Genomic DNA, 72,089 nt, shown 5'->3' with positions numbered 1-72,089 from the left:
CTTCACCACCCCAATTTCTCAATCTCAGCCAGGGATAATGAGAACAACTGTGGGTCTGAGATAAATTTCGAGCCCTCAATCTCCTCGGAAAGCATTGCAGAAGGTCCACGAGCCGGAACTGAACTTGGCTCACCCGAGCTGCCCACAAGACTATTTATCAGCACAGATGATGGGACATTATTTTCAACTTGACTGCAATGTTTTATTCTACATCATTCAATGCATATTGCCTTTAACATAAATTAACCTTTATGCTATGCCCAATCATGCATTTTTCTAAGAGTTTCTCCTAAATCAGCAAGTTAGGGTTTTGTGAATACAGCCCCTGAAGTTCTTAAATCATCTTAAAAACTTAAAATCATGCAGTAACTTTAACATGGAGGGCATTGTGTGTGGAGTAGGTTGATTGGGGACAGTCCCGGTTTTGGGTGTTTGGTCCCCAACAGGAGCCGTTCTCAGAAATGAGAGGTCATTTTACAGCATATTCACAGCTATCAATACCACTGAGATTTTCAATTACCAATACCACAAAAGCTTTCTGGCTTATATCTAAATATAATTATACGAACTACTGAGCATTTGTGATATTCTGTATTAAATTTGCATTGGTTTTTTTTATTATTATATAAACTACAAAAGCTTTACCTTATCTCTGTGTGGTTCAAACTTCAGTGTTTCTGATATGAAGTCCTCAATTACTTTCTCCAGCACCTTAGTGTGTGTTTGACAACAGGCATCTTAAAATCCAGTTAAGAGACACAAAACCCAAACAAGTTACCATTATTTACAATAAATTATAATTTAATATTATTAAACTTTGAGAACCCCAGCATAATACACTATCAAAAGTCAAGACCTCTTGTGTTTTTTCCAGCCATATTAAAGGCACTGTTTCCACAGTGTTGTCTTGTTCAAATTTTGTAATAGAAAAGCAGTCCTCTGTGACCTAAAAGGCACACATATAAAAACTTTATAACTTTAAAATAAATAACATTTAAGTATTAAGGACGCAGACAAACTGGCTAAACCGACCGTCTGCTAGCCGCCTCACGTCACAGAACTCAGATAATTCACAGCACATAGAAACTCTTTCACCTAGATATTATCACATAGAGACTGTGTCTGTACCTCGAACTAGTAAATACAAAAAACTTCCGAAACCTTTTGAGGGTAAAAATTTAATTGATGTTCAAAAAATGAAAATCACAGATAAATCAGATAAACAAATGATAAAGCTTGGGTTACTGAATATTAGATCTATTTCTTCGAAAGCACTTATTGTAAATGAAATTATCACAGACAATAAACTAGACTTGCTGTGTTTGACAGAAACCTGGCTAAAACCAGACGATTACATTATTTTAAATGAGTCTAGTCCTCAAGGTTATGACTATCGACACAATCCTCGACAGAAAGGCAAAGGGGGAGGTGTTGCTGTAATTTATAGTAATATATTCAGAATCATTCAAAAGAATTTCAAATATAATTCCTTTGAAGTGATGGTGCTTTATGTAACATTATGTAAGTTGACATTTGTGCTGGCTACTGTATACAGGCCACCAGGGCACCATACTGACTTTATCAAAGAATTTGCTGATTTTCTATCAGAGTTAGTACTGGCTGCGGATAAAGTCCTTGTTGTTGGTGATTTTAATATCCATGTAGATAATAATAAAGACGCATTTGGATTGGCATTTGCAGACATTTTAAACTCTATTGGAGTTAGACAACACGTGTCAGGACCCACTCATTGTCGTAATCATACCTTAGATCTAATACTGTCGCATGGAATTGATATTGATGCTGTTGAAATTCTACAGCAGAGCGATGATATATCAGATCATTATTTAGTCTCGTGTATAATACAGTTAGCCAAGGCTACAAAACCACCACCCAGCCATAAATATGGTAGAACCATCACTTCTACCACAGATTGCTTTATAAATAATCTCCCCGAGCAGTTTCATCGCCTTAGTATACCTGACAACTTAGAAGAACTCGATGCTGCAACAGAAACTATTGGCTCTCTCTTTTCCAGCACATTAGATGCAGTCGCTCCTTTACGTCTAAAGAAGATTAAGGAAACTAATCCAACGCTGTGGTATGATGAGCACACTCAGGCTCTAAAACGAGCTGTGAGAAAAGCTGAACGTAGTTGGAAGAAAACAAAACTAGAAGTTTTTCGCCTTTCGTGGAAAGAAAAAATGATTGAGTACAGAACGGCTATAAGAAATGCTAGATCTACTTATTTTTCAAATCTCTTAATAGAAAACAAACATAATCCTAGGTATTTATTTGACACAGTGGCTAAATTAACTAGAAACAGAGATTCAACTGCTGACGTTTCCATAGAGCACAGCAGTAATGACTTTATGAACTTCTTTACTTGCAAGATTGACAATATTAGAGAGAAAATTATAAACATGCAACCGTCTACAGTTTCGCTTCAGACAGTGCACTGTAGTGTCCCTGAGGTAAAACTAGAATCATTCGCCGCTATAGGAGAGGAAGAATTATCTAAACTTATCAAATCATCAAAATCAACATGTATGTTAGACCCAATGCCGACTAAACTACTGAAAGAAATGCTTCCAGAGGTCATAGGTCCACTTCTTGATATAATTAATTCATCTTTAACACTAGGATACGTGCCAAAAACTTTTAAGCAGGCTATTATTAAACCTCTTATTAAAAAACCTCAACTAGATCCGAGAGATTTAGTAAATTACAGGCCAATCTCGAATCTACCTTTTCTGTCAAAGATACTAGAAAAGGCAGTTTCAACTCAACTGTGCTCCTTTTTAGAAAGAAATGGAATCTATGAGGATTTCCAGTCAGGATTTAGACCATACCATAGTACTGAGACTGCTCTCGTTAGAGTTACAAACGATCTACTCTTATCATCCGATCATGGCTGTATTTCTTTATTAGTGTTATTAGATCTCAGTGCTGCTTTTGACACTATCGATCACAACATTCTTTTAAAAAGACTTGAAAACTATATTGGCATTAGTGGAATTGCTTTGGTATGGTTCAAATCATACTTATCTGACCGTTATCAGTCTGTAGTAGTTAATGAAGAGATGTCGTATCGATCACAAGTTCAATATGGAGTACCACAAGGCTCAGTACTAGGACCGTTGCTTTTCACTCTGTACATGCTGCCCTTAGGAGAGATAATTAGGAAGCATGGTGTTAGTTTTCACTGCTACGCTGACGATACTCAGCTCTATATTTCCTCGCGCCCTGACGAAACCTACAAATTCACAAAACTAACAGAATGCATAGCTGACATTAAAAACTGGATGACAAGAAATTTCTTATTATTAAATTCAGAAAAAACTGATATCCTAATCTTTGGACCAAAAACTTCCTCACGAAAAAACCTTGAATACTCTCTAACACTTGACGGGTGCTCCATTAAATCTTCGTCCTCAGTTAGGAACCTGGGTGTGCTCTTTGATACCAATCTTTCATTTGAAAGTCATGTTTCTAGTATCTGTAAAACCGCCTTCTTCCATCTAAAAAATATATCTAAATTACGACATATGCTCTCAATGACAAATGCGGAACAGTTGGTTCATGCATTCATGACCTCAAGACTAGATTACTGTAACGCTCTACTGGGTGGTTGTTCTGCTCGGCTTTTAAACAGACTACAGTTGGTCCAAAATGCGGCAGCTAGAGTTCTTACTAGAACCAGAAAGTATGACCATATTAGCCCAGTTCTGTCAACATTACATTGGCTCCCTATTAAACATCGTATAGATTTTAAAATCTTGCTACTTACTTATAAAGCTCTAAATGGTTTAGCTCCCCAATATCTAAGCGAGCTCTTGGTACATTATAGTCCTTCACGTCTATTGCGATCTCAGAATTCAGGTCAGTTGATAATACCCAGAATATCAAAATCAACTGAAGGCGGCAGATCCTTTTCCTATTTAGCACCTAAACTCTGGAACAATCTTCCTAGCATTGTTCGGGAAGCAGACACACTCTGTCAGTTTAAATCTAGACTAAAAACACATCTCTTTGCTCTTGCATACACATAACACATTATCAATACATTAACATTTTTTCAAATCCGTTAAAGGATTGTTACGCTGCAATAATTAGGTCGGCCGGAACCGAGAACATTTCCTATAACACTAGATATACCTGTACATCAGAATAAGAATGGCATCTACGCTAATATCAGTCTCTCTGCTTATCCTGAGGTTTGCCGGGTGCTGGATCCAGGCCGTATCCAGATCAGATGGAGAACCTGTGTCTGGACCTGACTACAACGTAGCCCAGGAGACAATGGGCCTACAGATCCAGTTCTGGCTGCATCTATAATTCAGATTTTTAAATCTCCGTATCCGCTTACATATATTTATATATAATCTATTTTTAATCTCTATAATAAAAATGTATAATTCAGATTTTGATCTCCATATCCATTTACATATATTATATATATCTTCCAAGGGGTTTTTTCCCTCCTAGGACTTTTTTCCCAGTGTTAGCACGCTGGGTTTTTCTCCTAGGGGTTTTTTTCCACCCCTGGGAGTCAGCCGACATTGGCTTAATGTAGCACTATCTTGTATATGTTACATATTACCACGCTTGCTTGTACATCTTATTTTTAACCACTTCTCTTTTTTCTGTGCTTCTAATATGTAAAGCTGCTTTGAAACAATTACCAATTGTAAAAAGCGCTATATAAATAAATTTGACTTGACTTGACTTGACTTAAGTTGGCTGACATGCGAACACTTACCATTCTTTGGAAAGCTGACTTGAGTTCAGATTATAAAGAGGATTCAGACCAAAAATAATAATAAAATAAAATAACCGCTACAAGGCAACACAATGCTCTATAAACAGGTGCTCCAGGTGGTCATACACATGACAAAGCATGCTCTCATGCTCTCCCTCTACAACCTCACAGCATTCCACATCACTAAAAGCAAAAATAGTTCTGAGAGTGGTCCCTGTTGAAAAAAAACCTGCTGGTAAGGTAGGTTTTGAAGCTGGGATGCTGGTTTGAGCTGGTTTATGCTGGTCCTTAGTTGGTTTGGTTTATCTTGGTCAAGTGCTGGTCCTATGCTGGTCAAGTGCTGGTACACCAGCATTCCAGCTTCAAAACCTACCTTACCATCATATGCTGGTTATTCAACAGGGGTAGCCAGTTTTGGTGTTTCTTTTACCTGTCTGTCCATTTCACCAGGCTCTCTGACAATTTGTGAAACAGGACTTCTGCCAGAACGAACCAACCTTTTAAGCTGGTGCAAGTAGCACTCAAATCTGAACGCACTGCACTCATCAAGACTGCCAAAGTGGTTAGCATCAGATGCAAGGTGTACTAGTGTTATACACCAAAAAGTCACTGCCATTCAGTAGTTCTTCAGCATACAAGTTATCTTTCTTGGCAAGGGCAGGACTGACCAGAATAGCTAATGCCACACTGAGCAGCATAAACTGGTCATACAATCTGCCAGGTATGAGACCATTTAGCACAATTTTCCCAGTATAAAGAGCAAACCGGCGCAGTTCTGTGGTCTTCGACCTTTCAGTTTCCTCTAGACAACATGGCTTCCTGGCAAACACAGTAGGGATGGATGGTCAAAGTGCCACAAGTATGCTACTGACTTTCTTTATCTGGCCAGAAGACAATCTAATCCCCTTTGGACCACGCAACCACAAGATACCCAATTTATACATGACACCTAGGCAACATTGATGCATGTAATCAATAGGGATCTGCTTAATCATATCAATAGACAGTTGGCAAAATGGAAATATGTCTGAAAGGAGGTGGCATTCCTCCTGAATGAATGAATGAATCTCTTCTGAGATTTATGTTACTGACATCAGGATAGTCATCCCCCAAACCTTTTTGTGTACGCTTATCAAAGCCATAATACTCTGAATTAATAATTATCCATAACTCATTATGATTATTAATTATGGTCAATTATGAATATTTGAATCAGTTAATCTGATTAACTTGATGTAGCTACATTAAAATTACAATCAATAAATCAGTTCATCCTTTGAACTCTCAGTATTGATTATTAATTAATTCTAAGAGAATGGTATTTTTCATGGCTACAGAAAAAATAATTCTTTCTTAGCATTTACAGTGCTTTTTAATAAGCATTTACAGAGCAGGTAATAAGATCTGATCATTTAAGAGGCAATCTATTGCAGACAGAGAGTCAGAACCAAATATGTATTGTACACAAGTTTTATTAACTAAATCATGAACACATAACATACACTCAGGTCACACACACTTACATAGGTAAAAATGAGCAATGATGGAGTTGAACTGTAAGTGGGACAGGAAATAGAGCTATGGGAAAAAGTCAAAAACAATCTGGAAAAGATTAATCAGTTTTCTCAGTAATAAAGCACCTTTGCTAACAAAGGTGGTTCACAAATTAGTACTAAAAGTGTTCAAATATATGATACTTGCAAAATGCTTTTACTCTGTTGAAGAGCATCGGATCTGCAGGCTGAATAGAAATCCTTGATGGTTTGGTCCTAAGTCATAATCAACATCTTCTGCTTTGGGTGAAGAAATATGAAACAACTTAAGCTGTTAATTTGACTCTTGTAGTAGGAAAGAGGTCTTTTTCCCTTCTAGATGAGCACATGGCTGGGGTGCAGGTTTAGGACTACAGGCCTTGACCTGAAGAGGTCACCCTGCAGGGCGTCAGTCCGTCGAAGCAAGACCGAGATGGAGGAGCATTTTGTGCTGGCTTTTAACCTCAGGTCGAAGTCATACCTCTTAGGTACCCCCTTTCCACCAGCACGAACCAGGTGCTAGTTCAGAGCTAGTGCTAGTGCCAGTTCGGAGTTGGTTCAACTGACGAGCCTTCTAAGAACCGGTTTGCCTTTCCACAGGCTAGAGAGCCACCACAGAGCCAGGTCTTGCGTCACTGTATACGTCTCATATTTCACAGCAAAGCTAGCGCTGCAGCGCCAAACACAAATACACCAGGCTCGTTTGAGATGCATCGACTTCTCGCAAAGCGATCGGCGCATGACATCAAAGCTCTGCGAGAACGATCCAAAAGTACAAGGAGTCGTATGCTCTACAAACGCTCCCGCGGATCCACGGCACCCGCCGAATCGGTCCGCGCTGCTCCGATGCATCTCGAACAAGCCTTCTATCAACAATCGCGGATGTTTCACTACTGTTGATGCTCATGGCTTTGCGAACCTACATCGGCATCCAAACACGGCTCGCCGTAATTTGTATATAGACGGAGATTATGATCGAGCTGCTATTAGCTCGATTAGCTGCTATTTCAAAAATGGCAGTCACAAATTTCTTGTTGGTCATGGTAACCCCGCCCCCAGCCCCTGACGCAAGCGGTTCTTACTTCTAGCCCAGCAATGTTTTGGTGCTACTTACGAACCACTTTTTCTGGTTCGGAGCTGGTGCTTTGTGTGTCGAAAGACAAAGAACTGATTTCAAACTAGGCTCTGGCTCCGAACCAGCACTCAAACTGCCTTGGTGGAAAAGGGGTAAGGGTTGACCTGACCAATGAGAAGGTTGGGTTTCGGAGCGACAACATTCCTCCTGTGGGGGCTTTTTTCACAAGCCCTTGCGTTTGTGGCAGGGGATCTGCATGTGAAACTGGCTGAGTTGTTTTGAAGAAACTATTAAAGATTCTTGTAATACTGATATGTTGCATAGCTATCAATATATCATATACACAATCATTTAAATCTTCAAAATACAAACTTGTAGACACCAAATTTGGTATAGGTGAGTTTACGTTAACCATGGGTTCTTATCATAAAATATGCATACAGCACTGAATACAAAAACAAGAGATAATACACAAACGGTAATAATGGATGCCATGTCCTATGAATATGCATGTTCATTTACAAACAGCCTGTGAATATATATATATGCAGGGAAGTCTGCTTTCAGGGTTTTCAATGTGTCTCTGCTCTTCTGTGGAAACACACATACCCCAGGTGAAAAAAGGTACACTTCTATAATGTACTTAAATTGCTCTATTTTCACACACAAATTTTGTACTTAATATACTAAAAATTCTTCTTTAGTACTTCTTAAGATCATCTTAAGAACATGTAAGTGTACTCAACTGTGCTATTTTGAGACACCATGAAATATGAACTTAAATGTGCTTTTAATATACAATCTCTGTGTTTAGAAAATGTATTTAGATACTACTTATAGTACAATTGAACCCATAGTGTACTACAAGTGGTAACTAAATATATTTTTTAAATGCAGAGATAGTATATTAAAAGCACAATTAAAAGCAGTATATTAAGTACAAAAATAGTGTGTAAATATAGAGCACTTTAAGTACATTATTGAAATGTAGTTTCACCTGGGACTTCAGCACAATAAAACTTGACCTCAGAGTGAGTTTTAAACAATTATTTGTTAAATATAACAAATAATTGTCTGATTTGTCTCAGTCGTTACATGAGTTTGCAAATGCCGTTTCAGTTCTGTGTGATGTGTGAAACACTCTTCACACTCCAGACACTTGTAAGGCTTCTCTCCAGTGTGAACTCTCATATGCAGCTTAAGGTTTCCTTTAAGCGTGAAGCTCTTTCCACACTGAGGGCAGGTGAAAGGCTTCTCTCCAGTGTGAACTCTTATGTGTTCCTGAAGTTTTGTTTTGTTTGTGAAACTCTTTCCACACTGACAGCATTTGAAAGGCTTCACTACAGAGTGAATTTTTACATGATTCTGAAGGTGATTACTGTCAGTGAAACTCCTTTCACACTGATGACATTTAAAAAGGCTCTCCCCCGAGTGAATCCTCATGTGATTATTAAAACTTTCTTTATGTCTGAAACTCTTTCCACACTGAGAGCATATGAACGGCTTCTCTTCTGTGTGTACTTTCATGTGAGTCTTCAGATTTCCTTTCATTGTGTAACTCTTCCCACACAGATTGCAGGTGTGAGGCTTCTCTCCATTGTGAACTGTCAAGTGGCCATTAAGGTATTTCCTCTGTCTAAATCTCTTTCCACACTGAGTGCATATGAATGGCTTCTCTCCACTGTGGACTGTCATGTGGGCATTAAGGGTTTTTTTCTGTCTAAATCTCCTTCCACACTGAGTGCATATGAACGGCTTCTCTCCAGTGTGAACTCTCAAGTGGGCTTCAAGGCTTCCTTTTCGACTGAAACTCTTTCCACACTGTTTGCAGGTGTAAGGCTTCTCTCAATGTGAATTCTCGTTTTATGAGTCTGTGAGGAACTAGTAGATTTTTCCCCAGTCATGAAATCATGACATTTCTCATCCTGATTATTCTCTTCCATTTCGTTCATATCTTGACTCTCCTCTTTCAGCTTCATCAGGCCTAGGGTAAAAAGTAACAAAAACAAGTTAACATTATTTATACATGTAAAACATCAAATCCAACAACATGTATGCTAAATCCTATGCCAACTAAACAACTGAAAAAGGCAAAACCTGTATCCCAAATACTTTCAAGCTGGCAGTTATCAAAGCCCACAGTAGAGCACTGGATTGGGATCCCGCAGGTCCTAACACAAATCTTGAGGAAGCTGGTGGTTTTATCTTTGCAGCAGGTGGGAGTGAGAGGTCAAAAATATACTGCAGGTCCCAGGATTTAACAAGAATTGAGCCAACAAATGTTTAAAAAATATTAAAGTGGAGGTTTTCTGTACAAAACCAAAACAAGGAAAGTCTGATATTCTGACAAATTGTACAACGGACACACATCTGGCACCTCTGATCTGTTTCCTGCGTCAAAGTAAGCTTTCCTTCGAAGATAAATCTCTTCGTCCTGCACAAACTAAACAAGATACTACAGGGAATGTGTTATCACAGAGATTAACTACTGTTGTTTGTCAATGGCACATTAGTTTTAATATTATGTTTTGTAGGCTCTGCTGCAGCCAAACCATTGTAACCTATCAAAAGTTGAGAGAGTTTTATTAGGCTAACTACTGGGCCAAAGTTATTTGTCATTTGAGATGCTTGATTTGAACATTTACTTTATGGCTTGTTTAACTGAATGCAATGTTTTTTGTCTGTAATTCTGAGGTGCGTTTCCCTTACAACAGGAGTGTATAACTCAGTTGGAGGTCACAGACCTGCAGAGTTTAGTACAATTCTTGCTCCAACACACACCTGCAATTTTCAAATAAGCCTGAAGGACTTGATTAGCTGGATCAGGTGCATTAAATTTGAAGTTGAAGCTAAACTCAGCAGGGCTGTGGCCCTCCAGGAACTGAGCATTTCCCAAAAAACAACTACAGTTGAATGTTCAGTCATTACCAACAGAGTTCACCAGAGCTTGCAACTGTAGTGGGCTAATGATGATTTTTGGAAACAAAAGCATCATTGTAGAAATTAACTAGCTAGTCGTGACTGTTTCCCTAAACTGTAGTAAGTAGTTCCCTTTCAGCAAGTCACTCTCGACATCTCAATGGACCAAAGAATTGGGATCTCGCTAGAGAGACCAATCTACTTCGGATGCGATTCCTGCATTCAGCTGCTCTGCCTTGAAGCACGGGTATAAATGAGCAGCAGGTGCAGGCGCATATCATCTTAATCCATCAGCGGTACAGCAGCTGTGGCGACAGGATGAGATGTCTCCGTTCCCTCCTTCAGGGAACGAGGGTTACATGTGTAACAAAGACGTTCCCTTTTAGTCGGTCACTCTTGACGCCTCATCGGACCAAGACGAATTGGGATCCCTACCAAAGCGCCACAGATGCTGCCAACTTCCAGTACCTTGCGTAAGACAGCCGGGCCAACTCGTAGATGGGACAGAGCTTACGCAGAGAGATGAACACTGCCCACTCATTGAGCTTGGATAACACTGGGGAAACGTACACTTTTGCGTAGAATAGGAGGCTGCAACAGCCACATAATTGTGCAATAATTGCATGCCAACGTGCATTGGCTAATTTTAGTTACACTTGAAGCAGATTAGTCTCTCTAGCTAAATCCCAATTCGTCGGTCCGACAAGACATCTCCGTTCCCTCTTTCAGGGAATGAGGATTACATTCAACAGTACTGAAGACTGAAGTTTGGTTTCTGCAATGAACATTGCATCTGAGGAATACTTAATTTTGTTTTATTTGATCTGGGTCCATTTTACATCATACGCATTTATGCACTCTTCAAGAATGCCACTGGTTGTTGACATGCTAAAATTTGTGATTGAAATGTATATATAAATGGAATTCAAGATATATACAGTGGGTACGGAAAGTATTCAGACCCCCTTAAATTTTTCACTCTTTGTTAAATGATTTTAGCAAATGGCTGCAATATAAGTTCATTTTTTTTCCTCAATGTACACTCAGCACCCCATATTGACAAAAAACACAGAATTGTTGACATTTTTGCAGATTTATTAAAAAAGAAAAACTGAAATATCACATGGTCCTAAGTATTCAGACCCTTTGCTCAGTATTTAGTAGAAGCACCCTTTTGATCTAATAAGCCATGAGTCTTTTTGGGAAAGATGCAACAAGTTTTTCACACCTGGATTTGGGGATCCTCTGCCATTCCTCCTTGCAGATCCTCTCCAGTTCTGTCAGGTTGGATGGTAAACGTTGGTGGACAGCCATTTTTAGGTATCTCCAGAGATGGGTTTAATGGTGCGTTCAAGTCCTCCTGGGAAGTTCGTATTTACGAGGAGGGAAGTCGTGTGTACGACTGTAGGTGCGTTCAAGTCACTTTCGTCAGAGTATGATGGCGGTGTGCCTTCTCTAAATTAATTACACAAAATAACAACACTTCTGCTTTTAAAAAATGTAGAGCAAAGAATGTGCATTAGTTGTATGTTGCTTTTTTATGTTTTTTAATTAATTTATGAAGCCATTGTAAACTTTATTGTTACATATTACAGTTTTACATTGTAATGCTATCGTATTTTTGCTGGTAATCAGCTTACTTCGTTGTAAATAGAAAAGCCTTACAATGTCACTGCTAAACACCTGTAAGTATTGTGGTATTTCACTATGTTTCCCACTGCCACGCCCCCAACTCGTACAGATCGGATCTTAAAGAAAATTACGAGCTTCCCACTGGTATTTACGACATTGTGGTGGCGTTCATGTCGGTTATGCTCGTAAATACAATCTTTCCGACATGACTTGAACGCACCATTAGTCAGGGCTCTGGCTGGGCCATTCAAGAACAGTCACGGAGTTGTTGTGAAGCCACTCCTTCGTTATTTTAGCTGTGTGCTTAGGGTCATTGTCTTGTTGGAAGGTAAACCTTCGGCCCAGTCTGAGGTCCTGAGCACTCTGGAGAAGGTTTTCATCCAGGATATCCCTGTACTTGGCCGCATTCATCTTTCCCTCGATTGCAACCAGTCGTCCTGTCCCTGCAGCTGAAAAACACCCCCACAGCATGATGCTGCCACCGCCATGCTTCACTGTTGGGTCTGTATTGTACAGGTGATGAGCAGTGCCTGGTTTTCTCCACACATACCGCTTAGAATTAAGGCCAAAAAGTTCTATCTTGGTCTCATCAGACCAGAGAATCTTATTTCTCACCATCTTGGCAAACTCCATGCGGGCTTTCATGTGTCTTGCACTGAGGAGAGGCTTCCGTCAGGCCACTCTGCCATAAAGCCCCGACTGGTGGAGGGCTGCAGTGATGGTTGACTTTCTACAACTTTCTCCCATCTCCGACTGCATCTCTGGAGCTCAGCCACAGTGATCTTTGGGTTCTTCTTTACCTCTCTCACCAAGGCTCTTCTCCCCCGATAGCTCAGCTTGGCCAGATCTGTGCCTTGCCACAATTCTGTCTCTGAGCTCTTCAGGCAGTTCCTTTGACCTCATGATTCTCATTTGCTCTGACATGCACTGTGAGCTGTAAGGTCTTATATAGACAGGTGTGTGGCTTTCCTAATCAAGTCCAATCAGTATAATCAAACACAGCTGGACTCAAATGAAGGTGTAGAACCATCTCAAGGATGATCAGAAGAAATGGACAGCACCTGAGTTAAATATATAAGTGTCACAGCAAAGGGTCTGTATACTTAGGACCATGTGATATTTCAGTTTTTCTTTTTTAATAAATCTGCAAAAATGTCAACAATTCTGTGTTTTTCTGTCAATATGGGGTGCTGTGTGTACATTAATGAGGAAAAAAATGAACTTAAATGATTTTAGCAAATGGCTGCAATATAACAAAGAGTGAAGAATTTAAGGGGGTCTGAATACTTTCCGTACCCACTGTATATTGTAAGAAAGCTAGCTTGTGTTATTGTGCCAAAGAGCATAACATAGTCTGCTTGTCACACTAAGAAATGTCACACTAATGAATGTCAGTACAGCTAGGGCAAATCATTGCATTATGATGGAAGATGTGACCATAGTTGGCTATAATGCGTTATGGTATGGCGATATGTACTATAATCACGCCATGATGCAGGCAGTGGTTAAATTTAGAAAAAAGTAGAAAAAAATACTTGGTAGTCAATGGAGGGTGAGATCTGCTTAGTTACAAACATTCTTCTGAATACTGTCCTTTGAGTTTAGCAGAACAAAGACATTCATGCAGGTTTGAAAACAACTTGAAGGCGAGTAAATGACGACAATTTCCTTTTCTGGGTGAACTATCACTTTAATTCAGAAGTAGATATTGGGTTTGATGTTAGCCAAAATAAAACAATTATTTTGTCTATTTCTTTAATTTCTTTCCCCCCTAAATTAACGTGACACAAATTGCATCCGTAAATAGATTTAAAGGTCCCGTTTTTCGTGTTTTTTTGAAGCTTTGATTGTGTTTACAGTGTGCAATATAACGTGTTCATGTTTTCGCGTGTAAAAAAACAGTATTTTTCACATAATTTACTTATCTGTATACCGCTGTTTCCACCTGTCATAAAAACGGGCTGATGACTTCCTTGTTCTATGAAGTCCCTCCTTCAGAAATACGTAACGAGTTCTGATTGTGCCAGCGGTTCCTGTGTTGTGATTCGACAGCAGCTTAGCGAACCTTGCCCAGAAAGGTCACGCCTCTTACCATAACGTGGAGATGCACGCGCTCAGTGTTATTGTAAACTTTCTTTAATTTTACCCTATCAATCTGAGCCGGAATCAGACCCGGTGATTGGACTGCGGGATGAAAATAACAGCGTTTCGACGACATGGCGACAAACACACTCTACAAACACAACTCTTGTGTATTCCTGTGGGCGGAGGTTAGTCAAAAACTGTTTTAGTGACGTCATTAAAGAAGGAAGTAGAGGGATGTAGTCCAAACTGGCCGTTCGATGTAGGCGACTTCTGTTAAATAAAATATCTCGCTTGGCATTGAACTTTGAGCTTTAAAATTTTACAGATTTTATTTATACTCTAACAACAACATTACACACTAACTAAAGTTTGAAACATGGGATCACGAAGAACGGGACCTTTAAAGAGATCATGACACAGAATGACTGAAGAAAGACTGAGAATGAAACCAACCTGTTTGTTCCTCAGTATCTTCATGTTTGACTCTGAATGTTTCTTCAATCTTCACGTCTTCACTCTCCTCTTTAATAAACTCCATCTTTATAATAGTGTGTCACGTGGATCTCAGTCGCTTCACCAGGAGTTTCTCTGTGTGTTTGGACACTCTGTCATGATCAAGATGAGAAAAATTAACAGAAAGAAAAACATCTCAATCAGATCTAGTTCAGTAGTTCAGTGCACTCGTGAGAGAGTCAGAGTGAGAGATAATGGACTTAAATCATCTGTTTAGACTAAAAACACTCAAAACTAGCACTACAAATTAATTAAAACAAGCTTGATTTCTCTTTCATTACTTTCCAGAGACCAAACAGTGTGTTTATGAAAGAGAATGAGACCTTTTCTGTTACATGTTTACTCACAAAAATAGTTCATTGTTGTTATTTATGCACTTTTACACATAAAAACTTTGTTCTTTACTGTTATTAGATACATTAATATGTTAATTTAAGAAATAATTCATTTTTATAGTTCTCTCTATAATTGTCTGAACATGCTGCACTGATTTAAACACTTCATTTGATTAAAAACACAAACCTTTCTTCAGCAGAATCACAGATGCACGAATTCGGCGCAGCCTTATGACGTCATGTCAACACACCAAAATAAAAGTCCCGTTCACACGAAATAGTTCACATACAGAAAACACTTTCAAAAAATGATCAGATAAAAGTTTATTCAAAGGACAAATCACAGATTCCCAAAGCTATCAATACCACTGAGATTTTTTAAAAGCTTTTAAAAAATTACACAAACTACAGAGCATTAATTCTCATGAATAAATGTCAAGCATCTTGATCTTCATTAAAAATTTGTAGTTAAAATTAAGTTTGTCATTGCAGAGAGATATACTAATGTATTAACTAACAATATATTATTATTATTATTATAAATATATTTACTGTATTAACTAAATCTGAATCCTTGTCATGATGAATATATCCATCTTATTCCATCTCAGTTTCTCCACAGAATATAAGATCAATAAATAAAATCAAATGTCATCTTTGTTTTGTTAAAGTGCATTATATTAAAAGGGCCATGACTCTTAAAGTCCCCGCAGATGCGCACTGCTCCATTTTTCTGTACAACCGGGACTATTGGAGTAGCCCATTCACTGTACTGTACCAGTGACAGTACTGCCATTTCATGACACGGTTCAGCTCCACTTTGACATTTGGATGAAGAGCATACGTAACGACTCTGGGCTGGCAAAACCTGGGTTTGTGTCTAGGTTTCAATGTTATTTTAGCTTTTATGCTCTTCATTTCTCTCAACTTCTAGTGTGTTCAACTTGACTTTTTATTTCTTTGCAGCTCAGTTTGCTCTGACACAACCGCTCTCTGCTATAGAGTGGTAGATAGTCCCCCCGCACAACATACAATGGAAGATCAGCTGTCTGCTTGCCCATTTTCACATGCACATCAATTACACCTTCAGGATGCAATGCTTGTCCAGTGTTTGGAGAACAATGTCAGTTGAGCAAAGGGGCATTGGGCATTTTTGCTGTGTTTCCACTCTTAGTATTTCTGTCATTGTTACTTCTCCTGCAAACGTGACTGATATGGCCCTTTTTTCCACATGTATTACATTTTTTGTCCTTAACCCTTGTGTTGACACTGTCACACAAAGAAAATGTCATGAGCAACAATACCAAAGTGATCATTTTCTTTAAATTTTCCTAATTAAAAACAAATCAAAATGACAAACACCAGGGGCCTCATTTATAAAACTTGGCGTAGATTTCATCCTAAAAGTGTATGTACTAGATTGTGCGTATGTGGATCTCCACCCTGTCTCCTCCCCGAAATCACCATATATGGAGCTTACGACGCCTAGTTTTACTATGCATAACCTCATCTGCATATCATTTCCATACACGTTCCCAACCACGTGACACCATGGTTAACACCGTCAAAGGTACAAGACATTGGAAAATATTAGATATGGACTATAAATGCCATTTGTGCCACACATTATATTGATAAAGATCATCCAATATCCTCTTTATGTTTTAGAATATATCAAAATATCAATAAAAACAAATTTGTATAAAATACTTAAGATAAAGGTTTTAGAATAGAGTTGATTCATTCATTTCCACTGGCCAAATAGTATTTTAATAGTTTTAAACAATTTGAATCAAATTTATGCAGTTTATGCAGTGATGGTGAACATATATCTTTTAGGAAGTTTACAGCCTATTTTTAGTGGAAACAGATCGGCCTACTTATTTATTGCAGTGTAATCGTCTGTCTCGGCGCATCACTGACAAAGTATTTTAAAAAGAAAACATGCAAATCTTACCGTTTTCCTCAAATTATATCCTTCAAATGGTAATTGTTTGAAGATCCTTCACACGACATCAACACCTCCTGCAGCTGCGGTTGTACAGTAAGATATTATCATTGGAACTATTCAAACTGGACAACGGACCAATCGACCACCGAATCCAGCAGTGTCTTCCATAATATCGAAGTTAAGTGTGCATCACTGATCATCGTTCTTGCTAAAATATTTTGTATAACATCTGCAGTGTAGTTTAAAGAGGAATTATTGTGCTCCCAGCACTCCTCGCTGTCATTAAAGCAGCGTGTCACTGGAAAAGTCTTTTTCTCAATTCTCAATTCATATCACTTTTGTTTAACTTCTGCGTAATGTAATTTCAGTGCTTATCAGCAATAGTGAAAGTGTAATATTAATGTAAACGTTTATCAAATGAAAACGTGTTTCCACACAAGTTTAAATAATTCTTTTATTTATTTAAACTGTTTTTGTGAACACATGCACTTTATTTATGATTGACTCATAATGAGGATTTAAAGTGGTTTTCCTCCATCTGCCGTCAGTCCCTCAGCTCACCATCAGTGTCGCCAAACTGCTCTGTCTCCAAAATGTTCGTACGCATGGGTCAGTGTTTGCATGGAAGTGCGCAAATTTTCCCGTCAAGTTTGTTTTTATAAATCACAACTTATGCGTGGGAACTGGCGTACACACATTTCCAGCCCCGTTTTGTGCGTACGCACACTTTATAAATGAGGCCCCAGGTCTTTATGTGAACTCATGCAAGTGACTGACAAAATAATTTTTATGTACCTTGCAACTGGTTATTTTGTGAAATTATCCACATGACTGATAACAGGATATTGCATGTGCCTTGCAGACAATGATTTTACACCATATTAAACAATTAGGCAATGTACTAAAATAGTGAACAGTGAATAGTGAATAGTGAACTAGGGAATTGACCAGGGGGCAAGACCACTAGAGGGTGCCACAGGCTGCACCATGACGAGCACGAACATTGAATAATCGATGGCTTTGTTAAGATCAGGGAATTTGATTTTCACAATGAGAAGTTCAAATTCTAGTGGTGCTGAATACAGAAGGCATGCACAGGCAAAATGGAAAAGCTTGGAAAGCTATCCAAAGTTAACTTTTTCCCGAAAGGTTCTGATACTGCTCAAGAAGCTAACCTTAGTCTAGCTAGTTCTAGTGCTTGTGCAGCAGTGACTAAAGAGCAGAGGGGTGGAAAGACGAAGGATGGAGACATGGCATGCTCTCAAGTCTGGAATTGCCAGTAAGAAAACTGAACTGTCGTAACATGGAGCTGAACAAGAGCGAGAGAAATCACTGGTGTGCCGTACTAACCAGAATCATCAGCACAATATGCCATTTAGCTGAACAGAATTTAGCCATTCGCCTGATGTTTCTCACTTTGAACAAATGTCAGTTATTCTGTGTAGTGTGGCTTGCGAGACATCTGGTGTTTTGATAAAAGAACACTTTACAGGACTGTGTGCCTATCAAGTGATCACTAATGGCTACTTTCAGAATTTGCATAAATAATGTGTAACTTATTTGTTGGTATTACTTTGCAAAGGTGTAATTGGTTAATTCACAGGGTAAATGCCTATTGCAAACATTGCATTGTTTTACCACATGCTCAAATGGTGGCTATCAGCACTACAATAGCTGTTTTTCCACTGTTGGGCCAGTGCGAGCCAGGGCTAACAACGTGCTGTGCTGGGCCAATAGCTTTGGACCTCAAGAACGAGGCCAAAATCAAGTTGCGTTCCCACTCTCGGGCCAGTAGCCTGGCCAGGTGTTTCCAAACACATTCCTGGAGCCTCCCCAGCACTGCACATTTTTCATGTCTCCTTTATCCGACACACCCATTTCAGGTCTTGGAGTCTCGACTCATGAGCTCATGAGAGGTCATTTTACAGCATCAGCTCATGAGTCTCGAATCATGAGCTGATGATCTGAATCAGGTGTGTTTGATTAAGGAGACATGGAAAACATGCAGTTCTGGGGAGGCTCCAGGAATGTGTTTGGGAACCCCTGCAGTAGGCAGGCTCACCTAGTTACCTTAGTAGTATTCTGCATCCCTCCACCACTCCAACTCCTCAATCTGAGCCGGGGATAAGGAGAACAACTGTGGGTCTGAGCTAAATTTCGAGCCGTCAATCTCCTCGGAAAGCATGGCAGAAGGTCCACGAGCCGGAACTGAACTTGGCTCACCTGAGCTGCCCACAAGACTACTTATCAGCACAGATGATGGGACATTATTTTCAACTTGACTGCAATGTTTTATTCTACATCATTCAATGCATATTGCCTTTAACATAAATTAACCTTTATGCTATGCCCAATTATGCATTTTTCTAAGAGTTTCTCCTAAATCGGCAAACTAGGGTTTTGTGAATACAGCCCCTGAAGTTCTTAAATCTTCTTAAAAACTTAAAATCATGCAGTAACTTTAACATGGAGGGGATTGTGTGTGGAGTAGGTTGATAGTCCCGGTTTTGAGTGTTTGGTCCCCAACTGGAGCCGTTCTCAGAAATGAGAGATCATTTTACAGCATATTCAAAACACCCCACAAATACATTGCAAAAAATGCTGCTGACCAACATATATGACATGACATATATTACATGACTTGATGTATTTTTATTTATGTATTTATGTAAGTGTGATATTTTTATTACACTGATGACAATTGTCTTTCTCCACAGTGACTGCGCAGATGATTGTTGAAATTGCTCCTTTTTCTAAACCTCTTATCACACTGAGGAAAATGGCATTTTCTTTTCAGAATGAGTTTGCAAATGCCTTTTCAGTTCTGTGTGATATGTGAAACACTCTTCACACTGAAGACACTTGTAAGGCTTCTCTCCAGTGTGAACCCTCACATGAATCTTAAGGTTTCCTTTAAGCGTGAAGCTCTTTCCACAATGAGGGCAGGTGAAAGGCTTCTCTCCAGTGTGGATTCTCATGTGATCCTCAAGTTTTGCTCTGTATGTGAAACTCTTTTCGCACTGACGGCATATGAACGGCTTCACTATGGTGTGATTTTTTACATGATTCTTAAGGATGATTACTGTCTGTGAAACTCCTTTCACACTGATCACAAATAAAACAGTTCTCTCCTGTGTGAATCATCATGTGATCATTAAGGCTTACTTTCTGTCTAAAACTCTTTCCACACTGAGAGCATATGAACGGCTTCTCTCCTGTGTGAACTCTCATGTGAGTCTTAAGATTTGCTTGTAGTGAGAAGCTCTTCGAACACAGTTTGCAGGTGTGAGGCTTCTCTCCAGTGTGATTTCTTATGTGGGCATTAAGGTTTTTTTTCTGTGTAAATCTCTTTCCACACTGAGGGCATATGAACGGCTTCACTCCAGCATGGATTTTCAAGTGGACTTTAAGGCTTTCTTTTCGATTGAAACACTTCCCACACTGTTGACAGGTGAAAGGCTTCTCTCCAGTGTGAATTCTCATGTGAGTCTCAAAACTTTCTTTTCGACTGAAACTCTTTCCACACTGTTGGCAGGTGTGAGGCTTCTCTCTAGTGTGAACTCTCATCTGGAGGTTTCTAGTGTCTGTTTTATGAGTCTGTGAGTAACTAATAGATTGTTCTCCAGTCATGAAATCATGACATTTCTCATACTGATTTTTCTCTTCCATTTCATTCAGTTCTTGACTTTCCTCTTTCAGCTCCATCAGGCCTAGGGGAAAAAAAAAGAAACAAATTCAAGTTAACACCATTTAGACGTGTAAAACTGCAAATCCAGCAACACGTATGCTGAATCCTATACCCACTAAACAATTGAAAAATGTGTAACCTGTAATCTCAGAACCTCTTGTCAATGTTGTTCATTCTTTGCTTTCTTTAGGACATGTCCTAAATACTTTCAAGCTGGCAGTTATCAAAGCCCTTATAAAAACCCATAGTAGAGCACTGGATTGGGATCCCGCAGGTCCCAACACAAATGCAGCAGGAGCAGGCGGTTTTACCTTTGCTGCCGGTGGGAATGTGAGGTAAAAAATATACTCCATTAAATCCCTTCTATTACTAACGCACATAAATCACGTCACACCTAAGAGGCAGTGCAATCCAAACAACTTGCATAATTTTCCTATGTCTTCTAGTTCCATTCATTGCTAAAACAATTGAACAAGTCTTTTTTTCTTTTTTTTTTTTTCAACCAAGTCACTACCTTTCTTGCACAGAATGACAAAGTATTTTATCTTTCCTAAAGAAAACAATTGTAGAATTAGTTTGCTTACTATAAAAGCCAGACGTGTTTTGAGACCTACGTGATTACAAAGGTCAGATGTATCTGAGAAATTAGTTTGGCCACTAAGCATGTTTTGCTGGTAGTTTTCAACCAGACAACAGGAAGATGTGAAATGTGTAAGATCATTATTAAGGGTGTCACATGAAGGCTTCTTGACTCCAGGAAGTGTTGAGAGTTTTTGATACAATGTTACATTTTGCCTATGAGAAAGGGTTGACCATCAACTGGCAGAATTCCACCACGAGAGATTAAGTCAAAAGATGTAGACTAGTTGGCATTCAGCCACCCTTACAAAGACAATTATCTCGTGCATTAGTAACACCTGCAGTTTAATTGGAGAAGTGACTGTGGTGAAAATGTTGGGGAGTACTTGGGAGACTCCAGGAGGAGAAAGGGAGGAAAGCACCTATAAATGAGATCATGGAAAAGAACTGTAGAACTCCAGTGTGTTCATGTTTTTACCCACGGAGCTCTTACCTCAACAAACTACAGACGAAACGAGTCATAGAAGCATTCCACATGAATGAAGGCAGAGCCTTGGCACACACCTATTTAGTTATCGTCATGGACCAATGGTAGTACGAAGTTGTTTTGCAACTTTTCCTGAAAGTTCGCGTTGGCAAGCCGGTTCGAACTTCCAAAAAGAACACAAAACAAACTTTGTTTTGGCCTGATTTTGTTTGAAATGACGTCACATCAGTTTGTTCGTCTATTTCATTTTTTTTTTTTTTTACACAGTTTTAACAGATAAGAAAAATTTATAAAAACTGAGATTCAGATGTGGAGCTGGCATCTCACTTTGTTGCTTGTCAATAAAGTTAAACTCCTGGGACCTGGAGATTCGACTCAGAGTTTTCTTTGAGACCAGAATTGAAGGAACATCGAATTTGCCACAACAAGGACAACCTCCTGGACAACAACCAGTCTGGTTTCAAAAGCAGACACTCGACTGAAACTGCCCTGCTCTCAGTTACTGAGGCTCTAAGACTGACTAGATCAGCTTCTAAATCTTCAGCACTCATCTTGCTGGATCTGTCTGCTGCTTTTGACACTGTTAACCACCAGATCCTTCTGTTCAACCCTCAAGACAAAGGGCATCTCAGGAGCCGCATTTCAATGGTTCAAGTCTTACCTCTCAAGTAGGTCCTTCAGGGTGTCATGGGGGATGAGGTCTCCAAGTCACATCATCTAGCTACTGGGGTGCCTCAGGGCTCAGTGCTCGGACCACTTCTCTTCTTCTACATGTCATCACTAGGACCTGTCATTCAGGAACATGGTTTTTCCTATCACTGCTATGCTGATGACACACAACTCTCCCTCTCATTCCAACCAGATGATCTAACGGTAGCTGCTTGTATCTCAGCCTGCCTGAGAGACAGTTTCTGCTGGATGAAGGACCACCACCTTCAACTCAACCTTGCAAAGACAGAGCTGCTTGTGGTCCTAACACTCCATCACAACTTCTCCATTCAGCTAGGTTTGTCTAACATAACTCCATCCAGGACAGCCAGGAACCTTGGAGTCGTGACTGATAATCAGACCACATTGCTTGAACTGCCCTGGACCTGCAGATTTGCCTTGTACAACATCAGGAAGATTAGGCCCTTCTGATCCTCCCAAATAGTTTAGAAAAATCGTTTGCAGCATCATTCATTAAAACATCTCTCTATTTGACTCCATATTGCTCATAAAACTATATTTCAGCGAATTCAGACCAAGATGACAGCTCATCTCATGAAGACAGTGCATCTGCAGTAGCAACACTGATAAGAAAACATAAAGACATCCTAATTTTTACCATTCAATTTTCAGAAGAAAATAAACTTGTTTGCATTTACCTCAATAGTATTTTATATTTTTCTTTATTACATTACTTTTTTGTTCAAACGGCAAATGTCAACAAGGGATCTCTGTGCAAGCATCATCTACAGGCTCATTTTCTAATGCTGGGGCTATTATCAATCAGGAGCAGGCTTGTTTGTCTCCTAAAATAGCAGACATGCACACTTTTTGAAGAACTGCTGAGTGATTTAAAGATCTTAAGTATGCAGCAGTGAGCCTCACATACTGACTTGAAACTGTTCATTTTGCACTGAAAACTATTTGAACTTTATTTTGTGCAGTGGCTCAGGAGATGAAACTTTGAGTCTGTAAACAAACTCAAAAATCAAAGTTTTTTTGAGGTAATGTAATCTTGTTTAAATGGATTTCACGAGTTTGTGTGCCCATATAATCTTAGCGTAAGTGGTAAACAGATTTGGCTTGCTGTCTGCTATAGAGGGGCTCGGAAAGAATATCCTACTCGAGCTCCGATTGCCCCCCATAACAGGCAAAAATAAGTACAAAAGGAGGAGAAGGGGAGGAGGAGGGATGCCAAAAGAACTAACAACAGGAAGAGGAAAGATGCTGGTTTTATACCTCGGTATTAATTGGAAGATTAGATGGGCGTACTCCTCCAGAAATTACGTTTATTAACTTCACTTCATAAAATCGAATTCAAGGTATCGGTAAGGGCATTAATATATATATATATTTTTTTTTTACATTACCCAGCTTTCATTCATTCATTCAAGAAAACAGTCCCGTGCAGAACTATAACCTGCAGTCTGACCCAAGAGAACTGGTTAATTTCAGGCAGATCTCAAATCTGCCATTCATCTATAACATATTAGACAAATAGTGTCCTTGTACTGGTCTTTTATCCTCTTTGCGTTGAGTTGTGTGTCAATATAGCTTGTGCTTCAAGAAATCTTCTCCCATCATCAATCTATACACTGAGAAAACATTGAGCGAGTTGATATATTCCAGTATATTCCACACTTCTTGTGCTGGCACTACAATAAAACACAAAATCAAATTTTTCACTCTCTTTAGCAATATCTAACACTTTTCTTGACATCTGTTAAATATTTTCAAATTTTTTCTAAGATGAGGCACCTGTTTCTAACTAATGACTATTACAAATACACCTGGTGTCACAGACAGGGCTTAGCCTAAACCAGGATTAAGCCTTAGTTCAATTAGGGAATTTAAGTAGCTATTATAAATGTTCACTAGAAAAGGAAAAAAAAAAACATTACTGGTGTGCATCTTGAGACAAAACAATGGCTCTGACATATTATAAGCTCTGTCAGTACAAGTTACTTTCAGTTAAAACAGCACTGTAGTCTAGGGCTAGTTTAAGCCTCGTCCGTGAAACCGGTGGATAATCTACCTAAACTTGACCCGCTTGGAAGAGTGGGCCAGAGCGCAGTTTGGTTGGCTCAAGCGCGGTTCAAGCAGTGTGAGCGCTACCGGTTGAGAACAGAACAACTGCTACTTTTGTGTGAACTTCTGTCATCATTAACTGTCATCGCAAACATCTTTATTACTACTCTGATAGTACACTTATCAATTCATGTAATTAATTTGAGTGTATTTGGTTTTATAACGGGTCTGCTTCTCAACTTTATTGATGAACAGGAAGTGTAGTTTGCAAATAAAGCTGCAAATTCCTCCACGTCAGCTGCCTTTGTAATAATCCTCTGATATGTGCAAGTGAAAACTGTAATGATAAAATCATAAATTATAAATATATTAGGCAGTATCTTAGCGCAAGTGCATTTCTTCATGTTTTCTTCCATTCAAAAAGTTGCATCGTATATGATTTAAGCATGCTTCGGCCTGGAACGTTAAATGCAATGCGAGTGCGGGCCAGCGGGGGAGTGGGGACAATTGCGCTCTGGCTCGGTTCAAGGCAACACCCCGAGATTGGATGTTTAGAAATAGTTGTGAATATTGGATGGAATCATATTTATCACATTTAAAGGGGTGGACTCAGGGAAAAATACAATTGGATCCTTTCCCTCCAGATGGTTCTTTTAAACCAGAGGATATAGAAAGTGCAAATTTGATGACTAATGGGGGATGGGGAGATCCAAAATGGACTAATAAATACATGAAAGAGTGTAACAGTAAATGGAAAGAGATTAAAACATGTTGGGATAGTGGCTTACGGTCTGACCCCTTCCCTCTCGCTAGGGGCACCAGACAGGGCTGCCCACTAAGGCATAAGGGGCATTTCTAAATGAGGTACTGAGCACAAAATAGCATTGTATGTGGATTATATATATAAAATGAGAAAAGAACTGAGAAAAGTAGTCTTGTGCATCAGTCAAGGTCTTCCAGGGTGTGGACCCCTCCTTTTGGAGGAGGTCCTAAGAAAATTTACCATAGAGAATGGTATCCATAATATGTCTGTGATTGTAGAGATGAAAATGTAATGGAAAATTGTTTTAGGATCCTAGACTTGTGTATTTAACTTTTCATGTGTGTGGGGTTTTTTGTTGTTGTTGTTGTTGTTGTTGTTGTTTTTCTTTCTTTTTTGTATTATGCGTACTTATGAATATATAGGTTTATATTTATAGTATTTTAATTCTTCATCTGAATTGATGTTCTTTGTTTTTTAATGTATTCATCTTATATCATCCCCTTTGTTTAGAGACTTAAATTACAAAACTGGGCAGAATGAGGGTTTCATGTGTGTTATGAGGTACTTTTTAATCCCTCTGAAGAGGACAGCAAAGCCCAAGTAATGTATATGTAACCCTATGCTTTGAGGATTTTTTTTCCCCACAGAAAAGTATATTGACCATATTAACGCTGAATAAACATGTCCAAAAAAAAAAAAAAAAACATGTTGGGATAAGGGTCTGGAGAGGCTAGCGTTAAAATCAAATGCACCCTGCTAAAGCAAGTGACATCGAAAGTATATGTAACAATCTTCAACAGTGAACAGTCTTCACCCTCTCATCCGGAGAAATATGTGCAGATCCTGAAAATTCATACCTGCTATGCACAACGGACAAAACTTTGGGGATGATGTGGCAGATAGGGTGATAATCAATTGATGCATGTTCCTCTCTGAGAACAGACAACCATAAAATGATTGGAAAAGGTCCGGCAGTTAATCCTAATGAACTGTTGTGGGAGGAGGAAGACCACGTAGAGACATTTTATGAGGTGCTAGAAAGGATGTTAGAGAGATGGGCGATTTCTAAAAGAAATATATTCTATGCAGTTAACGTTAAACAGCAGCCAGAAGAATCCACCGCAGCGTTTGTAAATTGATTCAAAAAGGCATGCAAACCACATGAGATCATAGCACACTGTTCATTAACACATGTCTGAACAATATGAATTCAAACCAGCTGATAAAAGTAACCACATCAAGAATTACTGAGTTGGCTGTGGAGGAATTTTGTGCTCGAGTAAGAGAGTTAGATGCTGCAGGAGGATTTTTGGGTAATAACGGGGTGACAAATAAAACTGAACCTCCATTTTGACAGACAACAGCAGAACAGGGGGAAGAGGCTCCACACAGACCAGGGAGATGTAATTATTGCGGCAGACTCTGCCATTGGGCAATAGAGTGCAGGAAATGAATATGCGATGGAAGAAAGAAACAGAGAGGGACAAACAAAAAGCAGAAGTCGAACTCCAACCAAACAACCAATAACAAATACCAAACAGAACGGACTCCCCAATAGGGATGCCTACGGAGTGAAGGAACCCCAAGAACTTCTATGTTCACTCTAAAATATGATAATAACAAAACTGATTTGCCAAATTTGGAATTGAGTGTACATGGGAAGAAATATTGTTTTCTTATTGATACTGGTGCCCGCTGCTCATCAGTCACTTGTTTAATGCAGACTGTCTGTCGTTCTTTCAACTTTGAGTAAAGATAAAGATTTGGTTAACAAATGTTTATGTTACATCAGTTATTCACGTTAGTGCTGGGCGAGAGTAGACCAATCTGTCCGATCAGATCAGAGTAGGCTCATGGAAAGGAGGGTCGTTTGAGAATAACTGAAAAATGTGGTGAAACTTCCTAGCAACTACACAGCACTAAAATCAAACTAGAAACAACACAAAAACACTTACAGTATGCAGATCCTCTTGTAGGTTGAATGATTATCATAAGATATCATAAGATATTGGGTTTAATAATGTTACACAAAATAAGTTGTTTGTTTTGCCTATTTCTTAATTATTTTAACTAATTTAATGTGGTTATTCATTTTGTTACCAACCTGTTTGTTCCTCAGTATCTTCATGTTTGACTCTGAATGTTTCTTCAATCTTCACGTCTTCACTCTCCTCTTTAATAAACTCCATCTTTATAATAGTGTGTCACGTGGATCTCAGTCGCTTCAGCAGGAGTTTCTCTGTGTGTTTGGACACTCTGTAATGATCAAGATGAGAATAATTAACAGAAAGAAAAACATCTCAATCAGATCTAGTTCAGTAGTTCAGTGCACTGGTGAGAGAGTCAGAGTGAGAGTTAATGGACTTAAATCATCTGTTTAGACAAAAAAAAAACCGCTCAAAACTAGCACTACAAATTAATTAATAGAACACATATTAATGCATAAATATTAATTGTCTGTCTAATTATTTAAATGTGGTGTGGATTGATTTGTAGATTATATTTAATGGATTACACTGTGATGAGAACAGTATATTTGTAGAAGTCATCATTACACATGTTTGTGTTCTTGTTGTTCTTGTTCAGTGATTCAAACGATTACAAACTCTGAATCATTTGATTCAATTGAATCTGGTTTTAAAAAAACTCTCTTATAACTTATAACTATTAAACTCTCTTATAAGCTATTCTTATAACTTGTCAGAGACCAAACAGTGTTTATGTTGAACTGATTCAGAATATTGGGAGTGAAAAGAGATGCATCTTTTCTGTTACATGTTTACTCACAAAACACCTGTTCATTACAGTTATTTATGCACTTTACTCATAAAAATTATATTCATTTCTGTTATTAAATGCATTACAATATTAATTAAAAAAAAAATATTTCATAGTTTTCTATAAAATTGCCTGAAAGGGTTGTATTGATTTAAATAATATAAATGATTAAAAACACAAACCTTTCTTCAGAAGAATCACAGATGCAGCAGCGCGGCGCAGCCTTATGACGTCATGCTGCCACACCAAAATAAAAGTCCCGTTCGCACGCAATATAAATTCACATACAGAAAACACATTTAAATGATCAGATAAAGAAATTAATCAACTGATAAATCACTGATTTCCAAAAGCAATCAATACCACTGTGATTGTTTCAAAAACTTCTGGCTTATGTTTAAATATAATTATATAAAATGCTGAGAATTTGTGAGATTCTCAGTCATGAATAAGTATCTTGATCTTCATATTATAAATGATTGGGGAAAAAAAAAACCTTTTTCAAACTCATTAAAATTTGTAGTTAAAAATTAAGTTTGTGGTTGCAGAGAAATATCTTATATTTAATTTATTAACTAAAATTGAATCCATATAATGATGAATATATCCATCTTATTCCATCTTAGTTTCTCCACAGAATATAAGGGCGACTTTGTTTTGTTAACATGCATTAAATTAAAATGGCGTGACTGTAAAGGATTACACTGATTGTGGATTTAAAACAATAGATTTTGACTTAGACTTTAATTAAAATGGTTAAAATCAAATGAAATCAGGTTTACATTTCATTATCTTTAATATAATTGTCGGACTTTGTGCTGAAATGTAACTAAACATCTCTTAAGCGCTCAGATTCACAAACAGGTACTCATTACTGGAAACTGAATTACAAACAAACAAACATAACTGTGACCAACAAGACAAACAGAAACAGTGGCACTGACTTGAAGTGCATTAGACTGTAGATCGCATTAAATGTGAAGGCAGAAAAAAAAACAGAGCATGTCCCTCTCAAATGCTCTGCGGTCACATACACAAATCATTTATCTTACCACTGAGTTCTCCTAAATAGCAGAAAAGTTCTTAACGCAACTGGTTTTCACTTAAGACCTATTCACAAAGCTGCTGAGACAAACTTTTACTAAGGAGTAGACAGAAGTCTTAAGCTAAGAGTAAGGGCGGAGTTAGACCTTCGTTGCTATGGATAATGTCAACACACTTACCAACAATGCCCACAGTGATTGGCTGATGTGGGAGGGGCCTCTGTCAGTGATTTAATCATAGAAATATTGTAGAACAAGGTGTCATGTTGCCATATTCAAATAAATGTTGTAAAATAAGAATATTGCTATATTCAAATAAAACATTTAAAATAAAAATGTTGCCATATTTAAATAAAGATTTTTTTAAAAAGTAGGCGAAGTATCACCAATTAAACAAGTACACCGATCAGGCATAACATTATGAGCACCTTCCTAATATTTTGTTGCTGCCAAAAAAGCCCTGACCCGTCGAGGCATGGACTCCTCTAGACCCCTGAAGGTGTGCTGTGGTATCTGCACCAAGATGTTAGCAGCAGATCCTTTAAGTCCTGTAAGTTGTGAGGTGGATCCTCCATGGATCGGACTTGTTTGTTGTTTGTTTCTTGTTTGTTGTTCATCCCACAGATGCTCGATTGGATTGAGATCTGGGGAATTTGGAGGCCAAGTCAACACCTCAAACTCATTGTTGTGCTCCTCAAACCATTCCTGAACCATTTTTTCTTTGTGTCAGGAGCATTATCCTGCTGAAAGAGACCACAGCCACCAGGAAATACCGTTTCCATGAAAGGGTGTACATGGTCTCCAAAAAAGGTAAGCAATGCACACGCACCCAGCCATCCACGTGATGTAGAAGAAAACGTGATTCATCAGACCAGGCCACCTTCTTCCATTGCTCCGTGGTCCAGCTCTGATGCTCACGTGTCCACTGTTGGCTCTTTCGGTGGTGGACAGGGGTCAGCATGGGCACCCTGACTGGTCTGCGGCTATACAGCTCCATACGCAACAAACTGATGCACCTTTCTATCAGAACCAGCATTAACTTCTGGAGCAGTTTGAGCTACAGGAGCTCGTCTGTTGGATCGGACCACACGGGCCAGCCTTCGCTGAGCCTTGGCCGCCCATGACCCTGTTGCCGGTTCACCACTGTTCCTTCCTTGGAGCACTTTTGATAGATACTGACCACTGCAGACCGGGATTACCCCACAAGAGCTGCAGTTTTGGAGATGGTCTAACCCAGTCGTCTAGCATCACAATTTGAGCCTTGTCAAACTCGCTCAAATCCTTACACTTGCCCATTTTTCCTGCTTCTAACACATCAATTTTGAGGACAAAATGTTCACTTGCTGCCTAATATATCCACCCACTAACAGGTGCCATGATGAAGAGATAATCAGTGGTATTCATATACCTGATCGGTGTATGTTCAGCTAATTGTCAGCCTCTTAAATGTATACATCTCAAGAGATAGCAGAATTCAAGCAACAGATGATGTTTTATGAAAAAAAGATCAGCAGGAGCAACACTATGTAATCAGCTCGAGAGATGCCATATATACAGTAGACCAGGGGTTTCCAAACACATTCCCGGAGCCTCCCCAGCACTGCACATTTTGCATGTTTCCTTTGTCCGACACACATTTTAGATCTTGGAGTCTCGACTAATGAGCTGATGATCTGAATCAGGTGTGTTTGATTAAGGAGACATGGAAAACATGCAGTTTTGGGGAGGCTCCAGGAATGTGTTTGGGAACCCCTGCAGTAGGCAGGCTCACCTAGTTACCTTAGTAGTATTCTGCATCCCTCCACCACTCCAACTTCTCAATCTGAGCCGGGGATAAGGAGAACAACTGTGGGTCTGAGCTAAATTTCGAGCCGTCAATCTCCTCGGAAAGCATGGCAGAAGGTCCACGAGCCGGAACTGAACTTGGCTCACCTGAGCTGCCCACAAGACTACTTATCAGCACAGACGATGGGACATTATTTTCAACTTGACTGCAGTATTTTATTCTACATCATTCAATGCACATTGCCTTTACATAAATGAACCTTTATGCTATGTTGATGCTGTTTTTGCTATGCTATGCTTTTAAGAGTTTCTCCTAATTTGGCAAGTTAGGAGCTACTTTTAGCATTAAGATGTTTTGTGAATACAGCCCCTGAAGTTTTTAAATCATCTTAAACTTAAAATCATGCAGTAACTTTAACATGGAGGGCATTGTGTGTGGAGTAGGTTGATTGGAGACAGTCCCGGTTTTGGGTGTTTGGTCCCCAACTGGAGCCGTTCTCAGAAATTAGAGATCATTTTACAGCATATTCAAAACACCCCACGAATACACTGCAAAACATACAGAGCAAAACCTCTACAAAGTCTAATTTAAAGGTTGTCTGCCTCAACCACTTAATATGTGAAACTATACTGCCCTACAAAGGCAAAGTGCAGTAACTACGCAAACACTGAAACTGAGAAAAACGGCTTTAAAGTTTTTACACCAGCCAGTCAAACATGTTGTGGGTAGATTAGTGGTAATGCATTCATGTATTGCCTTCTTAGGAAGAAATTTTTTATAGATAAAAACCTTGACCACCGATGTGATCTTTGACCCCCAAAATGCAGATACTGCACTCTGCCTTTGGATGACCTTAAACAACTAAAACACTATTGCAAAGGCAAAGTGCAGTATCTACAAACTAAAAGTGTTCATCCAACTTTTTTTCATGCTTCTTAATACATGTTGATTGTTTTTAATAACTGTAATAAATTTTTTTTTTATGTTTGCATGTTGTGAATGTTAAAAATGCTCCTTTTACCTCCTTTTGAGTTTTTTGCTCATTTTATTTAAAAAAATAATTCATTAGACCAAGGTTGCTTTAAAAACAGTAGTTCAAAATTAACACAATTTAAAAAATAGAAGAACAACAAAGTTGCTTTAAAAATCCTGCTTTAAAATCCTTTGTTTTAACAATTCATCTTAATAAAAACAATAGAACAACAAGTAGGTAAGTAAGATATACTTATGTGTATGTATGTGTGTGTGTGTGTGTGTGTGTGAGAGAGAGAGAGAGTGAGTGTGTGAATGTGTGTGTGTAAAGTTCTCATTCATTTCTCTTCAGCCAGGTTCTCCCAAAACTGACGGCGGTTAAGGGGCATCATTGGGCAAAGTTTGGTGATTATCTCCCACTTCTTCTCCCTCTCTATCCCCTTGTCTCTAGCTCGCTTTTCTTTTGGATACTCCATTGTCACCTCGAGTCAACCAGAATTTACATTTTATTGCTAGTTGCACACTGTCATAACTCTGTAAGTGATAAATAAAATATACTCTTACTCTTATTTTCTCTTACCTTCTTCATGAGGAAGTCCAACTGTGTAAACTCCTCTTCATCATGCGAAAGTTTGAAGTACATCGCTCTTGACCCCCTCCTCAGCTGAATAACAGCCATTCCAGACAAATTTGGTGCATTCTTTATTTTAACCTGTGAGTGGCCAGCCCTCCATGCCAAGATGTTGGTACTCTTCATCTCCACCACATTGACTTTCCCAGAGTTGGAGGAAGCAATGACGTTCTTGAAATCTTCAAAATCCAGCACAGCACCTCCAGGCCGCTTCCTCATTTCTTTCTCCACCCCATGGTGGAAACTGTCTGCACTCATGAAGGTGTGCCCCGGTTCGAAGTATTTTAAAGTTATATCCTCAAGTGGGGACATCGGGTCATTCACCATACAGACTAAGGATGTAAGGAGGCACCAGTTTTTGTTCTGAGCAGTGCAATTATCAACCCAGTAAATTATGTGTTTTACATCCCGCTCCTCATTAAGTGCTGTAACAAAAGCAGATGCCACCTCCTCTGCCTTCCTTCCAGCAATGCCTTCGTGCCATATCACTGAAATGCTATTCTTCTTGGAAGATGACTTTTTCCCCACACTGGCGAAGGTTTCATGAAAGGCTGAGATGCGTTTGGTAAAGACTGCAGTCTTTACCCCAGGCATTTGGGGCAGCATGATGACTTTCTGGAGGTCAACACTGCGAATTGAGAGGTCAGTAAGCTCTTCTCTTTCTGCATCCAACCTGTAGTGATGCCTTCCTCTCTCTGCTCTCCTCTTGTGTTCCTCCCACTTTTGACAGTAGTGACATTCCTGAATGCCGGTTTCATTCTGGTGCTCTGCTCTGACGTGGACATCTTGCCTCAAGCAATTTTCACACTCCTCTTCACCCAGCTTAGTGAAGCTAATGTTCCTCTCTTTCATGACCTTCCTATATGTTTCATAGGAACATTTGAGAGCCTCTTTTTCCTTGTAATCTTTGAACATTAACTGAATGCTGACATCACTTGGCAGGTACCTCCTATGTGGGGCATGCTCACGTCTGTAATGGCTGGAAGTGGGATTAAATGATTCAATGTGTTCAAATATTGGAGCCATGTCAATTTTATTGATGGGAGTGTGCCTTCCTCTACGTTCTTGTGGTGGTGTTAGACTTGAGAAGATTGTATTTCCAATGACAGTGACTATCAATCTATCATTTTTTGGATGATAGCCCAAAGTTGTCAAAAATGTAGTTTTACAGACTTCCTGTTGCTGGCCAAGGTCATCATTCAGATGGTACTTAAGAGACCTGATTCGTCTGCTAGGAACAGCTGAGGTGTGGCGTATGGTCTGGCACTGTGAAACCATGTGGAAAATAAAGCTCTTTTTCTCACTGTAGGACATGTTCCAATATGCTGTAAATATCTGTCTCCTTTGATCCTCTGTTATTTTTTGAATGCATTTCTTCCTACACATTGGACCACAAGGCTTCCCCATCTGTGGAATCTTACTTTGTTCACTAGCTTCAGACTGCTCTTGAAAAACAATGTGGCTGCTATTGACATCCTCACTATCTTCATCATTATCACCCTCATCCTCCGGTACATAGGTAGCATCCCTCACATCATCATCCTCCACATCATCTTCCTCATCTCTGTCATCAGCCCTCATCACCCTGCCCTCATCCTGCTCGTTCCATTGTGTTACAGATTCTTGAAGACAGAAGCTATTATCTAATAATATATTATTATTACTATCTAACTCCTCAGTGTAACTGCCTGTCTGAAAATCTGCATCCAGTGAGGCAAACAACTCCTCCAGATGTAGTTTTCTCATCCTCTCCTCTTCACTATCTGCTTCTACTCTAGGATTTTTTGAAGTAGTTTCCTCACAATGTCCTGCAATAAATCATGAATGATGAATGTGATTGTATTACAATTAGTAGCCTTATCAAGTAACCTATTTAGTTTATTTATTTGAATGTTAAATAGATAGTTCACAAAAAATAAAGAAATTCTGTCATTATTTACTCCCCCTCATTATGTTCCAAACCTGTATACATTTCTTTGTTCTGCTGAACACACAAAAAAAAGTTATTTGGAAGAATGTCAGTAACCCCCCCCAAAAAAAAAAACATGAGGGGGGAGTAGATGATGACAGACTTTTCATTTTTAGTTGAACTATCCCAGCATAGTATCCCAACTATGACAGCTATTTCAAAACTACCCATATTAAAATAAAAGTACACTTCCATAATGTACTTACAGTGCTCTATTTTCACACACTAATTTTGTACTTCATATACTAAAAATTATTCTTAAGTATTAGCCTACTTCTTAAGCTAATCTTAAGAATATCTATTTTTATCATGAATATGGAATAACATAATATCTCTGTATTAAAAAAAAAAAATTAGTTACCACTTTTAGTACATGGTGGGTTCAAATGTACTATAAGTGGTACCTAGGCTAAGCACATTTTAATTTTCATGGTGTCTCAAAATAGCACAGAGTACACTTAGATATTCTTAAAATTAGATTAACGAAGTACTAAAGTTTTTTTTAGTATACTAAGTAGCCTTTAAAATTAGTGCGTGAAAATAGAGCACTGTAAGTACATTATGGAAGTGTACTTTTACTAGTGTGCTTGCTGTCGGCCCGGCTGCGCTCGTCCGGTTGTCACCTGCTGACTGGTGCCGCTAACTTTTAGCGTAACTTTGCCTAACAAGAAAACTTTACCAGACCCAGCTAACTTTTGAAGGAGCAACTCCTGTCAATACAATTGGATAAGCTGCCTGAAACGGAGAGATGTCCGAATCAACAAACACCAACGTGATTAAATCGGATTATCATTACGTTGTCAGAGGATATTGCCTTCAATAGAGCAGCACGGGTAAGTCAAAATTTGCTAGCGGCTGGCTAGTCAATGTTAACTGATCATAAAGCTGTCAGTTGCCTTACTATGAGTTATTATTTTGCTATCTTCCTTACCAGTCTTTGGATATTTGCGTTTTAACGCGAGTTCAACCATCATTTGGCCGCGGGATTGTGTCATGGTTGGCTTGTTGTTTCTGTGTGTTACGATCGGGGCAAACCGCATACAATCCCCTTCATGACAAGGCTACCAAGGCAGACCGCAGTATCTGCGGTGTCAAAAACGGGGAAACAAAGCCTCACTTACTGCGGTTTGCCTTGGTATTGGCTTGGGTTTTGTAGTTACTGCAATTTTGACACTCTCGTTTCTCTAAAACTGGACAAAATTGAACCAGCAAACTTTGTCACAAAACAGAACAGATGTCACAAAGCCCATTTCAAGTCTTAACTCAATTTTGACCAAATGTGTAGTTACTGCGCTTTGCCTTTGGACGGCAGTATAGTAAAGATGATGTTCAGGTGTGGCCACTGGATTTAATATGCACAAAGATAAAATAAAACCTCAAGCGAAAGTATAAAGAGGTGAAGAATATAAATTAAAATAATAATACAAATAAAAGAAGTGGTCATGAAGGTGAACAATTAGAAGAAGCCCACATTCAGCTGTGGTGTGAAAGTAGCTCTGATTTCAAACAGAACACAAACAGGCTCTTACATTTACATGACTTGATGTATTTTTATTTAGGTATTTGTAAGTGTGATATTTCTATTACACCATCTAAAATTGTCTTTCTCTAGAGTGAATGAGCAGATGATTGCTGAAATTTCTCCTTTTCTAAATCTCTTGTCACACTGCAGAAAATGGCTTTTTCTTTTCAGAATGAGATTTCAAATGCCGTTTCAGGTCTGCGTGATATTTGAAACTCTTCTCACACTCTGGACACTTGTAAGGCTTCTCTCCAGTGTGAACCCTCACATGAATCTTAAGGTTTCCTTTAAGCGTGAAGCTCTTTCCACAATGAGGGCAGGTGAAAGGCTTCTCTCCAGTGTAATTCTCATGTGTTCCTCAAGGTTTGCTCTGTATGTGAAACTCTTTCCACAGTGATGACATATGTAAGGCTTCACTACGATGTGATTTTTTATATGATTCTTAAGGTGATTACTGTCAGTGAAACTCCTTTCACATTGATCACAAATAAAACAGTTCTCTCCTGTGTGAATCATCATGTGATCATTAAGGCTTACTTTATATCTGAAGCTCTTTCCACACTGAGAGCATATGAACGGCTTCTCTCCTGTGTGAACTCTCATGTGAGTCTTAAGATTTGCTTGTAGTGAGAAGCTCTTCTCACACAGTTTGCAGGTGAAAGGCTTCTCTCCAGTGTGAACTTTCAAATGGACATCAAGGGTTTTTTTCTGTGTAAATCTCTTTCCACAATTAGTGCATATGAACGGCTTCTCTCCAGCATGGATTTTCAAGTGGACTCTAAAGCTTTCTTTTCGATAGAAACCCTTTTCACAGTGTTGACAGGTGTAAGGCTTCTCTCCAGTGTGAATTCTCATGTGAACTTTAAGGCTTTCTTTTCGACTGAAACTCTTTTCACACTGTTGACAGGTCAAAGAGCTCTCTCCAGTGTGAACTCTCATCTGGAGGTTTGTAGTTTCTGTTTTATGAGTCTGTGAGTAACTAACAGATGTTTCCCCAGTCATGAAATCATGACATTTCTCATCCTGATATTTGTCTTCCATTTCATTCAGTTTTTGACTCCATCTTGACTTCAGCTCCATCAGGCCTAGGGTAAAAAGAAACAAATTCAAGTTAACACCATTTAGACCATGCATGCTGAATCCTATACCCACTAAACAACTGAAAAATGTGTAACCTGTAATCTCAGAACCTCTTGTCAATATTGTTCATTCTTTGCTTTCTTTAGCACACGTCTCAAATACTTTTAAGCAGGCAGATACCAAAGCCCTTATAAAAATCCACAGTAGCACACTGGATTGGGATCCCGCAGGTCCCAACTCAAATGCAGCAGGAGCAGGCGGTTTTACCTTTGCTACCGGTGGGAATGTGCTATAAACTCAGCAGGGCTGTGGCTCTCCAGGAGATTTACCCCTGCCTTACAATGGCATAACTCTCTGCTTAACTAGGGGTGCATTTCCCAAAAGCACCTACGGTGGAAAGAAGTATATATACACTGTATATAGGCTGTAGAGTGTAAGCTACCCAACACTACCCAATAGATGTAAAAGATGTGGAACAGATCAAAAGTGTGGCTTTAATTTCACTAGGCTCTATGCAAACCATGTGCAATGCAATATTTGCGACAAGATAATTGCTGCCTAGACCGGCAACACAACAAATCTGATGAAGCGCTAGGCAGTGCACTGAGTAAACTTAAGAGCAGAAAGTTGCTCTGTCTTCGACTGCAAGAAGACAGAGTTGGTGCAGTCACCCTCTCAGCGTTCTCCTGCCACAGAGCTTCTTTCAACATGCCCACCACATGAGTCCTCCTCCAAAACTACTGATGAAGGCATGCACATACATTTAACATTTAAGCTTTCTTGTTTTTTTCCTATTCAAATTAATGTGAGAAGCAATCAAGCAACAGGAGGAGACAATATCTTTGTGCTGAAATTTCAGGTGAGTATATAATCGTTAAGTATACCACGGCAGCCCTCGTATGAAGCCCTCACTGCGTGAACACCAAACAGAGTAAAGACTAGCTACTCTACCTGCATGACTCCACCGAGCAAGGACACTGACAAGGCACTTGAGTTTTACTTTTTTTGTTCTTTCCTTCTCTACTTTTCTACACAACTTTTTCTAAGCTTTTTATTTTGTGACTGCTTTTTCACTATGTTGTTCCACATCTCTACTATTACTAACACACATAAATCACATCACACCTAGGAGGCAGTGCAATCCAAACAACTTGCATATTTTTCCTCTGTTTTCTAGTTCCATTCATTGTTAAAACAATTTAACAAGTCATTTTCCAACCAAGTCTCTACCTTTCTTACACAGAACAACCTCCTGGACAACAACCAGTCTGGTTTCAAAAGCAGACACTCGATTGAAACTGCCCTGCTCTCAGTTACTGAGGCTCTGAGACTGACTAGATCAGCTTCTAAATCCTTAGTACTCGTCTTGCTGGATCTGTCTGCTGCTTTTGACACTGTTAACCACTACATCCTTCTGTCAACCCTCAAGACAAAGGGCATCTCAAAGAACTTCAATGGTTCAAGTCTTACCTCTCAGGTAGGTCCTTCAGGGTGTCATGGAGGGTGAGGTCTCTAAGTCACATCATCTAGCTACTGGGGTGCCTCAGGGCTCAGTGCTCGGACCACTTCTCTTCTTCTACATGTCATCACTATGACACACAACTCTCCCTCTCATTCCAACCAAATGATCTAAGAGTAGCTGCTTGTATCTCAGCCTGCCTGACAGACAGTTTCTGCTGGATAAAGGACCACCACCTTCAACTCAACCTTGCAAAGACAGAGCTGCTTGTGGTCCTAACACTCCATCACAACTTCTCCATTCAGCTAGGTTTGTCTAACATAACTTCATCCAGGACAGTCAGGAACCTTGGAGTCGTGACTGATAATCAGACCACATCGCTTGAACTGCCCCGGTCCTGCAGATTTGCTTTGTATAACATCAGGAAGATTAGGCCCTTCTGATCCTCCCAAATAGTTTAGACAAATCATTTGCATTAGACAACATTGTGCTCATAAAATTCTCTGCTCATATTCCAGCGAATTAAACTGGATAATGATATGATATGATTATGATTATTATGATTATATTTTTCAGACTGCAGAGAGTTTCTGATGAGGATTTCGGAAAGCAGAACAGCTTTCCAAAGTTACAAAGATACTTTTACACTTCAACCATCTGTGTCTCAGCTGAAAGGAGCCCAACCCTGGGTCAGATTCTTAAGGCTGATTTATACTTCGTCGAGTGTACGCTGTAGCTACGGCGTAGGCTGTTTGTACCACGCGTAGCCTACGACGTAGCCTGACGTGCACCTCTACAAAAATGTCTTCAAGAGCGAGCACTTTCAACTTCCATAGGAATGAAAAACGCTCTGTTTCAGGGGACACATACTGTTAGTATGTTAGTACTGTTGGTAAACTTCTTTTGACAACATACATGACAAGCTGCTTCTTCTTTGGGTTTTGTTTTGATACTCAACATGACCACGGACACTGCCTACTAGTGGTCTGCATGCACGTTGACGCGGACAACGACGCAGAAGTATAAATGAAAACAGATGCATAGCCTACGGTGCAGAGGCTCCGGCGTAGGTCCGATGCAGAAGTATAAATCAGCCTTTAGACTGGAGGAGGATCCGATGAGAAGGACCTCTGAACAGGTGTCAATACAGATCAATATGTATTACCCTCATTTTCTATTAAATACAGACTCAGGCCCAGCAGATGGAACAGGGGCTCAGTAAGAGAGCAGGGGACCAAGATGACAGCTCATCTCATGAAGACACTGCATCTGCAGTAGCAACACTGATAAGAAAATACAAAGACATCCTAATTTTTCCCATTTAATTTTCAGAAGGAAATAAACTTGTTTGCATTTACCTCAATACTATTAAGGCTGTCAGCAGATAAAAATTTTGCACACCCCTTTGCGCGATTAATCGCGATGTGCAAAAACTATTTAATGAATTTAGTCTAATTTCAGGGTATAAAATTATTTTCAGTAAATCAAAGGCTTTACCACTAGGCAGTTTTTTTTTTCCATTCAAGTGGTCTGGATCTGGATTAATTTATTTTGGGATTAAAGTGTCAATTGATTTGAACAAACTTTGGAAAATCAATCTTGACCCAATCATTCAGACTGTTAAAAAAAAAAAAAAAAAAAACTGCAGCCTGGCAAGCCCTTCCTATACTTTTTTGGTAGGATAAGTTTAATCAAGATGAATATTCTTCCTCGATTATTGTATACCCTTCAGATTTTTCCTCTTTGGGTAAGCAGGAAAGTCCCTGCAAATATAGAAAGCATTTTTTCCTGGTTTGTATGGAGTGGCAAAAAACCTAGACAAAAAGTTTAAATCTTTGCAGGTGCCGGTAAAATAGGGTGGTCTAGCTATGCCAAATATTTTATATTATAACTGGGCGTGCCATACTAGACTTATCTGGAAATGGAATAAGTCCTATTGTGATTCACATTAAAGTGTGGATTCCTGGGCATGCTTCCCATGTTTTATTCAGAGTCTGTTTGCTTGTCCTTATTATAGGTGTGATGAAGATGTTAGGACAAATCCAAAACTTTACAATTCTATTAAAGTATGGTGACAGATCTCAAAGTACTTGGGTAAAGGGGAACGTATGCTCAGGCTATGCCCTATCTATCTGAATCAGGATTTTGCCCCTGGCATAGGCTTACATCTCTTTAAACTGTGGCATATAAAGGGGATCCGTGTGGTAGGAGACCTGCTTCAGGATGCTTTCTACTTATGTTACATCAGTTATTCACGTTAGTGCTGGGCGAGAGTAGACCAATCACAAAAGACTGGGCCATGTGGCCAATCAGAGCAGAGTAAGCTCGTGGAAATCGTGAGAATAATTGAAAAATGTGGTTATGTGCAATGTATATTAAGAAATGAAAGTGACCTTGACCTTGCATGGAAGTTTTGGCAGTTAGGAAGTTTTATTCGTCTTATCGCTAGTAAAGCAGTAAAGACTTGCATCACTTCTCTTGTTGACCATCGACTGGAAATTACAACCAAATGCTGCACAATGTGGCATTGTATATTATAGTCCAAGTTGTGTTGTGGTAAAAATATCAACAGGGTAGAGTCAGTAGCTCACGGAGTGCAACCATTTGAACCATCTACGTAGACTGTGTACCTAAACATTGCTGCCCATTGTCCAAAATATGTCATGGATTTTTTTAAATAACGTAAATCTTTCATGGGTTTTCTACTAAATATTTCAGTAAGAGACATCATTTATGTTATATTAAGCCATTCAAGTCTTAATACCAGGGAATCCCTTTAAAATAGCAAATAGGGGCACTTTAATTCATAAGCAGATATTCAGATTTATAATGTTACACAAAATGAATTGTTTGTTTTGCCTATTTCTTTATTGTTTTTCCTAATTTAATATGATGTCATTCATTTTGTTACAAGACAAATAACAGAGATAAAGAGATCATGACACAGAATGACTGAAAATGACACCAACCTGTTTGTTCCTCAGTTTCTTCATGTTTGACTCTGAATGTTTCTTCAATCTTCACGTCTTCACTCTCCTCTTTAATAAACTCCATCTTTATAATAGCGTGTCACGTGGATCTCAGTCGCTTCACCAGGAGTTTCTCTGTGTGTTTGGACACTCTGTCATGATTAAGATGAGATGAATTAACAGAAAGAAAATCACATCAAAATTAAGGGTGCTTTCACACATGAATATTTATTTCAGAACCTGGTTTCAGGAAATGTTTTATATAAAATGCAGCAGTGTTTGATTCTGTGAGTGAGCACATTAGTTACTGTAGTTAAAAACCAAAGAGCACCTTTTCATCTTAAAATGTGGTGTAATCGCACTTATCCATGCCAGAACGCTGTCCTGATGAAGCCTTGATTCGTGCTCTTGCTGCATTATAATATTCATATAGTGTTTTGCATGCGTCTCGACAGTACAAAAAAATCCACAATAAGCTCATGAAGTGAACTTGTCAGTCATTTTAATGGATGATGCTGAGAAAACACTGACCAATAAGGGTCAGTTGTGACTTGTCAGCATGTGACTTGCATAAACACATTTTGGTACGCTTTGAAATATTGCCTTGTGAAAGCAAACCGAACCAAGAAGAAAATGCAACATTGTAACAAATTTAGTGGGTTTTGGAACAATGCAATCGATTGACAGGTGTGAAAACACCCTAAATCTCTGAGTCTAGATCTAACTCTTTCAGCACAGATTATACAAACCATCAATATTTAGTCATGTATGATTTACATGTTTAATGTATATGTAATAGATTAAACTGTCATGAAAACAGTATATTTGTAGAAGTCATCATTACACATGTTTGTGTTGTTCTTGTATTTACAGCGGTGAACTGCAGGAGTCATCAGCATGATTCAGTGATTCGAGTGATTACAAACTCTGAATCATTTGATTCAAATGAATCTGAATTGTGTTTGAAAAGCTTATTTTCTCTATCATTACTTGACAGAGACCAAACGGCGTGTTTATGATGAACCGACTCACAATATATGGAGCGAAATGAGATGCTCCTTTTCTGTTACATGTTTAATCATAAAAACTGTTCATTACTATATATTGCTATACTTTACTCATAAAAACTGTTAAAATGTTAATATTATTATATGCATTATAATATTACATTCAAAAAATATAATAGATTTCTATATAATTGTTTTAACGGGTTGTATAGATTTTAACAATTTAAATGATTAAAAACACAAACCTTTCTTCAGCAGAATCACAGATGCAGGAGCATGGCGCAGCCTTATGACGTCATGTCACCACACCAAAATAAAAGTCCTATGTAACACTCTGAAAAAAATAATAATAATAGAAATTCACACACAGAAAATACATTCAAATGATCAGATAAAGCACTCAAAGAATACATTACAGATTCACAAAGCTTTCAATGCTACTGAGATTTTTTCAATCTTATGGCTCATATCTAAATATAATTATACAAACTACTGAGCATTTGTAATATTCTCAATAATGAATAATGTAAAATATCTTGATCTTCTTATTACAGAAGATTGCAAATAAGTTCAAACACATTCAAATTTGTAGTTAAAACTTAAGTTTGTGGTTGCGGAGAGATCTAATATTTAATTTATTAACTAAAACTGAATCCTTTTCATGATAAATGCATCTATCTTATTCCATCTTAGTTTCTCCACAGAATATAAGGTCAATAAATAAAATCAAATTTCAATTTTGTTTTGTTAAAGTCTCTCTGTTCAGATGTGATCATTTGAAAAATGGTGGTTAATCGCAATATATGTAAGGAATAAATTCCACACTTGGGTGATAACTGCTCTATCGGTCAGCAAGATGTTTGAGTTTTTAGCTTTAAAAGCTTTCTAAAGGTGCTTATTTGACATTGGTTAGTTGTTACAGGCCTCCCTCAGCAAATTCTGAATCTCTTGTTCTATTGCAACAGCAACTTTCTACTATTGAGTATAATGTCATACTATTAGTCTGTGAATATCTTGGTTATCGTTTTGTGACACCATCAAGTTACCTCAGAGACCAAGTGACAGCGCTGCAGAGTCATTCAGACAAGATCGCCTGCATGATTTAGAATGGCGGCTTCGGCAGCAGGAGATGACATCACAGTCAACTCATGTCCAGCTCACACAGCGTCAATCCTTCCACCAGAGATCTTACGACAGAGCAGATGATAGCAGAATTGGCTACAGTTCAACCCAGTTATGTATTCCTCTGAGTCAAGAAAGTACCTACAGGGGACCAGCTCCCACCATTCTGAACTTCGTTAAGCCAGATCTGAGAGAGTTTAAGGCTATGTGTTGCTCTGGAGAACATCCTACCAGCAGATGCTTCTTGTTCACCTGAAGTCAGAGGAAGCACTGTTGATTGCCGACTCCTACTGCAACTCGTTATACCACTTCTCAAAGACCATTGAGGCACTTAACCAACACAGCCCCATGAGTTGGCCCTTCAAAGAATTGCTGAGAATTGATGGTCCGAATGTTGACCACGGAGATGTGACAGCCTTCCAAAGAGTTTGCATTCTAGTGAGTATGCTTCAGCAGCTGGGGAATAAAGGCTACTTGGAGCTAGAGTGCGTTTCCCACGCTTCAAGACTGTTGTGTAAACTTCCACATGATCTACAGACATGTTTTCTTGCTGGATCTTTTAGCATAGTTAGAGTTCATGCTCTAAGGTTAAGGTGATTTGGAATGGTGCATGTTGATTCAGAGTTTGCGTCATCTGAAGCCCTTGCAGAACCAGGTAGTACCAGGTTCTATCCACCAGCAGGTAAGCCAGTAGCCATGCAAAGAAAGGGACAACAGAGAGACACAAGACAGCCAGCTAAGGCCACAAGTATCTTCCTCAACACAAAGAAAACAGTGACTTGCCAGATAAAGCTGACATGAAGCCCAGAGACGAGAAGATATTCTACCCATATTGTGATGCTCAAGACATGGGTGTGCCAGTTTCCAGAGACTGAACAGAGATCAGAAAATACAGTGGATAGAATCGAACAAGAGATGTTGGCATTGTGGAAGAACCCATCAAGCTGCAGAGTGTAACCTCAGGACACTCTAACTTGTAATCGCAGACAGCTGTACATCTTCCTCAAGGTTAATGATCGACCCTTACTGAAGATGCCTGAGACACCTAAAAGTAAGACCTTCAGAAAGCTGCTTGGTGAACATCACTGCAGAGAAGCTGTACCTACATTGTCCCACCAATAGCCGGCAGGTCTTGTTGAAGATCTGTAAAGTACTCTTAAAGGCAGGAACACACCAACCTACGAGCTCCGACGCCGATACAACATTTCGAATTGACCAAAAAAAAGTGACGAGGACCAACTTCAGCCGACGGTGCAGAACACACTGGGAAAACTTAGTCGGCCGACAAACAAAAACTGCCCGACTAAGTTTTCCCAGTGTGTTCTGCACCGTCGGCTGAAGTTGGTCCTCGTCACTTTTTTTTGGCCAATTCGAAATGTTGAATCGGCGTCGGAGCTCGTCGGTCCATCTGATCATTCTGATTGGCTGTTCAGATACTGCCACCTGCTGGTTCGGAAAGGCATTTCATCTCACGCAGGTGCAGAACTGATGTGCTACTTGGCCGTCGGCTGTCTAGTGTTGGTTTGGTGTGTCAGGCCAACTTTGGACACAGACCCTGCCAACGTGAGCGAACCCTGCAGTCTGCTTTCGTCGCCAGTAGTTCGTCGGTGTCAGCTTGGTGTGTTCCTGCCTTAAGAAATGGCGACCTCATCTGTTATGCTCCATCTAGAGAAAAGAGTGCAACAAGAAAGACTCTGAAAATGCAGTGAATTTGGAACAATGATGATTTATTGTCTTAATATGGGACTCTTGATTTAGGAGCTAAATGGGCCAAAATAAATAAAACTTTATTATTTTTTAAATTTCTTTCCTAATCCTTAACCCAAAAGGGAAAAGAAAAAAGAATATACAAAACTCAAACAAAAACAGAGATCAAACAGTGGCAGACTCTTTACTTTCCCAAATACAACAAACAAGCAATACTCTTAACACATTCAAACTATCCTAACACACAAACTCTGCACTATACAGTCAAAAACTCTATCTTCTCCAAACACAAGATGTTTCTGTAGAGCAGGGGTGGGGAACGTTGATCTTGGAGGGCTATTGTCCTGCCAAGCTTAGCTCCAACCCTGAAAATAAAACCACTCATCTCCCTGTAACTTTAGTAATCCTGAACACCTTGATTAGCTTCAGGTGTGTTTAATTAAGGTTGGAGCTAAACTCTGCAGATCAATGGGACCAACGTTCCCCTCCCCTCTGTAGAGGAAGCGATGACGTGCTGTTTAAAGTGCTGTGCACCAATCAGCATATAGCAGCAATCTGATGACATTCCTAGACAGACAGACACACACAAACAAACAAAACAACAGAAATATAACAAAACACTTGGGCCGTAACGTCACACTGAGGAAAAGGCTATTTCTTTTTACAATGGTTTAGCAAATGCCTTTTCAGTTCTGTGTGGTATGTGAATCTCTTCTCACACTGAGGGCAGGTGTAAGGCTTCTCTCCAGTGTGAACTCTAATGTGAGCCTTAAGATTTTTTTTAATCGTGAAACTCTTTCCACACTGAGGGCAGATGAAAGGCTTCTCTCCAGTGTGAATTCTCATGTGAACCTCAAGGTGTGTGCTGTATGTGAAACTCTTTCCACAGTGATGACATATGTAAGGCTTCACTACGGTGTGATTTTTTACATGATTCTTAAGGTGATTACTGTCTGAGAAACTCATTCCACACTGATGACACACAAAACATTTCTCTCCTGAGTGAATCATCATGTGATGCTTAAGGTTTTCTTTATATCTGAAACTCTTTCCACATTGATCACAATCAAATGGCTTCTCTCCTGTGTGAACTCTCATGTGAGTCTTAAGAGTTCCTTTTAATGCAAAACTCATTCCACAATGTTGGCAAATAAATGGCTTCTCTCCAGTGTGATTTCTCATGTGGATATTAAGGTCTCTTTTCCGTTTAAATCTCTTTCCACAGTGAGAGCATATGAATAGTTTCTCTCCAGTGTGAACACTCATGTGAATCTCAAAGCTTTCTTTTAGTGTGAAGCTCTTCCCACACTGTTGGCAAGTGAAAGGGCTCACTCCAGTGTGATTACTCATGTGGGATTTAAGGTCTGATTTCCGTCTAAAACTCTTATCACACTGAGAGCATATGAACGGCCTCTCTCCAGTGTGAATACTCATGTGAGTGTTAAGATTTCCTTTAAGTGAGAAACTCTTTCCACACTGTTGACAGGTGTAAGGCTTCTCTCCAGTGTGAACTCTAAAGTGATCATTAAGGATTCGTTTCTGTGTAAATCTCTTTCCACACTGAGGGCATATGAAAGGCTTCTCTCCGGTGTGGATTTTCAAGTGAACTTTAAGGCTTCCTTTTCGACTGAAACTCTTTCCACACTGTTGGCAGGTGTGAGGCTTCTCTTCAGTGTGAACTTTCAAATGGGTATTAAGGGTTTTTTTCTGTCTAAATCTCTTTCCACACTGAGAGCATATGAACGGCTTCTCTCCAGTGTGAATTCTCATGTGGACTTTAAGGCTTTCTTTTCGAGTGAAGCTCTTTTGACACTGTTGACAAGTGGAGTGAACTCTCATCTGGAGGTTTCTAGAATCTGTTTTATGGGTCTGTGAGGAACTAATAGATTTCTCCCCAGTCATGAAATAATGACATTTCTCATACTGATTTTTCTCCTCCATTACATTCAGTTCTTGATTCTTCTTTTTCAGCTCCATCAGGCCTAGAGTGAAAACAAACAAAAACTAGTCAACGCCATTTAGACATGTAAAACATCAAATCTAACATGTATGCTGAATCCTTTACCCACTAAACAACTGAAAACAATATTATCAGAACCTTGTAAATATTGTTATTTCTTTGTAGGTCCTGGGATTTAACAAGAAGGCACACACTTCCAGTGTGACTATATTCTCTCCAGGTGTGTTGCAGCAGGATTGGCACTGGAGGAAAATAGATCTCCAGGGAGCCACAGGAGTGAACCCTAATAGTCAGCTAACTGTTAGTCGACTAGAAGAGGCCACGATTTCTGTAAGCTCACAATGACAGCAAATTGTTGTGCTTATGTAAAATAATGAAAACAGTCAGGATGTGCTTTCTGTCGTCCCTGTGAACTTGAGCACATAAAAAACATGAACCGAAACTCAGCGTGTACTTGCCTCACAGACACAAGAAATATATCTATAGAAAGCCTGAAGTGTCTACTTTTAAATGAACCAATTAAAATGGAAATAAATATTCACAGATTATGTAATCCATATGGAACATCCATATAGGCACGTCCACTACTGTGGAGATGACGAATCAGCATCGTTGACTTGAACTCTGCAGCCTGTGGACGGCGATTGACATTTCACAAACTGGCGCTTTATTCCCCATGAAACTCATGTAACTGTCTGTCACAAATGCCATCCGCAGCATTACTTAATAAAGAAAATAACTTTAAATGAGAAACAGAAAACAACACAGACGGTTCAACCGGGAGTGCGCAGCTCTTAAAAGGGGCCACATGTTATAAGCCGAAAACACAGAAATCATTATCAATAAATTATTAAAATGTTTAGACAGCCTCCATGCTGTTTTTTTCCATGTCACACTCATAATCATTACGTTTGCAGGTGCACTGGGGCAACCTTGATGTGCTCTTGATGACAAATGACAGAATCATTATCCCTCGAAGTATCACCAAGGCATACCGAGGACCAAGGCACAAGCAAGAAAGCTCATGTACTGGCCAGAGATTGTGCGTGAGCAGAAGCAAATGGTCGGAACATGTGAAGCCTGCCAAAGGTTCCAATCTAAGAATCCTAAAGAGCTGTTGCTGTCACATGAAATCCCAGAGCTGCCATGGATGAAGATCGGCACTGACATCTTTGAGCTGGAGGGCCAATCTTACCTGGTATTAGTGGACTACATGTCAAAGTTCCTGCATTTGCCAGACAAGACTGCATACACGGTAAAAAAAGTGAGTTTGCAAGGATTGGGATCCCAAAAGAAATTGTGAGTGATCACGTGTGCCGTTCGCCAGCCAGGAGAAAGTGTTCACAGCAGAGTCGGGCATCACTCTCTAAGGAGTACACTTCCTAGGTGTACTAAAGCCTACAACCCCTAAAAGAGTATGTGACAGACAGAAGCATCTTCAAAGCAAGTAGCAACATTATTATAATGCCACAGCAAGCCCTCTGCCCACCCTATAGGAAGGGAGCAAGATCTGCATGGAAATAAGACAAGGTTGGATGCCAGCAGTTGTTGTGGAGAAGAGTAATGAACCATTTTCATACTATGTGTGGGCTGAAACTGGTCAGCTTTATTGGAGAAATAGAGGACATCTGAGATCTGCTTGAGTCTTCAGTGACTGTGAAGAGTCAACAGCATCAGGACCTGATGTCTTCAGACAGTGCTTCAGTCTCTGAGTCTGTTCCAGGAGTGGAAGGGTGATTCTCCAACCAGTTGGGCTGGAGGACTATGTTGTTAACAAAAACTGAAGAGTGTATCCACTTGTATCCTTTTGCAACAAGCCTCAAGAGTTAAAATAAATAACAAGAAGGCTCATTGTTACTGGACTGAAGATTGACTAATGATGACTGAATCGGTTTTATAGTAGGGTACAGTAGGGTCAGGGATCAGGGTATAATAGGGTTTATTTGAGTTTGCAGAAGGAAAAACAAACTTCTATTGACAAAATTGAGTGGTATTGAATACACTGTCATGTTTTAGATGACAGATATGTTCTGCATAAAGGCTTATGGAGGGGGGATGTGGTATATCAGGTATATCAGAGGAATGTCATGTATGTTATGTGCTTGAGGGCCGTGTTGTTTCGAGTGTTGATGTTCTGAAGGAAAATAATGGCTGCCAGCTCAAGCTGTTCTCCTGTGTGTCTTTTAACTTACTACAAGAACCCTGTAACAGTGAATGGGATTAAGAAAACAGTCCAGTGCAGGACTATAAATCACTGTCTGACCCAAGAGAACTGGTTAATTGACCCTTCGCCGGGAGTTTGATTGACAAGCGATCTAATCAATCATAATGCAGAATCCGCCATTTTGTCTGACGAAGCAGTCAGGAGTTAGAAGATTAACCTCCGTGGACTTGAACTTCGTGTACTGACTGCTTTTGAAACAACATTCCTTCTGATGTTCATTCATGTTTATTTGATGCTATAAATGAACTAGTAGGAAGAGATGATCGGTTCACGAGCCTCTTGAGCTGAGGCGCTACAGCGATCTGTCACGACACATTAAAGAGCCACAAAACGCTTTTTATTGTTCAAATTTTATTGTTCGAACCGCCCAGCTGAAAACTCATCTCTTTCGTGAGCACTTAAACTCATCCTGAAAAAAAAAAATTCCAATACCTATCCTTTCAATTTCTCTAATCCCTCTCTATTGTAGCTTATGATACTCTGAGCACTGCCTAAAACTTGTATTGTGAGCACTTCTTGTGTCTATTTGCCTCGTCATAACGACTCGCTTGTTGACTGCTTTGATAAAACTCGCTTTGTAAATGTAAATAATTTCTTAAAAGATTTACACAGTTTTAAAGCTGGGACTTTGTTTAGTATCATCAGTAACCTGCTCTGTCTTGTCTGTCGACGTGTTGTCAGTGTCCTCTTTGCTCCGTGATGTATTTTTCACTGACAGCGCCATGGCTTGTCGGACAAAGCAACAGTAACTAAAGGGGGGGCGGGTCTTTGAGAAGACAGATCAATTACAGACAGAACTTAAATCTGACATTCATATATAAAAGATTGGACAAATAGTGTCCTCTCAAATATGTTCAGTTTTACAGAAGAGTTTTGTGAAGAATTTTGAATATTGTACATGTGCTTCACATAATAATGTAAAATGGGATTCATTACATTTCTTTCTCAAAAGAAGAAAGTGTTTTTCAGCCTTATATCCTGTTATTATTGTGAGGAGTAAAGGTGTTTCAATCTGTATGCCGGTATGACAAAAAAAAAAAAAAAACAAGAGAAGAGAGATTTTGAGACTGAAACCAACCTGTTTGTTCCTCAGTATCTTGTTTGACTCTGAATGTTTCTTCAATCTCCACGTCTTCACTCTCGTCTTTAATAATCTCCATCTTTATAATAGTGTGTCACGTGGATCTCAGTCGCTTCAGCAGGAGGGAAGGAATGTCATCATTTCTTCACCTTCATCTCGCTTCTCCACAAAAATACAAGCCTTGTGTGAAGAAATATGTCCAATCTATGATGTAATAAATAAAAAAATGTTATGATTACCTCCAGTTTATTGTAAGTAAGTACTCTCCTGTGTACATTATAAATGAAGCAAGTAAACAAATTAATAATTAGGTGAAACTGTGTGTTTGAATTTGTCATTGCAAATACATCCCATGCAGTGCGGTGAATTATTATTGCTCTTTATTTACTATTAGGGTATTTTAGTAATTTATATAACATGGGTTATCTTAATATGTTATTAATGGCATTTTAATGTAATTTTTATTTCCTTCTAATTCTCATTGTCATTGTCATTGAAGGCTGGGTATTCACCATTAAAGAAAAGTGTTATGCTTAAAATATCCTTGAACATAAATAAACACAGGTGATGACCAAAAACAATCATTTCATGACTCTAGACATTACTTTGTGAAGACAGTGGCATAATACAGTGACATATTATGTTTTTAATCAAATCAAAACAGTAGTCAAATTGTACCCGCTTTAAGTGTACAACGACCCCTGGCGGTTCTAGTGTTTATGTTATAAAATGCATAAAATGCAAAAATAATGTATTAATTTCAAAGTTCTCTATAAGACTGTATGAACAGTTTGTATTAAACACTTTAAATGATTAAAAACACAAACCTTTCTCCAGCCGAATCACAGATGCAGGAACGGCGCAGGCTTATGACGTCACACCAGAACACCAAAATAAAAGTCCTGTTAACACGCAAAAAAGAAAAGAAATTCACACACAGAAAATACGTTCAAATGAAAAGATAAAGAATAAAAAGATAAATCGCAGATTCCTGAAGCTATCAATACCAATTTTTACTGGCTTATATTTAAATATAAACAACTGTGTGAGGTGATCGCAATTATTATACCAACGACAGAGCATCATGATATTCTCAAACAAGAATGAGTGTTCATGTTTGTTACAAATGATTGAAAATAACTTTTTAATAATTTGTCATTAAATATTAGGTTTATGGTTGAAGAGAGATATACTAATGTATTAACTAAAACTTATAATGAAGTATATATCCATTTTATTCCATCTCAGTTTAAAATGGCTAAAATCAATTTCTCTAAATGGTACTAAATCAGATTTACTTTTCAGTATCTTTAATAAAAATTAGTGGTATGTAATTTGTGCTGAAATGTGACTAAACGTCTCTTAAGCTCTCAGATTCACAAACAGTTCTTGTTTACAGGATACTGATTTACAAACATAATTTTACTCTGTGGTGAAGATCTGTGAATCTGCAGCAGGATCCAGAGATCAAACTGTCACGCTGCAGTCATGAAGTCTGACTAAAGCAGTGAAACTGTGAGCAGTTCTAGGAAGAGTTTCGTCAGCAGAACTACAGCACTCATGATCACAGAGATCAGGGAGAGTCACACCTTCAGCCGCTGCATTCACACTTAACTCAGGTATTGATCCGCATCAGCAATCAGCACCAATTACAGTGTGAGTTCACACATACCTCAAGCAAAAGAGATTCATTTTAAGATTTTAAGTGATGTTTATCCTCTTGCTGATTGTTTAAGGCTATGATTTAACACTCACTAAAATACGTGCGTCTTTTGCAGCAATATTTCAGTGAGCATTATCAGTGAATGTTTTCACTCTTTGTAACAGTAATGTGTGAGTCTAGGCACAGGGATGTCATGTGTTTAGTGACACTGGTCAGGTGCTCTGGATCACGCCGAAGCTCGCTCAAGTTTCATCAAAAGGGATGGTCCTTCTACAATCATTACTGGTTTAGCAGGTGTTGCCAGCATAGCATGGTGGAAATGATCTGTCTCTGTCCTTAAAGGTGGTTCTGGTGTTTCCCAGATATAGTGGAGGCAAAAATCACACCGTGTTTTCCATTGAACTGCTTGGTGTTTCTCAGGAGGGGGTCAGGCTACTGGATCTGAGGAGCAGAGGAGTGAATGAACTGTGCTTATATACTCTATGATTTCAGAGTCACTCCATTTTAGTTACAAAAGCAGGTAAAAATGTGATCATGTTTGACTTGCATATGTTCATTTGACGATCTTTTGGTGAGCTCAATGATTTGACACTGGATTGGGCATGAAGATTATTACAGGAATTCCACCATTATTCCACAACATTGATGTGTCATCATCAGCCTCCATTTGTCCACTCAGAATGATCTTCTGACATTCTGCCCCACACTGAATATCAGAAACAATGCCTGGAATTGATTCCCATTTATTCAAATGTACCTCTGGTTTTTCCAAAACATCAACTATTTGTGATGACAGACTAAGTACAAGAAGGCAAGATCCAGCACTTTAGGTTATTCTCTCTGTCAAATTCAGCTTTACTAGAAGAAGAGTTTAGTGGTGCTGTCTCGGTAGGTCCCATCAGGTGTTGACTGGAACAAAATCTCAGGCCGGGACATCTCACCCTCATCCAGACTATCCCATACACCCACAACAAATTCTGAAACCACGGACAACCCTATTGTTTTGTGTGGCCATCATCATCACATAAGACAGTTTAAATCCTTACAAATTAATTAAAGGTTCTCTCGTGAACAACACCTTCACTTCCATTTTCCTTTTCAGTCTCTTAATTTTCCCTGATATCTCTCATATCTCCACCTCGTTGCAAAACAACCACCTCATTGTAATTAGTTTGCACATAATATACATTTATTTCAGTCAAATGTTAAAGGGGTGGTTCAGTGTTTTTTTTTTTTTTCTAGGTTTGATTGTGTTTTTGGGGCGCAGTTTAACATGTATTAATGCTTCGTTTTTTTGAAAACGCTGTATTTTTCATATATTTTACCTTTATTCTACACCTCTGTTTCCACTGTCATATGAACGGCTTGTTTGACTTCCTGCTTCTATGAAGCCACTCCCTCCGAAATACGTGATGTGCTCGGATTGGTTAGCTGGTCCAGTGTATCGTGATTCGCTGAAGCGTCCGGAAACGCCACACCCCTTACCATTCGTTGTTACATGTGCTTCAGTGGAAATGTAAATAATGGCGTCTATAATGCCGTATCAAAAAGTCAATATTTTTTTTTGGTGCACAAAAAGTATTCTTGTCGCCTTATAATATTAACACTCTGAGGTCTGAAAACGCGCCGGCGCGTTTTGCAGGTTTTTTTTCACATTGCAGCAAAACAGACTTAAAATACTCCGTCATTTTTTGTCATAGAGACATAAGTAATATATCAATTGAAACTATAGAATATCTTCTTTTATTTGTGTACACTCAGAGTAAAAACATAATGTTGTGCTTTTTGTAAAATAAAGAAAACTAACATGATGCGTGATTTCTCCTCTCCCTCTGAACGAAGTCCAATCTGATAGTTCTCAGAAAATGAACTGTAACTTAGTGAATACTAATCACAGAAAAATTAAACTTATGTCTAAAAAAACATTAAGATGTCAGGTTTTAAATCATGTAAGTCAAATCGAAAACAAACCTTCTGTGTTTATGTAATCTGTATGAAAAGAGAGCCATGTCAGAAGTCCGTGATTCAGCTCATTATCCGCTAATGCGGCCACGCCCACGGAGCCAGCGCTATTCAGACGCAAATTCAGAGGCAATACATGCATTCATCGTCTCAATCGTGTATTTATTGTCTTGAAAAGTGTTTATCTGGATGTAAAAGTCATGGTTAGCGAGCTCTAGAAGACATGCAGTTAGTTCCTGTTTTCTTTTCTTCTATAGATGAATTTTAGATGAGTTTTTGTTTCTTTAGCGCCCTCCGGCTGCAGTATGAATTGGAAACTCCATTCATGGAATAGCCTCTTCTTCTTTTAGATGAATTTGTGGACTAAAAATGCACAGAGCGCCCTCCGGCTGCAGTATGAATTGCAAACACCAGCGCTCATAGAGATAACAATGAATATTAAATAAAAAATAACTCCTCTGTATAGAAAATTGACATAAACATATGAGAATCCTATATTTCTCCAAATGTGCATGCTTTTAAACTAAAAGCCTATATTCAGACTCTTTGCATCACAGAAATACATTATATTTTAAAGTATAATATAAAACCATTATTTTATATTGTAATAAAATTTTTCTGTATGTTTCATATACCATGATGAGCTTGAGACATCACAGAAGTTTTTTTTCACAGCCTACCTGACTGAAATGCCTCATTAATATGCAAGTCTTTTCAGGTCATTACTATTCAATTCTTTTGTCTTCACAGGTGAGAATGAGCCATTATTCATGGAGATTCACGCCTCCTCGCATACCGTGTTTCTTGGCAAAAAGTGTCTTACAAAAACTAAATCAGTATATTGTTATAAATGAAAGAGTAGTCAGCATAATTTTTACATAATTTTGAAGCAAAAACTCTAGTCTACAACCTTCAATACCCAAAAGTCTTGTGAACACAGATTTAATATACTTTTATTGGCCTTATATCAGTGACTTAAGTTTTTTGTTTTTTCAGTAACCACGCATAAACGTTATTCCTTCAAAAACACAAACATGTACACACATGTTCCTCACATATTATGGTAGCCTAGTTTGTGCTGAATACAGTGTAATGACACTTGTGTCATTAATATGTTTATGAACAACTGAAAAAAGCACAAATGTCAGGGCATGTCAAAACTTCTCCAGGCCCCAAATCAGCCTCAGACTCCAGAGGGTTAAGGTTGATCCACTGTAATATTTTACACATGGGGAAAACCACTTTAGTCAATTTAAGGAGGTCTAGACTATATTTTAAAGCTCTTTCTAACTTGTATTTGGCCTTAAAACAGTTCTTGTAATTGTTTAACTATTGCATTTATTACAATAAGGATTTAATTAGCCTACAAGTAAGACTTTTGATGGCTCCTCATTACCATGCTTAGGGCAATGTAATTTCTTTTTTTTATCTTTAGCATTTGTTATGAAAAATAGCAACACCGTTAGAAACTATAGCTACAACAGATATAAACACATCATTTAAAATAAGAGATTTATTCAGTACTGACCTTGCATTCCCTGAGGCCATCTTAACTGTAGTAGGGCAGGCAGACAGCCGAGAGGAGTGTGTTTGAGTAAACTAATGTTTCCAAGATCCACACTCCAGCTCGATGAAAGAGTGGCGAACAGATGACTGGGATGTGATCCTTATCTTGAGACACAGTCGAAGTCCTCACAAAGGGGTCATGGGGAAATCCACAGTGGATATACCTGGGGCGGCGTGTAATAGGTTGTTTGCACATGACGTCTTTGCTGTGGTGCGAAATGCAGCTGGAGCGCAGGGAGTGATTTTTCTATATAGGAAGCCTATCAAAAACTCAAAATTCATATGTTTTGCATTTATGGTTTTAAATCGATCAAACCGAGAAACCTAAATGGGCTTTATTGTTTACGTAACTTTATCGTTTTTACTTTGAGAGTTGTCGCCTTTTATAGCGTTTTGCATCTGCTGATACTGAAATGAATATGGATACCTGCTTACCTTATTTGTTTTTGACTTGGTTAAATGTTCTCATTCTTCATGGCAGGCCCGGTTCTAGGATTGCGTGACTGGGGGGGCATTTCGAAAACTTGGTGGGGCAGCATAATATGCCCCCCCCCCCCTTTTTTTTAACTACTAAACAGTTTCCTCCATTTTTTCAGATTAATAACAGCTTCAGATTTAATATTAATCACAAAAGTACTTTCTGTGATTCTGAAATTGAAACAACAGTACATTTGTTTTTTGAACTGTTTAGTTAGTACAACTGTTTAATTAGACTGTTTAGAGACTTTTGGTCTAACATAATGAATAGCTTAAAATTACAAGTTAATTTGATTAAACTTCATTTTCTAAATATTGACATAACTTTTGGTATAATAATGGAAGATGTACACATTCAATTGCTACTGAACAATATTTTCATTTTGGGGAAATGTTATATTCATGTTTATATTAATTTACTGTAAGTTCCTTAAAACAAAGCCATTGTTTTCTGTTTTTCAGAAAGAATTTTGGATTTACTCTAAATCTTTAAGAATGGTAAAATTTAAAAATGGAAGAAGAACTTGGTTCATTGAAGAAATGTAATGCATTAGAAGACCTGGTTGCATGATTCTTTCCTTTTTTGTGTTTTTCCCCCCTATATTTTTGGTTCATTTCTATAGAGTTGTGCTCAGTTATTTTGGCTATATAAAAATGAAAACCACAAGATATGATAATAACTGAATTTACACAAAAGATCCAGTTCAAAAGTTTATATGCTTGATTCTTAATAGTGTGTGTTGTTACCTGGATGATCAAAAGCTGCAAACATTCACTGATGCCCAAGACAACACAACAAAATAAGAGAGCCAGTGGGTTGTAAACCTATGAACAGGATGACTGGAAATTCTGACTGGAATAAGAATGGAAGTTCTTATTTTATTTAAAGATCTACTTTTTTTTTAGTTCTATCCTACAAAAGCTTCATAAAACATTTTCCAGAAGACAAAGTAAAAACAATTTACCCCCCAACCCGGGACAACGGATGGAAATTAGCCTTTGGCTACAATCCGGTGTGTTTACATTCATGTACTATCATGCCTGTACATTAACACACACTGTCCCTATCAAATAAATAAATAAATAAATAAATAAACCATTCTGTGCAATGTTTATACCCCCTGAATTTTAATGCATTGTTTCCTTCTGGAGTATCAGTAAATGTTTTCACCATTTGTAACAGTTGGGTATGAGGAGAGTCCCAAACATGCATCTTATCATAAAGAAAATTATAAAAGCAGTTGTAAATTAATGACACACAGTACTGAGAATAAGTTAAGTTTATATAAACTTTTGAACTGCTTAATTTGTGTAAAGGCAGATATTATATATTGTGGACTATATGTAAACATCTCATAATAATACATTTTTGTTGCAGTGCTAAATAAAAAAAATTATTTTTGATCTCATTTAATCACTTAATCTCAATTTAATCACTTAATAATCAATTATTTATTTATTTTTTAAATTATTGATTTTTGCAGATTCTGAAAGGTATTATCACATCAAATAATAGGCTACTATTCAACAAATAGCGCAATATGCTGATAGAGTATCTAGAGCTGAATATAACTGAGCAAAACTATTTTATATTTTACTAGAATAGTTACATCTATATATTTTTTTAGTTTTATTAATTTTCGAGATTTTTCTTGACTTGGCATATCACAATTTTAAAATTCCAAGCTAAATTCTCAAGTGTTCCATGATCGTGTAGGAATGTATTAATGGTGTGTGCGCGTTTAAATAGAGACTAGAGCGCATTTATGAAGGAGCTGCATGTCATCTGCTCATGTGATCGTCAATGGCCGCCTTGAGAAGTGATCAGATAAGGTGTGCAAAAGTCTTGGAAAACTTCTTAGAAAAAGGATGTGGATGAGGACATGAATGCTTTTTACAAGTTGAAATCTTGTAATTATGGCAACTCTAGCATGGTGTGAGCACCTGAAGTGCTGAGCGTGTCTGTGAGGGAGAACTGTAAATGGATGCACGCCGCGAGGCGCACCAGAAAAATACAACCGCACAATGTTTCTAGTAATTCGCGTATGTAACTAATTTAGTGTTGATATATTTTTTACATTTTGTGCGCTATCACAAAAAAAAACGAGTATCCTGGGGATGTTGGAGGGGCACAAGAGAAATCTGGGGGGGGCATTGCCCCTCCTAGCCCCCCCCAGACCCGGTCCTGCTTCATGGTAACGTTTGTAGGGAAGAGAAGATATTTTATCATGCTCATTTGGTGTTTTCACTTCAGTTTTGTAGAATTCCGTTCACAATGTTAATCTCGATTCCCAACAGCTCAGAATTGAGTCTCAGCCCTAGTCTGGATCTCCCTTGTGTTGGTACATCTGGAAAGCATCGGGTTCTGTATACTGTGAACAAACGTGTGTTCCATGTAGAGTTTGCCCCCCTATGTACTATCATCAAGTGCAAATGCAAGTGCATTTTTTTAAGAAAAAGAAAGGCTTTCAATCAATTACAGTTCTGTCATGACAACTCTTGTAGAGAATGGCATGGTAAAAGAGATCTGCTACTGCTGCAGAGCAAGTGCCGATACATTCACAGACATTGCTGTGAGCATGTAAGACATGCTGCTGCTGCACATACATGAAATAACCCCGTAGCAGATCGACACAGGTGGAGCTGGGGAAGGAGGAGGGCCTCTGAAAGCGCACTGCATTTGTTTCAATGTTGAGCCGCAGCAACCAATCAGCTGCGCTATGTAGATGATGATGTGATCGCTACCAAATGAGTTATCAGACCTATCAGCCAGCTCCATCTACAGTTTCATGCCATAACTTGGTATTTATTGACTGTGAGTGTAAATATAATTTAAATAGACAAAAATTGGGAATACATTTTACTGATTTTTATTTAGAAAAATAAAAAAAACTTGAGAAAGTATAATAAATATATAGTGTTTATGTTGTTGCAGTTTCCACTCAGGAGCCTTTTTTACCCAGATCTCCAGGCGTTTCACTCCAGTGTCTCAAGATCTCCCTCTGCTCCGACTCGCTCTCCCTGAAAGCTGCTGTGATTGGCTGACGGAAAGCATTACCGTAATAAGCCACTGTCCGGAAGCATTTGAATAATTTTGAGAGTGCAAACGGTTGAAGAGTTACGGTGACATGAATACAGTGTTGTTGAAAATCGAAAAGCCATTACTGTCACATGTTGAAGTGATCAATAATCACCCAACTGTTAAACTATAATGCTGTCAGAACACACACACACACACTGAAGAGTAATGTATTTTTATTATTCCTTGTCTTTACAATTACTTAGATATTACTCATTCAATATTGAATGACCAGTTAGGGTAGAGGCATCAGAGATGAGGATAACCACCTATTCATATCCATATCCTTCTTCATCTCCATATCCTTCTCCATCTCCATATCCTTCTCCACCTCCTTCTTCATAATCATCATCATCATCATCATCTTGAAATGATAAGAATAACTGGTCAGAAAGCATGCTCTTACGGCTTGCATTGGAACATTTGAAATATAAAGAGAGATGTATATAATTTCTTTGACGTGTGTGTTTCTTTTCTTTATTACCTCCAGTAATCTGCTGCAGCACATGGTGCGAGATGTCCTCAGCTTCTTTTGGTTAAAAATAAGTCAATTAATTAATAAAACTGATTTCAATTATTTACATATACCATTTTTTTTAATTCTATAAATTCAGCACATGCAAACTTTTCTACTGGCAACAACTTTTGTAATTCTGTTAATTTGCATTAATGTTTAGGAAATGTCCACACTTGGATGGCATGAATAATGATCAAAGACACAAGAATCTCCACTTGAATTTCTCTGAGGAGGAGCAACCACTTTAATTACCTTCCTTGACCCATTTCTTAAAGAGTCTAATCAGCGGCTTATTGTTCATCTTCTTCAGGGCGTAATGTGTGATCATCAGAGCATCATCTTGACCATGATGATGAACCATCAAATGTGCCATCTGATGTACATCGGCGCTTCTCAGATGATGAGCTGGAATTTGCTGATGTTGTGCGATATGGCTCTTAAATGTATTACGGTGCGGTCCAAGCTGATGAAGTACTTTGTGAAGTATTGAATGCACCATCGTATTTCACTTCTTCACTTCTGTTGAACAAGATATAAAGGATTTTAACTAAGTTTACCGTTATTGTGGATCTACACACTGAAATGTTGTTTTCATTATGAAATGATGCCATAATCCATAATCAATTATTAGTCTGGCTAGCTGTAGAGCCTTTCTCTAAAACTATTTCATTTCTAAGCCAGTTGTATTAAAAATATTATCTCTTTTAACCTTTATAATTACTTTGACAGTACATTGTGAAGAATCTTTGAGGCATCACTATTAGCACAGTGCAACAACATATAATGAACGTGTTAAAATATTGAGAACCTCTCAGAGAAGCTTTTGTTATCCAGATCACCCTGATCCAAATTCATATACCATATTCTTCTACAGCGTCAACAGACATTAAAATCAGTTGAAGGAGGTCGGAGACCTGACTATCTGACACCCTTGAGGATCATGAACCAGTCAGTGTCCTGGTTTATAAACCAGTCATTTCAACAACGGCTCTGAGAGGAACGTTAAACTCTTTAATAAAGTTAACGATATTATCTGTGAGTAAGAGTATGTGCTGCAAATTATCTACAAACTGGATAAGCAACAAAAAGTGTGATGAATTAATATTCATAATGATGCAGAAGTGTAGGCTATCAGTACGTCAGTTTCCCCCATCCTCCATTTATCCCAAAAATATGGATTTGTCAGTAGACCACAATAATTAATTGCAATTGTGTTATCTCTCTATTGTTTTAAGCAATGAATAACGGCATGGATATAATAATGACCACTAATTAAACAAATATTTCCTTATAAATGAATGAAGAGAAGGATTTCTATCATTATTTGGAAGCAATACTAAAATATTATAAAGCTGAAACAATCATTTTCAGTCTATCAAAGGATTGTATTTGACTCTTAAAGGGTTTCTTTATTCATTTAAAGTTCTTTAGGATTGGTTCAAAATGAGAAATCCATGAGCTATTCATTAGCTTTCTTTCTTTCATTATATTAGTGTTATGTTGCATGAATCTGCTTTATCTTTGAAAATATTTAAATATGAAGTTCTGCAATAAAAGCCTATTGTGATGCGACCATTGTGTTGTCTAAAACTCTAAATAATGCAATTTCTAAGTATTGCATTAATAACTTACCTTGAATAGTGTTGAACTTGAGTCCATGTTGAGCTTGAGTCGTGTCTCTCAATCCTGCTCTCTGCCTTTATAAGGGAAAGGTGAGGGGCGTAGAGCCGAGATGTTGCTCAAGGGACTTTTACAAAATTGTCATTTTTACTTTCATTGAGGGCGGAGCTGATGGGTCTGTGGGACTTAAGCCAAGAATTTATTCTTTGCAAACCCATGAATATGTTCCTTGTTTTTACAAAAATATGTGCTCTGCAGGCCTGGTGAACCAAAGAGGCCGTATTTAGAGCAATCTTCCTCGTAATCTACTCTGGAGGATAAAAACATCTCTACTACTTGCACGTTTTACTAGGTCTCCCTGCAATAAAATGAATTTTCAGCCTATAAATTCCAATTCCTCTATTTTTCTAATCTCTTTTAGTTTCAAAACTTGAATGTTCATCACTGAACAGCACACAAATAAATGAATGCATGAATATTTTAATTGATCCCATTGTTCAATCATCCTCAAGCTTCAATTTTTTACCTTTTTAAGAAACTACTGTCATCATGAGATTGTTAGTTTGTGTCAGGAGTTTAAAATGAAACATGAGCCTCAGCTGCATCCATTGAAATGAGGAAATGATGGTCTTGACAAAACAATGTCCCTCAGGGCGTTCAGTTCAAACGTGTGCACATTTGGAGAAATATTGATGGATTCTCATGTGTTTACTTCAAATTTCTATAGACAGGAGTAATATTTATTCTATTTTTACCCAAAATGTGAGCATTATGGATCTCTAATCACTCTCATGTACTGTCTGTGAGGGCGGATCATGCAGAAAGTCCACAAGTGAGACTCATCGAGCCGTAAATCTGACGAAATCCCTGATATGGACAAAGACATCCAGAGATCGCTGCAGCTTGAAGAACATGCAGAAAGAGACGTTCTGATTGATGAAACATGGAGACAAGTAAACACAAGTGGTTTATTTGTGTTTTTTATACCATATAACAACATTAATTACAGCATAGAATACTATAAAATGCTATATTTTCGGCCTCATTGCATGAGATCACCGAAGGTTATGTCAAACACGTTATAAAGTGAGTTTGAAGCAAAAACGTGGTTTTATTCTCATAGACTGTCATGTTTGATGCTGTACTGTTACCAGGAGTGATTATGTTTATGATAATTTTGAAAAGTAAAGATCATTGGAATGTTTCTTTTTTTCTGAAGAAGGACATTTGATACAAACCCAAAGAAAGAGAAGTGAGAAATTTGATCAAAGAAACAGAACATGATCAGGCCTGTGGTTTTCGCTGCAGTGATTTTATAGTTAGCAACAAGGCCAATTTCATATTTTTCCCTCAGAAAACAGTTTAGATTAGGGAATACAAATTCACTATTAACTAGTTGCTTATTAGCATGTACATTACTAGTTTATTAGTTCTTGTAAAGCACATAATAATGCCTTATTCTACATTCTTAATCCTACCCAATACCTGAACTTAACAATTACAACTTACTACCAATAAACAGGATTCAGGAGTTTACTGAGGGAAAAACTGTAATGGTTTCACCAGAGCACACACTCCTTACCCCCCATGTGGACGAGGACTCATGCCTACATAACTACTACCTGTTTTCCAGCGACGGTCTCCCCTAATCATCTCCAGCGTCTCCTTCTATCCTAACCAGCTTCACTTGAAAATGTAATACACAGTATAGTATATAGTGTATATATGTGTGTGTGTGTGTTAGTAAATGGACTTGGACTCCCATAAACTCGTAGAGTAGGAGTCTGGGTTCAAACATTCCAGCACGCAAACTGAAGCATTCACATGACTGGAAAGAAAGTGAAGCTCGTTTTTCATTTATCACGTGTTTCTGAGAAATAAATTTGCTCTCAGACACAGAGTTTCATGAGACACCAAGGTTCCTAACCTGGGAGGAAACTGAGGGGAAATGATTACCCAACTCCTGTATAAGACGACTACTTATTTTGGGGGGTCCAAAAACAATTAATTCCGTTTTGTCCTCATTAAATTGGAGAAAGTTATTTGATAGCCAGATCTTAATGTCCTGGATACATTCCAATAAAGGCTGTATAGAGTCGCCAGATTACAAAGGCAAGTGATGATGTGTGTCATCAGCATAAAAATGAAATGAAACATTATGTTTCTTAATAATGTCACCCAGTGGTCACATATACAATTTAAAAAGAAGTGGACCTACAATAGAGCCTTGAGGTGCTCCACTAATAATAGGAGCAGAAGATGAAGAGAACTTGCCTAACTCTACAGAAAAAGACCTGTCTTTAAGATATGAATTAAACCACTGTAAGACCGTACCCTTGAGACCGGATAAATGCTCTAGATGCCAAACTAGGACATTATGGTCTACAGTATCAAAGGCAGCTGTAAGATCAAGTAGGATCGTAACATCAACTGCAACTAAAATGTCATTGAACACTTTAGCAAGGCAGACTCTGCTATGATGGGCAATGAAACCAGGTGGAAAAGGTTCTTATAACTTGTGCTGCATTTAAAAACGGGATTAATTGAGACTGCACAACTTTTTTTAAAAGTTTAGATAAAAACGATGGCTTCGAGACAGGTTGATAATTATTATAACAACCCTCATCCAAACGTTTTTTTTTTAAGCAAGGGCTCAACAACCGCATGCTTAAAACTATTCGGGACCGCCCCGGTGTCCAGAGATGAATTAATTAACACTCGGACACTGGGCCAATTATAGGAAAAGTTGCTTTTATGATCTCTGTGGGAATAACATCGAGTGAGTTGGTAGTTGTCTTCATCTTGTTAACCAGATCAGAGAGTTCCATTAAAGAAACTTGGTGAAAATGATGAAAGAAAAAAGGTTAAGGAAAGCAAACTTCTGAAAAATATTTTAGAAGAATATTTCCTGTTGAAGTGAACCTGTTTCCCTGGATTTTCTGTTCAATCAACTGAATGTTTTTCATTTCTCATGTCAGTTCAAACTGTAAAATATGACATGCCTTTACTTTTTCCAGAGAAGCATTTTATCATTATAATTTAAACTGTCAAATGTGTGCTTTCAAATGAGACACACTGATTCTAGTTGTGTAAAGCTTCATGAACTTTTGAGTTGGGAACATTTGATTCAATTTGCTGATTTGGTTCTTATTTTTAACGGTTTTGCTCCACCTGTTTTTAAGGATTATATCAGAAGAGGTGATTGTAATGTGCCATGAAGAAGAACTACCTTTGGTCAATTATCTTTTGCTTGTACAGGAACACATGAGTGGAACAGACTCCCAGTAGAGCTGAAAGAATTAAAACATTTAACAGGAAACTGTGGTTTCTCGAAAAATTGTGATCATTTACAGTGACTTATGGATATGGTAGTCTGCCCTCATGTTTTCTTTTTGTTCTTAATTGACCCTTCGCTGGGAGTTTGATTGACAATCGATCTAACCAATTATAACGCTAAATCCGCCATTTTGTCTGACAAAGCAGTCAGGAGTTAGAAGATTAACCTCAGTGGAGTTGAACTTGAAAAATGGTGTGTACTGACGTCTTTCTGCGTTTGAAACAACATTCACTCTCATGTTCATTCATGTTTATTTGATACTATGAATGAATTAGTAGGAAGAGATGATCGGTTTACGAGGCGCTACAGCGATCTGTGACGACATATTAAAGAGCCATAAAACGTTTTTTATTGTATGAATTTCTTAAAAAATTACACCGTTTGAAAGCTGTGACTTTGTTTAATATCATTAGTAACTTGCTCTGTCTTGTGTGTCGACGTGTTGTCAGTGTCCTCTTTGCTCTGAGATGTATTTTTCACTGTGTGTGGAGTGACAGCGCTATGGCTTGTCGGACAAAGCAACAGTAACTAAGGGGGGCGGGTTTTTGAGAAGGGTCAATTTGGTGTATTAATATATTTTAAATATGTTTTTTCGTCCTGTCCTTAACATCAACCTGCTAAAAGGGACTACAGATGAAAATTAGCCAGTGTTGGCTAAATCTGGTGCATTTTACATATTGTATGTGTTATTAATGTGCATTGTCCCTGATTAAATAAAATAAAATAAATGAAATGAAACTGTATCTGGATTAGTTTGGGTATGCCATGGATTGGATTTGTTCAAAGGGGGCTGCAGGCGAACAGGTTGAGGAAAGCAAACTTCTGAAGAATATTTTAGAAGAATATTTCCTGTTGAAGTGAACCTGTTTCCCTGGATTTTCTGTTCAATCAACTGAATGTTTTTCATTTCTCATGTCAGTTCAAACTGTAAAATATGACATGCCTTTACTTTTTCCAGAGAAGCATGTATCATTGTATTTAGACATTTTTCTCAAGGTTTTCTTGTATTTAGCCTCCTCCTCTTGAACTGTTTTGTGTGTGGTAAGAACTGAATGTGCCTTTTTTTAACTCAAAACTGCCTCATGTTACAGAATGAAATGTGGACCCAGGACGAGCTACAGGACCGTGAAGCTTTGGGGGTGTTGATGAACTCGATCTACTCCATCTCTGTTTGACCATCGGTCTGAATCCCATCTAGATGTAGTCTTTGATAAAAACATGATTTTCTCAGCTTTTTGATCAAAATGTTGTCGAAAAAAGTGCATGAAGCTAGATTAAAATGTGTTTGTTGTTTAAAAGCAGAGGCTCTGCGTTTATGTTCAGATATTCATACAAAAAAATATTCTGGGGAAAAAAAAAAAAAAAAAAAAAAGGCTGGCGGGGAAAGAGTTAAGAATGTATTTAAGAGCAGAGCTGCGTGGCCCGGGACAGTTGTTCGGCTGTTGTGGTTGTGCAGAAACACAAGTTGCGTGTTAGACGTGATGGTGTTATGTGGTTGCTGCGAGAACATAATCCACTAGGGACAGATCAGAGGACACGTTGTTGATTTATTCAACGTACCTACCACTCCATGGGGCCTGAAATATCTTTGGCATGTGGATGGATACCATAAACTAAAGCTATTTGGGTTCGGCATACCTGGAACAAACACAGGATTCAACCCGATTCAACCCCACACAGCTCAGCAAATCAAAAATCCATACAAATTGCATTTTAATAACTGTGATGATGATCTTGTTTAAAACATCTTTAAAAGGAACATTTTATAAACAAGGGTGGTGGCTTTGCAGACAAGTTCAGTGCGGAGGCTGACAACGCAGTTATGTGTTGATAAAAACACCCAGGAATATTTAGAATTTGTAATGGAATACAGTCAGTTACAGTGGCCAGAGAATTGGCAGGAAGCATTATAACAATACTTCACAATGAAGGAAACAGCGGGTCTCTGAACTTGAGTACTTTTAAAAAAGACAGTGGAAACCACCGAGTACAACCTGGGAACAACTTATTTAAAAATTAAACCATGCAATGCACACAAGGCAACAATGAGAGACTGCAAGAATTGTGAACTGAAAGGTGCCCTAGAATGCTTTTTAAAAGATGTAATATAAGTCTAATGTGTCCCCTGAATGTGTCTGTGAAGTTTCAGCTCAAAATACCCCATAGATTTTTTTAAATTGAATTTTTTTAACTGCCTATTTTGGGGCATCATTAACTATGCGCCGATTCAGGTTGCGGCCCCTTTAAATGCTGACGCTCCCCGCCCCCTGAGCTCTCGACTCTATATACATTGCATAAACAAAGTTCACACAGCTAATATAACCCTCAAATGGATCTTTACAAAGTGTTCGTCATGTATGCTGTATGCATGCATCGGATCATGTGAGTATAGTATACTGTTATATTGTTTACATTTGATTCTGAATGAGTTTGATAGTGCTCCGTGGCTAAAGCTAACATTACACACTGTTGGAGAGATTTATAAAGAATGAAGTTGTGTTTATGAATTATACAGACTGCAAGTGTTTAAATAATGAAAATAGCAACGGCTCTCTTGTCTCCGTGAATACAGTAAGAAACGATGGTAACTTTAACCACATTTAACAGTACATTAGCAACATGCTAACGAAACATTTAGAAAGACAGTTTACAAATATCACTAAAAATATCATGTTATCATGGATCATGTCAGTTATTATTGCTCCATCTGCCATTTTTCGCTGTTGTCACTGCTTGCTTCACAATACCTGCATAAAGTCTGTAATGGTAACGTGTGTGTGATGTATTAATGTGGTGAAATGTGCTGATTTCTCATTTATTCTGTGTTCAGTTTGTTTTATTAGGCACGTGTAGTCCACTACCGTTGTTTTGCACACATTTATTGGTTCTTTAACATTGTTTGCACTATTTCAAGTGAAACTGGAAACATGTGATCTGGTGTTTTGAGTAGAGATTATCAATGTAAAGGACTCATTTTATGTTTTAAAATTCTTCTGTTACTTCCTGTCCTTTTTTGATACCCATTGGAGTCAATTGGGCGGTTTTGTTACTGTTTTGATTATATAAGTCAACTTTGACATTAATTGGATTGTTTCCTAAAACTGCTTTTTTGCCCTGAACAAAGAATACATTAATGCTTTGTCTCTTTTGAGGCTTAGTCAGGAATAAAATAATTATTTTGGCTGTGTGTTATTTCCTGACATAATATAGAAGGGTGAAATGCCACATCCGTCTGTGGGTTTCATCTGGAGGACATTGCTTCCCTACTCTGCCAAGAGGGACATGCTTTATCTGAGTCTCGTTTCAACTCTCGACTCTTGACTAAATAAATAGTGTAAAATTTCACATTCATTACTGAATCCTCCTTTGTTATCCTGACAGAATGAATCTGTTGATTTGAGTGATTGTAGATCCTTGGGTGAAAGTCCCTTGGTGGAGTAGTTTTTTACAATTTAAAACTTTATTCGAGATTTTTCTTAATGTCAGCTGCCTTGCTGCTCCTCTTATCTGTCCTCTTTCTCTCTGCCTTTCCATCCTACCATAGATATAAAGACAGACAGACAGATAGATAGATAGATAGATAGATAGATCAAATCTTAGGCAAAGTGTGGTCTGATACTAGTCACCTATGAGACAATATTGGTATAACTGTCTTTTTTAAGTCAAAGCTGGTCAATAAGCTGATAAATCATACTGATCTACATAAGCTGATCCAACAGAGAGGTTACACTCCCTTCCTCCAGAGCTGCAATCTGTTTCAGTTCTGAAATAACTGATGATTCCCATTTCTGGATGAACTTCTCACTCTTTCCATCAAACATCTTTCCACACTCTGCATCTGGCTAATGTTGTGTACAGAACAGCAGAATCTGAGTTATTTCCAGAAAACCTCACAATGATTTAAAATCCCCCTGGTAAATAAAAAGAAATAAAATCGGTTCAAATTATTTTTAACGTCCACCAAACTATAATTTTGAATCTATTAGGGCTGGGTTAAAAAACTGACTTCTCAATTTTAATTGCTTCTCAGTTTGATGAACTGATTTTGATTATTAAGTCCCAAGAATCTATCTTTTAGTCTATGCTGTTTTGCATGAACAAAACTTCACCAAACATTATTTGTAGCAAATCCCACCCAATAAATCGCAATAAACTTTGACGTCACCGGCTGTATCCTGATCCTGTGATGACTGAATGTCTTTCCCACTGTGGTTCTGGTGGAGGTGATGTTCTTAGATGATGGCTTGTTTCAACGGCACATGTCCCCAAAGGAAAACTTCTCCACATATATTTTTAATCTAAAAGATAAAGATCTCAGTCTGTTCATTGAACATCTTCATATCCATGTCCTTCATCCCATCCTTCTTCAGTATTTTCCTTCCTTGTATTTTACAATCAAAACACTCTCCCAGCTAATTAGCTGCTCAGACCCATGCATCAGTATTGTACTTCAGACAATTTTTTATTTTTTTATTTATATATATAACTCTATAAAAATGCTGGGTTATTTTTTTTTACCCAAATGCTGGGTTGAGCATTTTGACTATGTAGCTGGGTTATTTTCTCCATAATCAGCTGACACTGACCCAGCATTTGGGTTTGGGTTTTAAAATCACAGTGGTCAACAGGACGAGAGCTTCAAGCAGGAGCGAGTGTGAAGGGGAGTAACACTTTATATTAACGTTAAGTAGTCAAAGAAGTTATGTTGGATTGAACTAAAGAATAATTGACAACTGACTGTTAAATGATTTAAAATGAATGCTCTAGACTTTGCGTCTGTCGAATTATCGTCTATCTGCAGTCACACCAGGTTGTACATTCATTACTTTTTACATGGCCTGTCATCAGTTATTCCACTTATAACACGGTCTAAATAACATTTATTGGTGTTTTATCTCCAGACATTTTGTGGGTTTCTTGTACTTTGGGTTTAGGGTTAGGGTAAGTATTAATTATATGCTCACAATCATAGATTTATTTTACAGTGACTGGTCTTCATTTAAAGTAATAACTTAGCATAGCGTTTGCATAGCGATCAAAACACTGTGTCCACCTTCCCTCCAGCAACACCTGAAGGAAGGTTCCCATTTTCATTTCATGCCGAGTGACATTAAATCACTTATATTGTAGGGTTGGCATATGATATGATGACAGAGGAATATCACAGACAGCCTTGTGTGTTTGTTTGTGTTTTCTTCCTTCTAGATGATGACAGTTTCCTGTGGCTGGATGAGAACACAATTGCAGCACTCATCCCCAAAATTGGTGTGCGGTTAAAATTTTTAAAACATTTCAAAGAACTGAAATTTGTACGTCTATAATGCATTATACAGTAGGTGTTTCGCTGCCAAGCAGTATAGAAAGTATATTTTATTTTTACCCACTTAAGAGCGGTCCGCAGTATTAACAGTGGATCCACACATTTTGAATGCAATCAGCATGGTTGTCGGAGGACTTTATTTATATGAGGTCGTACAGAATGCACAAAGAGAAAAAAGATTACTTCATCGGCTCTAAAGCATACCTTCCCGGCAAAGAAATAGTTCCAGAAAAAATGGATACTTCTTGATTCCTGCTAGTGTTGGAGCAAAATCAAGGATGATTGTATGGAAGATAAGCACTTTTTATTTGCTATTTAGTTTAAAATTATTACATGGTTGTTTGCATGTATTTTCAGATTTAGAAGGAAAAAAGCAGAGCTTTCTTTTGTTCTTGTTTAACATTTGATTGTCTTGAAATTATGTTCCATAAATGCCAGCGGTTTGAGGATTTAGTTTAAAAGGAAAGCTTTTTTTTTCTTTCTTTCTATTTATTTATTTATTTATTTTTTGCAAAGAAGGCAATAAGACAGTAATTATGACTTTGTTTGGGGTAAATAAAAGATTCTGCTTCTACATGAAGAATCTGCCAGAATCATTGGGAATCAACAGTGTTTGCATACGTGAGGTACCTGGATGATGGCTGTAAGGCAGCTGTTTCAACACAAGGACTTTAGTTATAACACGTTTGATCAAACTCAGATTTATTGGGTACGATGGAAGCAAGATGTCTTCAGGGCACAAACTGATGCTTAAAGGATATGTAAAGCAGTACCGATTTTAACATAATTCATTCACTGCACCATACAAACAAACGAGTGATATATAGTTTTGTTTTCAGAGATCATTTTTCAGAGAACAAAGAAGACATAGAGGACTCTGGGTAGCACCTCTTAAAAAGCATTGTTGTCAACGCCACATTCTACTTGCACTCTGTTAAAAGAGAGAGAGCAAAGACACATTATTCTACAGCACACCAGGATATGTGCACAATTTTCAACTTGACTATTCGGGTCCCACCTTTACACTGAAATGGGCATGGCTATTTAGCACATTGCTTAAAAAAATCCAGAGTAACACTGTATTTAGATGCAACAGGCAGTGTAATATCCAGTATCCCAACACAACAAAAGAGAATACAGTCCCATGCTCTGACCTTACCAGGAAGAGGAAGAGATGCCCCACCTTTAGTGATTGATTTCTTCAGATCATTCTGTCCCGCCTATAACATTCTGGCTCATGCAGTTTTTGCTGAAATTATCTGCTTGTCACAGAAACAGCACAACACCAGATCCCGTCACTCCACCACACGATCTCAATCACCCACACCTGCGAGGACTCTTTAAAACCCTGCACTTCCCACACGTTCTTTGCCTGGCTCTCGTCTGTGCTACACAGCTCAAGACACCTGACTGTTTCTTCCTGGATCACGTTTACCCGTCATTATCATCACCGTCATCTTCCTCAGTGGCTCGCTCAACCTACAGACTCTCAATACCAGTTTCCAGTCAAGCTAAGTGTCTTACCTGTTGTTTGTTCAGCATATCTGGAAATAAAACCCTGTTGAACTGTATATTGAGTCTCCTCTTCTGTGGAGTGACACTGCCTACACCACTGTGTAAACACACCGGACTACAGCTGGACACTAATGCAAGCAGTTCTTCTATCTTTCAACAAAGAATCAGTGCTTGCATGCCTTGAAAGTGTGCATGTGATCTGCCAAAAGCAGGAAAAATGGTCAGAAATCAGATCAAAGACCATTCTGCAGTCTCATTTTTGCAGTCTCTTCTGCTTTTCACAAAAAAGACCAGCGATAAAAGGCTTGAAAACATTTGCCACATTTGTCTTGCACGGTGTGTGTTGACGATGCCCTGTAAATTTTCAAGGGCCTGTGCCTTGTGCTGCTTTCAAGATACGTCACCGATGGTGTGTCCAGCAGTGTAGCATTCTAGCAGGAGGTAATAAATCAAGAAGTACCCATGCAGGAAACAACAGAAGAGTCCCCAGACTGGGAAGATGATGAAAAAACATCAAGTACATTCACTCTGGTTCTTCATACAGTAGAGTCTTACGAAGCCTCTTCGAAAGGGGTACTGAACACTTTGGAAGAGGAAAAACACAAGGGTATTGTCACATTTTTCCTTTTGGAGAATTCCATGCCCATCTTCCCACTTTGGAGAGGC

General features: G+C 38.4%; 2 protein-coding genes and 3 pseudogenes across 2 annotated transcripts; all 5 read right to left on the bottom strand.

The window, feature by feature from the left end:
* Positions 1-8,268: 8,268 nt before the first annotated feature.
* Positions 8,269-15,118, bottom strand: LOC125244300 (annotated as a pseudogene).
* A 4,318-nt stretch (positions 15,119-19,436) lies between these two features.
* Positions 19,437-43,358, bottom strand: LOC125244299 (annotated as a pseudogene).
* On the bottom strand, positions 31,741-34,236 carry LOC125244291. The gene is made up of 2 exons (XM_048154342.1): positions 32,217-34,236; positions 31,741-32,118 (listed from the first exon to the last, which is right to left on the bottom strand). The coding sequence occupies exons 1-2, from the start codon at positions 34,011-34,013 to the stop codon at positions 31,975-31,977; spliced, it is 1,941 nt and encodes a 646-aa protein (XP_048010299.1). The 5' UTR covers positions 34,014-34,236; the 3' UTR covers positions 31,741-31,974.
* On the bottom strand, positions 34,733-42,612 carry LOC125244298 (annotated as a pseudogene).
* A 1,743-nt stretch (positions 43,359-45,101) lies between the features above and the next one.
* Positions 45,102-51,301, bottom strand: LOC125246022 (gastrula zinc finger protein XlCGF57.1-like). The gene is made up of 3 exons (XM_048156868.1): positions 51,195-51,301; positions 50,365-50,571; positions 45,102-47,084 (listed from the first exon to the last, which is right to left on the bottom strand). Exons 2-3 carry the CDS (start codon positions 50,444-50,446, stop codon positions 45,754-45,756), a joined length of 1,413 nt encoding a protein of 470 aa, XP_048012825.1. The 5' UTR covers positions 50,447-50,571; positions 51,195-51,301; the 3' UTR covers positions 45,102-45,753.
* Positions 51,302-72,089: the final 20,788 nt, after the last annotated feature.

The sequence above is a fragment of the Megalobrama amblycephala genome, linkage group LG14 (genome assembly GCF_018812025.1).
Source record: "Megalobrama amblycephala isolate DHTTF-2021 linkage group LG14, ASM1881202v1, whole genome shotgun sequence".
Classification (NCBI taxonomy): Eukaryota; Metazoa; Chordata; class Actinopteri; order Cypriniformes; family Xenocyprididae; genus Megalobrama; species Megalobrama amblycephala.
Note: the sequence above shows the minus strand (reverse complement) of the source record. Positions and strands in the feature narration are given on the sequence as shown.

Excerpts from the sequence above, each read along its gene's own strand:
- LOC125246022 (XM_048156868.1), bottom strand. The coding sequence starts at position 50,446 with ATGGAGATTATTAAAGACGAGAGTGAAGACGTGGAGATTGAAGAAACA. Across the intron at positions 47,085-50,364 it reads AGATACTGAGGAACAAACAG|GCCTGATGGAGCTGAAAAAG; the intron begins GTTGGTTTCAGT and ends TTTTCACTCTAG.
- LOC125244291 (XM_048154342.1), bottom strand. The coding sequence starts at position 34,013 with ATGAGAAAACTACATCTGGAGGAGTTGTTTGCCTCACTGGATGCAGAT. Across the intron at positions 32,119-32,216 it reads TGGACTTCCTCATGAAGAAG|GTGACAATGGAGTATCCAAA; the intron begins GTAAGAGAAAAT and ends GGTTGACTCGAG.